Source organism: Natrix helvetica, assembly GCF_964273705.1.
Source record: "Natrix helvetica genome assembly, chromosome: 4".
Classification (NCBI taxonomy): domain Eukaryota; kingdom Metazoa; phylum Chordata; class Lepidosauria; order Squamata; family Natricidae; genus Natrix; species Natrix helvetica.
Window position 1 is genome coordinate 172466191 of NC_138550.1, and position 60948 is coordinate 172527138.

At 47.5% G+C, this 60948-nt stretch overlaps 1 protein-coding gene across 1 annotated transcript; it reads left to right on the forward strand.

Annotated features, from left to right (window-relative positions):
- Positions 1-21146: 21146 nt before the first annotated feature.
- On the forward strand, positions 21147-47528 carry EPPK1 (epiplakin 1; the record flags this gene model as incomplete). Its single annotated transcript, XM_081952343.1, has 2 exons — positions 21147-21163; positions 22028-47528. The coding sequence occupies 2 exons, from the start codon at positions 21147-21149 to the stop codon at positions 45567-45569; spliced, it is 23559 nt and encodes a 7852-aa protein (XP_081808469.1). The 3' UTR covers positions 45570-47528.
- Between the last annotated feature and the right edge of the window lie 13420 nt (positions 47529-60948).

The window sequence follows — 60948 nt, forward strand, 5'->3', positions numbered from 1 at the left end:
ACAAGCAGGAGCTGATAGTAAGGATGAAAAATTAGATACCATTGTAAAGAAGACTGAGAACATAGAGCAGCAAACCCAAAAAATAGAACAAAAAGTCACTAAAATGGAAGGAAAAATGGAAGATTGCAAAACTGGATGATGAAATATGAAAATAGAGTTCAAAAAATTGAAGAAAAAGTTCAACAAGAGAAGAAAGTGGAGGAGTTGGATAGTAGAGTGAGCGATGTGGAAAGGGAGAGCAGGGGAATATTAGCATGGGAGATGGATAGGTCTGAATTTTTTTTTAAGATTTCAAACATAGAAGAAGAAAGGGGAGAGAACTTAGTACAGATAATATCTGAGATATTGACAAATGTTTTAGAGATATCCCAAGAGAAGATGATGGATGGTATAGATGAAGCATTTCAAGTATATACAAGATACGCAATGAGAAATGCTCTTCCAAGGGAAGTCCATGTAAGATTTACCAAGAAAGCAATCAAACTACAAATATTACAGAAAATGAGAGATAGAAAACTAGAATACAAAGGCAAAGAGGTTGTAGTGTTGAAACAAATTCCGAGAAGAGTGAGAGAGAAGAGAAGAGAATATCAATTCTTGACTAAAGTTCTAATCAAAAAAAGGTGTCAATTATAGATGGCTCATACCGGAAGGTTTATTATTTACATGGCAAGGACAAATATACAGAATAGATACAATTGACAAGGCAGAAGCTTTCTATGCAGAACATTTTAGAGAAATGGCTGAGAAAACTGGAAAAGAAGAATTATTAGTGCAATTACTGGAGACACCTATAATTGAGACTGAAAAAGTAGAAGGAGCCATAGGCGGAATTGATAAGGAAGAAGGCGCGGTGGGCGGTGCGAATCTCAGAGAACAACGAGAACCCAGATCAACTAGAGCTATAAATCCTGTATATAAAGTATAAACATGGAGGAAAAAATGATTACAATTAATATAAATGGACTTAACTCAGCAATTAAAAGAAAGAAAATATTTCACAAACTAGAAAAATTAAAATGCGACTTAATTTTTCTACAAGAAGTGCATATTCAAAAGAGACATGAACACTTACTAATACAACCAAAGCTTGGGAAAACATTTACTACACTGGCGAACTGCAAGAAAAGAGGAGTGATCTTCTATATTAAAGATAATATTCCAGCGAAATTAATTTATGCAGATGAAGAGGGAAGAATTTTGATGGTGGAAACTATGGATAATATTTAAAAAATACTTTTAATTGGAATTTACGCTCCTAATGAAAAGCAAGATGAATTTTATAAAAAACTGCACAAAATTTTTTTGGACTTGAATAATAATAATAATAATAATAATAATAATAATAATAATAATAATAATAATAATAATAATAATAATAATAATAATAATAATAATAATAATAATAATAATAATAAAATATTTATTTCTTAGCCGCACCCTCTCCCGAAGGACTCGGGGCGGCGTACAATAAAACACATAAAATACATATCTAGACAAGACATACATATAACAAAGACGTATACCAAGACGTGTACAAGGAGGAGGTGGGCTGATGAATAAAAACAATTAAAATCACAATGTTTAAAAACCCCTAAATAAATGAATACAATTAAATTACCCAAATAAAAAACCCGTCAGGAGCGATACAGTTAGATCATAGTTGAGCCAGGCCAGCTACTTGGACCACTCATCCCTCCGGCTGGACTTCCCTGGCGCTATCCCCCACCGCGAGGAGGCGGAACCAGACTCTATAAACTGGTACCGCCCCAGGCACCTGATGGAATCTGATAGATTCCAGACGGAGCTTGGGCCAATTCCTGTAGCCTTGTCCCGCTCCCGCTCCGAGGACCTAGTGACTGCCTGGAATAGGGCGACGACTGGGGCCTTGGACCGGGTTGCGCCTTTGCGACCTCTCCTGCGGCATCGACCCACCCGGGCTCCTTGGTTTACTGAGGAGCTTAGGGTGATGAAGCGCCACAGGAGACGTCTAGAGAGCAGGTGGAGGTCCTCACGCTCCGAATCTGACCGAACACAGGTAAGAGCCTATTTGCGGACTTACCTTGTGGCAATAAGAGCGGCCAAACGTAGACACTGTGCTGCTCTTATTGCGTCCGCGGATAACCGCCCTGCCGCCCTGTTTAGGGTGACCCGCTCCCTTTTATCGCAGGGGGCGCGGGAGACACCCTTACAGGGTAGAGCAGAGGAGTTTGGAGAATATCTTCAGGACAAAATCGATCAGATCCGGAACGGGTGGGCCTCCGTCAGTGGACCAGACGAGCTGCCAACAGCGAGTCTTGAGAGACCATTCTGGGAGGAGTTTGACTCTGTTGCCCCCGAGGATTTGGACAGGTTGCGTGGACGGCTGCGACCTACCACATGTTTAACGGACCCGTGCCCCTCCTGGCTGGTACTGGCAGCCTGGGAGGTGACACGAGGCTGGCTCCTGGGCCTGGTGAACGCCTCATTGGGTGAGGGATACTTACCTACCGCCTTGAAAGAGGCGGTGGTGAGACCCTTGCTCAAGAGACCTTCGCTCGACCCAATGGAGCTAGCTAATTATCGTCCAGTCTCCAACCTCCCCTTTTTGGCAAAGGTTGTTGAGAATGTGGTGGCGCAACAATTTCCACGACACCTAGACGAATCCGACTATCTAGACCCACGCCAGTCCGGCTTCCGACCCGGGCACAGCACTGAGACAGCCTTGGTCGCGTTGGTTGATGATCTCTGGAGGGCCAGAGATAGGGGTTGTTCCTCTATCCTGGTCCTATTAGACCTCTCGGCGGCTTTTGATACCATCGACCATGGTATCCTATTGCGCCGGTTGGAGGGGATGGGAGTCGGAGGCACCGTTCTGCGGTGGTTCGGCTCCTACCTCTCCGACCGGAAGCAATGTGTGTTGGGACGCATCCGGAGACTGCAGCTAGTTCAGAACGCAGCCGCGCGGGTTATTATGGGAAGTACTCGTTACTCCCACGTAACACCTCTCCTGCGCGAGCTGCACTGGCTACCTGTGGCCTTTCGGGTGCGTTTCAAGGTACTGATTACCATCTTTAAAGCGCTCCATGGCATAGGACCTAGGTATCTGCAGGATCGCATCCTACCACACACGTCCCTGCGACCTATCCGCTCACACAGAGAGGGGCTCCTCCTGGTGCCGTCTGCTAGGCAATGCCAGCGGGCGACACCTAGGAGTAGATCCTTCTCTGTGATGGGCCCAACCCTCTGGAATGACCTCCCCCCGGACATTCGAACTACCACCGACCTCCGTTCCTTCCGGCAAAAGTTAAAGACTCACCTATTTCAATCAGCTGGCCTGGCACTTTCTTAGTTTTACCTCCCGGGGATTTATTCATTTTAATTGGGTTTGGGGTTTTAATAAGCTTTTAATGTATTATATTTATTATTCTATATACAGTCTTACAACCTCCTTCACCTACGTATTTAATTATTTAACTGTTTTATGTATGTATTTTATAACGCATTTTAATGACTGTACACCGCCCCGAGTCCCTTTCGGGAGAGGGGGCGGTCTATAAATATGAATAATAAATAATAAATAAATAAATAAATTGGAATAGGTGGGTCTTGAGCTTTACACGGAAGGAGCGGAGGTCAGAGGTATTCCTAATATCCGGAGGGAGGTCATTCCACAGGGCTGGGCCCGCCACAGAGAAGGCTCTACTCCTAGGCGCTGCCCCTCGACACTGTCTGGTGGACGGCACCTGGAGGAGACCCTCTCTGTGTGAGCGGATTGGACGCAGGGATGTATGGGGCAGAATACGATCCCGCAAGTAACTAGGCCCTGAGCCCTGGAGCGCTTTAAAGATCGTTATCAAAACCTTGAAACGCACCCGATAGACCACAGGAAGCCAGTGCAGCTCACGCAGGAACGGTGTCACATGGGAGTACCTAGTACTCCCCATAATTACCCGCGCGGCTGCGTTCTGGACCAACTGTAGCCTCCGGGTGCATTTCAAGGGAAGCCCCATGTAGAGAGCGTTACAGTAGTCCAAGCGAGACGTCACCAGCGCATGAGTGACTGTGCGTAAGGCATCCCGGTCCAGTAGGGGGCGCAATTGGCGCACCAGGTGGACCTGGTGGAACGCCCCCCTTGCCACGGCTGTCACATGGTCATCCATGGCAAGCCGGGCATCCAGGAGGACACCCAAATTGCGCGCCCGCTCCACGGGGGTGAGTTGAATGCCCCCGATGGCCAATGATGGGATTAATTGGCTGAACCGGGGAGCCGGTACCCACAGCCACTCCGTCTTGGAGGGGTTGAGTTTGAGTCGGTTGTCATCCATCCAGACCCGTACGGCTTCCACACACCGGGACATCACTTCGACGGCCTCGTTGGGGTGGTTCGGGGTGGAAATGTACAGCTGAGTATCATCAGCGTACAGATGATATCCCACCCCGAAACCACGGATGATCTCGCCCAGCGGCTTCATATATGTGTTGAACAGGAGTGGCGAGAGGACCGACCCCTGTGGTACCCCGCAAGTAAGGGGGCGTAGGGTTGACCTCTCCTCCCCTGCCAACACACGTTGCGTCCGGCCAGAAAGGTAGGAGCCGAACCACCGCAAAACGGTGCCCCGGACCCCCAACCCCTCCAGCCAGCGCAACAGGATACCATGGTCGATGGTATCAAAAGCCGCCGAGAGGTCTAATAGGACCAGGATAGAGGAACAGCCCCTATCTCTGGCCCTCCAGAGATCATCCACCAACGCGCCCAAGGCCGTCTCTGTGCTGTGACCGGGACGGAAGCCGGACTGGCGCGGGTCTAGATAATCATTTTCTTCCAGATGTCGTGGAAACTGGTAAGCCACCACACTCTCTACAACCTTCGCCAAAAAGGGAAGGTTGGAGACAGGACGATAATTGGCCAGCTCCAAAGGGTCCAGGGAAGGCTTATTGAGCAAGGGTCTCACCACCGCCTCTTTCAAGGCGGCCGGGAGAGACCCCTCGCTCAACGAAGCGTTCACTAGGCCCAGGAGCCAGTCTCGTGTAACCTCCCAGGATGCCAGTACAAGCCAGGAGGGGCACGGGTCCAATAAACATGTGGTGGGTCGCAGTCGTCCACGAATTCTGTCCAAATCCTCGATGGCAACCAAGTCAAACTCCTCCCAGGTCGATTCCTCAAGACTAGCCACGGACGTCTCCATTGGACCACTGACAGGGACCCAATCCTTCCGGATTTGAGCGATTTTATCCTGCGGATATTTCCCAAATTCCTCTGCCCTGCCCTGTAGAGGGGCCTCCCGCGGCCTCTGAAACAAGAGGGAGCGGGACACCCGAAACAGGGTGGCAGGGCGGTTCTCTGCGGATGCAATGAGAGTGGCACAATATTGGCGTTTGGCCACTCTCAATGCCACAAGGTACGTCCTTAAATGGGCTCGTGCCTGTGTTCGATCAAATATCAAATATGTTGATATTTGCATGATGGGAGACTTTAATGGCATTGTGAACCAGAACATGGACTATAAAACACACAAAACAACAAAGTTAAATAGAAAACTGCTTCCAAAATCTTTCTTTAGGATGATAGATGAAATAAACTTAAAAGACATATGGAGAGAAAGAAATACTACAAAAGAACAATATACTTTTTATTCAAATAGACATTCATCATTTTCCAGAATTGATATGATATGGGCCTCAACAGAATTGATTTGTAATGTACAAGAAATTGAGATTGAAGCAAGCACATGGGCGGATCATAATCCAATCACAATTAAATGGAAAGGTCAAAGGATAAGATCTAGATGGACATTAAATAATATCTTACTGAAAGAAAAAGATTTTACACAGAAAATGGAAAAAGAATTGGCTTTTTTCTTTAAAGAAAATAGAAAAGAAGATACATCAATGCAGAACCTTTGGGACACAATGAAGGCTGTTACTAGAGGTCTGATAATAGACTATACAAGGAAGAGAAACCTAAAGAAAAGACAAACACATAAAGCTCTAGACAATGACTTTAAAAAACTTGAAAAAGAGTTACAGAGATTGCCACAAAAAAGAGGTTAAAATAAAAATGGATACAATCAAACATAAAATAGATCTACTGGAAAAGGAAGAACTGGCACAAAAAACCAGAGGCACTAAACAGAATTACTTTGAAAATGCAAATAAACCAGGCAGATGGTTGGCATATAAATTGAAAAAAGAGAGAGAGGCAAAGAAAATAGTCCAATTAAGAGATGAGCAAGGACAAATTCATTATGGAAATGCGGAGAAAAAGAAAATTATACAAGACTACTATGCTAAGCTGTATCAACAAGAGAAAATGGAAGAGGGGGGAGTTAAAAAATATTTACAGGATGCTAATCTTCCCCAGATACCAGATGAAACTAGAATAATGCTGGAAAGTAAAATAACAATGATGGAGCTAACAGAAGCACTCAAAAAACAAAATAATGGAAAAGCCCCAGGTCCAGATGGATTTCCGGTGGAATTCTACAAACATTTGAAGAAATCTTGTCTCTCCCTCTTTTAGAAGTCATGAATGAAGTGATATCAGAGAGCAGAATACCTAAATCATGGTCAGAAGCATATATTTTTTTAATTATAAAATTTTATTGATTTTTACAAATTTTTCAAGGAAAAAGGGTAGATAGGGATATAAAAAATTTTAGACAGCTACATCGTGCAGAGAAAAAGAAAGTCCCCCCAAATCTCGCTACTATTACAATATAAAAAATATATTAAAAAGCATCAACATTAAGTATTAGCAGTTCTAGGTCTAACAAATAGTCAATATGTTTCAATCATTTCTTTTTTGTATCACTTCATAAAAATACATTGTAACAACAATTGCAGTAATGTTTCAAATCATTTTTGTGATCTGAGTCTTCTAGCTGTTGCCTCCCCCCCCCCCAGTCTGTTGGCAGAGCCTCAGCCACTCCCTCCCTCATCTCTTGTGTAGAATCCCCTATTCCATCTAGGAGAGCACTATGCCTCTTCATGAAAGCCTCAGCCTCCATAACTGTAGTAATTCTGGTTCTACTGCCCTCCCAGAAAATCAGCATGCCTTCTGGTAATAACCATTTAAACCAGACCCCCTTATCATATAACTTTTTTGCTAAAGAGGAGTATTTCTTCCACTTATCTCTTACTTTCTTTGGGATCTGTTTAAGAATGGTTATTTCTTTATCTTTATATTTTAGTGGTCCACCCCTTTGAGCTCCTAGAACCTCATCTCTTGTGGTTTTTCTAAGAAATTTTACATGGACTTCCCTTGGAACATTATGTGTTCTTGCATATGCTGAGTTAATCCTATAAATCAGGTCAATATCCCACCCAAGTTGTTGTTTATCTCTATTAATATATTCAGCTAGTATTGTGGTCATAATCTCCTTAAGATCTTCATCCTCTGCTTCTTCCAGGTTTTGAAACTAAGGAAAAAAGACATCCTTTCAAATTCTGTCTTTATCATGTGGTTTTCAAATTCTACACTCCCCCTTTGGATTGTTCTAACCTCCTCCCTCACCCCAACCGCACCTTCCTCCAGTACCCCTATTCTCTGTTCATTTTGTGTGACTTGTTGCGTTTCTCCGAGCCGATCATTTAGCTCTGCAAGTTGTTTTTTTATTTTGCCCTGTCCCTTTAAGAGAGATTGAAGCATCTGTTGAGTAGATAAATCCTTTGAGCTTTCTTCAGGGGCTTTAGGTTGTAAAAAAGACCCCAATTGTGATTGATGGGTGACAGGGCTGGAAGTAGACGATGTCGGGGCCGAAGAAGTCTTGTCAGTCGGTACTTTTTTCGGAGCCATCATGAAGCTCAGAGACTGTTATAAATCTTTACAGAGAAATGGCATCTGCAGGAGGGCACAGCTGGTAGAGATCACAAGGCAAACAAATCCAAAGGAGAATAAATCTTCTAGTCAAGTCAATTAGATAAGTCCAAATGTTCCAAATCCAAGGGAAAAAAGTTTTAGAGAGGCTCCTAGAGATCTCTGGGGTGGAGACTAGTTCAGAGCCATAGAATCTTGCAAGGAAGGAATCTTTTCCATAAGGATGAAGAAGAAGGAGGAGGAAGGCTCAGCCTTCACAGGTGGGCAGGAAACAACAAGTCCCAAGTTCCCATACATAGTTCAAAGAAGAGCCAGTTCAGCCATCCTTTCTCCTGCAATTGCAGTCCAGAATTATTTTTCCATTATTAAAAAAGAGTGAAAGTAGTTTTTAAACTCCCTCTCTCTCCTGCGTGGAGAGAGATTTTACAAGCGCCGCTTTTCCGAGGGGGATGGATTCCCCCCCCCTCCAATCTCCAAGTTCCAAGCAAGCTGCAATCCATCCAATAAGCAAACCAATAAAAGATTTGGGGAGACTTCCCCTCACCGCACTTCGGCTGTATCTTCTTCTTAAATTTGAAACCTCCCAGAGCCATCTGGCGAAGAGGCGACATCACTCGCCCCCACTGCTCCCCGGCGCCTAGGCGAAGCTGGGAAAACACCCCCACTGGCTGCCGCCGACTGCGGGGGGTCCCAGCAAGCCGCCTTTCGGCAGGAGACCCTTTGCCCGAGTCTCCTGTGTTCCTTTCGGAACCCGCCAAGGGAGCGATTGGTGGACTACGCGTCCATCGCCATTCGGTCCCGGAGGCGGAAGTCCATCAGAAGCATATATTGCATTGCTACCCAAAGAGGAGACAGATCTAACGCAAACCAAGAATTATAGACCAATATCTTTATTAAATTCAGATTACAAGTTATTTGCATCTATATTAGCAGACAGACTCAAGAAGTATTTAAATAGCTTTATCCACTCTGATCAAAATGGTTTTTTTTACCAAAGAGACAAATTCAAGACAATATGAGAATGATTTTGAATACTTTGGAATACTATGAGGCCCATCCTGAGAAACAAATGGCTTTGATGTTTCTTGACGCACAGAAGGCTTTTGACAATGTGAATTGGCAATTCATGTTTTCACAATTGGAACAGATTAATTTTGGTAAAAAAATTATCCAAACTATACAAATGGTATATCACAAACAAACCACAAAGATAATGGTAAATGGAGAATTGACAGATTCTATTGAAATAAAGAAAGGTACGAGACAAGGTTGCCCATTATCACCGTTACTTTTTGTCTTAACATTAGGAGTCTTAAATAGAAAGATTAGAGAAGAAGAAGAAATAAAAGGAATGTGTGGAAAACCGGGGCTCATTCTTCCCGGTTGGGCCAGAGGCCTTCTCCGAGGGCCGATTTCATGAGATGGAGAGTGAAGATACCACACAGGATTCCTCGGGATGAGACCGCGCCCAGAGTTGCCTCCGGGGACCTCTTTTATTGGTAAACAAGGAAGGACGGAGTAAAGGGTACATACATAGGTTTAACACTACCATATTTGGTCATACTTCCTGTAATAGGTTTAACACTACCATATTTGATCATGCTTCCTGTAATAGGTTTAACACTACCTATTTAACACTACCTAAAAACTCCATATCATTTGAACCTTCCTGAAGCTGGGATTGGAGCTTGCTGGATAGAAGGGGGGTGAGTCACAGAGACAAAGAGCTCACAGAGGTGGGGGCCCTTAAACTCCATATCATTTGAACCTTCCTGAAGCTGGGATTGGAGCTTGCTGGATAGAAGGGGGGTGAGTCACAGAGACAAAGAGCTCACAGAGGTGGTGGCCCTTAAACTCCATATCATTTGAACCTTCCTGAAGCTGGGATTGGAGCTGCTGGATAGAAGGGGGGTGAGTCAGAGAGACAAAGAGACTGAGGTGGGGGCCCTTAAACTCCATATCATTTGAATCATATATCTATAAACCAAAATAGCAATAATACATTCTGGATTAGTGTGCTTGAGATTGTGATTTTATTTTATTTCAAAATGACCGGCTTAGTTCAATGTAATAGCTGTTTTGCACCTGTCTTTCGCAGTACTCTTTTCAAATTTGGATACTGTCGCCTTTGTAAACAAATTACTAGTCTACATAGACAGATTACCTACCTAGAATCTGTAATCAGTGCTCTCCAAGCAGAAACTAGGTGTCTACTTCAGCCGTTCCACTCTATGGCGATGCCATGCTATCAGCCCCCTCTGCCACAAAGATCTTGCAGGAGAAGAGCAGTCTGGACAACCGTGGGATCTGGCAGGTTGAGAGCTGTGAACCATAAACACAGAGCTTTTGCTGTGACCCAGCAAAACAGATATAGTGCCCTTGCTGACCTTAATGGGGACACTAAAGAGATAGATCAAGGTAGTTGTGATAATGATGACTCAAATAAGCAGGGGGTCGTGGTCCAAAATGAAGAACCTTCTTCGGAAATGCGAAATGGGGAACCAGGTATCACACATCAGTCACAGAAGAAGATCAAGGTCTTTGGGTCAATATTAAAGTTGTGGGGGAAATGACATTGCCATAGGTCTATACTACAGGCCACCCAACCAAGCAGAGGAAGTAGATGAACTTTTTGCTAGTCAGCTAACTAAGGTATGTAGGAAGCACACCACAATAGCAATGGGAGATTTTAACTACCCTGACATCAACTGGGAAACAAACTCTGCACCAAGTGGAAGATCCAACAGGTTCCTAACAAACCTAGCAGACAACTTTGTTTTCCAAAAAGTAGAGAAGGGAACAAGTGGATCAGCCATATTGGACTTAATTCTCACTAACAGAGAGGAAATGATAGAAGGTGTTGAAGCCATAGGAACCCTCGGGGCAAGTGACCATGCAATATTGGAATTCAACATTATCCAAACACAAGTAGTAGAACAAAGTCAAACTGGAGTCTTGGACTTTAAGAAAGCTAATTTCAATAAACTTACAGAGAGCTTGGGAAAAATTCCATGGATGAGAATCCTCAAGGGGAAAACAACTCAAGAAGCTTGGGAAATTTTGAAAAATGAGATTACAAAAGCCCAGTCTAGCACAATACCAATGAAGAAGAAAAATAACAGCTCCCAAAAGAAACCAGCATGGCTGCATAAAGAACTATCTGACAAACTGAAAGACAAAAAAGGTAAGTATAACAAGTGGAAGGAGGGGGACATAACTAAGGCAGAATATCAGCAAATAGCCCGAGGCTGTAAAGATGAAGTGAGGAAAGCTAAGGCTCACAATGAAGAAAGGCTTGCCACAAAAGGAAAAATTAACAAAAAAAGCTTCTTCCAACATGTTAAAAACAAGAAAAAAGTTAAGGAAACAATTGGTCCATTGCTAGGAGAAAGTGGCAAGAAGGTGACAAGCAACAGGGAGAAAGCAGAACTATTTAACTCATGTTTTGCATCTGTCTTTACACAAAGGGATAAAACAGTCCAACCTATCAAAAGCAGCACCACAAAAATCAGATTAGGAACACAAATTGAAATAGGGAAGAAAATGGTAAGTGAGCACCTATCTACCCTAGACGAGTTCAAATCACCAGGACCGGATGGATTACACTCCAGGGTTCTGAAGGAACTAGCAGACGAGATCTCAGAACCACTGAATTATATCTTTCAGAGATCCTGGAACACCGGGGAACTACCAGAGGACTGGAAAAGAGCTGATGTGGTTCCCATCTTCAAAAAAGGGAAAAAATTAGATCCAGGAAACTACAGACCTATCAGCCTGACCTCAATACCAGGAAAGATTCTGGAAAAAATAATCAAGCAACGAATTTGCGAACACCTAGAAGCAAACAAAGTAATATCCAAAAGCCAACATGGATTTGTTAAAAACAGATCATGCCAGACTAATCTTATTGCATTCTTTGATAATGTGACAAAATTAGTGGACCAGAGGAATGCCGTTGATATAGTTTACTTGGACTTCAGTAAGGCTTTTGATAAGGTAGACCATAACCTACTACTAGATAAAGTAGAAAAAAGTGGGTTGGACAGCATCACCACCAGATGGATTCGTAACTGGCTGACCAACCGCACTCAACAGGTAGTCCTCAATGGAACTGCACCTACATGGAGGGAAGTATGCAGTGGAGTACCCCAAGGCTCTGTTTTAGGCCCAGTACTCTTCAACATCTTCATCAATGATTTGGATGAGGGAATAAATGGGGAACTCATCAAATTTGCCCATGACACCAAGCTGGCAGGAATAGCCAACACTCCAGAAGATAGGCTTAAGATACAGAAGGATCTTGACAAACTTGAACATTGGGCACTATCTAATAAAATGAAATTCAATGGTGAAAAGAGTAAGGTTCTACATTTAGGCAACAAAAATGGAATGCACAGGTACAGTATAGGTGGTACCTTGCTCAGTAGTAGTAACTGTGAAAGGGATCTTGGAGTCCTAGTGGACAACCATTTAAATAGGAGCCAGCAGTGTGCAGCAGCTGCCAAAAAAGCCAACGCAGTCCTAGGCTGCATCAACAGAGGGATAGAATCAAGATCACGTGAAGTGTTGATGCCGCTTTATAATGCCTTGGTGAGGCCACACTTGGAATACTGCATTCAGTTCTGGTCGCCACGATGTAAAAAAGATGTGGAGACTCTAGAAAGAGTGCAGAGAAGAGCAACAAAGATGATTAGGGGACTGGAGACTAAAACATATGAGGAACGGTTGCAGGAACTGGGTATGTCTAGTTTAATAGAAAGAAGGACTAGGGGAGACATGATAGCAGTGTTCCAATATCTCAGGGGTTGCCACAAAGAAGAGGGAGTCAAACTATTTTCCAAGGCACCTGAGGGTAGAACAAGAAGCAATGGGTGGAAACTAATCAAGGAAAGAAGCAACTTAGAACTGAGGATAAATTTCCTGACAGTTAGAACAATTAATCAGTGGAACAGCTTGCCTCCAGAAGTTGTGAATGCCCCAACACTGGAAGTCTTTAAGAAGATGTTGGATAGCCATTTGCCTGAAACGGTATAGGGGGTTGGACTAGAAGGCCTCCAAGGTCCCTTCCAACTCTACTATTGTATTGTATTGTATTGTACTACCATATTTGGTCATGCTTCCTGTAATAGGTTTAACACTACCATATTTGGTCATGCTTCCTGTACAAGCATTCTATTGGTTCCTGGTGTCATGTTTACATTGGCTGCTCATCCTGGCATTGTGGTGATGAGATCCTTTTTGTCTCCTTTGTTTTTCCTCCTAATGTGGTTCAGCCTCCTTCCAGAGGCCTACACGTAGTGGATAGTTCTTCTGAGCACATGTTTTTTGTTTAGCCCTTAATGGTGGATCAGATACTACTGCAACATCTCCTCTGTTTTTTGTTTTAAAAGGCAGAATTTTTAGACTTGTTGCTAAAAAGTGGGAGATGTTGAAATGGTCTCCTCATCACTACTGAAGGTGATGGGAGGTTTTTTATCATAGTTAATGGTGATGATATCATTGTCTATTTCTTCCTCGCTGCCTTTAAAGGCATCCGGGAGCTCGCTTTGGATAGATTCATCTTGAGGCATCAAGGAATATCCCTTGTTGTGCCATAATGCATTCACCTGAGCGACAGCACGCTTTTCAGCAATCAGTGATAGACTATTGGAAATAGTTTTTACAAAAATTGGTAAGACACAAGGCAATACAATACATCCTAAAGCAATCATACCAATGAGCGCAACAATGGCCTGAAGGCCAGGCAATTTGGGGAACTATGAACCAAACATATCTCTGAAATCTAACCCAGACCATGTCTGGATGGGAACATGGGCAATTTTTACCATATCCGATGTTATTTGTTCAATTACTTTTCCACTGTTGTCTATCTGGATACAACAATTGGATAGATTAAACTTTCCACATACTCCCCCTTCTTTGGCTAATAAATAGTCTAAGGCAAGACGATTTTGCATAATGTATGTGCGAGAAAGAGCACTTTCTTTGGCAAGTTGTTTGAAGGGGAGTGCGTAGTAGGGGCTGATAAACAAACAGTGTTACAGTGGCCGGTGGAACACGTGGTGGCAGCCGGGCCTAAGGTAAAGTTAAAACCCTCAGGGCCAGATTGGATGGTTCCAATCGGGCCTGTGTACCAATAGTTATAAGCATCTTGAAAACTAATGTGCCCAGTGGATTGGACCTTGCGAAGAGTAAAAAGATATTTTGCTCCCATGAAAAGGAGCCACAGGTGACCCCCACAGTCCCATCACCCTGCCCCTTAGTTATGGCTGTGCAAGCGTCAAAACAAACAGAAACTGAGCCCTTTTGGTTATTTGAGGGGCGATTCTGGGAGGTATTGTGAGCAACATACCCTGATCGTAGTTGGGCAAGCGAAAAGAGAGTTGAGGGTATTTGAAATTTTGCATTCGGATGCCAACTACCCCCTTTATACCCGTATATGTGAATAGAAGCATAAACAGGGCCCAGGGCGTGCGGGTGATAACACTGAGTTCCTGATGAAGTGGTGCAGCGGGCATACACAGTGTTGTTTCGGGTGCAAGAGTCTAGGTCTTTTGTACAGTCTGGCTTCAGTATGTGGTAGATTAATGTCTGACGAGTGCGAGTGCCTGATTTTGTGGTCTGGATGCATTCCGCACAATCCTGAGAAAGGGTGGTTGCTCGCTTTCGTCTTGACAGGTAAGAAACTTTAAGAAAAGCGTCAAGTGAAGAAATGACTTGGCGAGTGGGAAGGCAGGTACGAAGGAGCCGGCACCGGTAAACACCAGAGTCTGAGAGTTGGGCACGGTGAAAGGTCAGCGTAGATGAGGTAGGGTTGACACGAGAGGTAATTGTGATGGTAGAAGAGCTGGACAGCTGATGCTCCTCCTCGCCTTTCCGGGCCCATGTTAAAATCATTGGTCCAGGGCCACCCATGGTAAGGATGCAGGTGAAAGATGTGGTCCCATTAACTGGAGCGGTGGCAGTCCGCGGCATCAACATCAGTGGAGGTGGTGGCTGGTTGATCGCGGCAGCCGTCACCTGTCGATTGTGTTTTGCAGTCCAGATTGCCATCAGGGCGAGGATCATAAGCAATTAATCCCCAATAAAAGATAGTCTTATAGTTCAAACCAATGAAGTGTTGAATTACTGCAGGCAAGATTCAAACAGGATCCAAACATGTAGAAAGCAAATGTTTCATGTACAGTTCAGGTCAGTGTGTGTGATGTTAGTTGCACCCATAGATTTTTACTTCAGTCACTGTTCAAATGAGTTTTTGGGTGAGATGACAGAACAAGTAAACATAAACAAATGATGACTAGGGAATTGGCAAAAATGGCAGCGCATTAGTTCCACATGTCGTTGTTTCAGCACTGCTTTGGTGGTTTTTGGTTTTTCACATCACTGGACAGCTGTTTTGGCAAGATCGTATTGGCCACTGTGCTGTCTGTAAAGTCATCTTGGTCATCTCTGGAACTGGATTTGGGAACTGGTACGACAATATTTTTGGCTGGACAAGCATCACATGCTAGAATCCACAAAGATCTGTAGAAGCAAGCACAGCATGTCCTCGTCCCCCTTGCGGGGGAGGCAAACAAACTTTAAATCTATTATGTTACCTATGCCAAATTAGCCAAATTGGGGTACACCAAATTGTTAGGTACCCAAAATCCCTCCTGTTTTATTTGTTTGAGAAAACAGTCCTTAAAGGACCAATTAACATGTTCCACGATGGCTTGACCTGTGGAATTGTAAGGGGAAAAAACCCAAAATTAAAACAATGTTCCAATTAGTACAAGATTACAAAAAGCCAATGAAAAATAGGCCAGGCCATTATCAGTCTTTAAAAAGAAAAGTTTGCCCAAGGCAGTAAAGTCTGAAAAAAGGTGAGAAAAAAACATGATTAGCTGTTTCTTCTCATTAAAATGTGGCCAAAAAAAAAATAGATAAATGAGTTTACTTCTAAGGAGCCAAAAAAAAAAAAAAAACATAGGTGACATCCATTTGCCATAATAATTAGAGGCCAAATCATGGGGATTAACTTCCGTGTCCCCAAAGGGGGATGCCCCAAAACACTGGGGGCAAGATGAAACAATTTGCTTGACCTGGTTGAGTGGCATATGGCAAAATTGTGCCAGTCCCCAGGCATTTTGATGAAAAAATTATCAAAAAAAAAAATAAATCTGAAGAAAAAACGTAGTTAAAAAAATACCTAGAAAATTAAAAATAAGTTGACACACATAATGAAAGTCAGAAATGTAGTTAAAAAGTTTGTTAAAAAAGATGTGAAAAGTTAAAGTAGCAACAGACAATTTTTAGTGTTGCAAGAACAACGGTATTGCAAGGTAGGAAAAGAAAAGTCATTAAACATGCAAGCCAAAGATCTTTAGGCAAATGATATGAAATACAGACCGCATAGTCAGTTAAAGCACACTGAAGAAAGAAGTTATTCTGAAAACAAAATTAAAAATCAGATTTTGGAATAGGAAAAATAATATTAATTAAATCAGTCCAATTTCTACAACAAACCCAAGGTTATTAATTCAACAACTGCCTAAAAAAAATAATGGCAAAATATTTTAAAACGGAGTTTGTTGTCTTAAAAAAAACATCAAAAGAATTAGCTGACAAGTTACGCAAACCACAAATGGAATGCTCAAAATCTCATTAATCTTTTCAACTGTGGCAAGGGCACGAAAAAGAATTTTTTTTTTACCAAAGCCAGTGAATAGCACTTATACAAAAATTCAATTCTGCAACATAAATCTAAATAAAAAAAGAACTAAGTAAATGTATAATCATATCTACCATATCAAGATCGTTTTCCTTTTGCTAATTTCACCAACAATTCCATTTGAGCCTCAAAATTATCTCTCTGTTGTTTTTCTAAAACATCCTACAATCTGTTAAACCGACACAGGCTCTTCCAAAAAAGGGAGGAGGTGGGGGAAGGGAACATAAGCCAACACAAACTCTTTCAAAAGAAAAAGAAGTGTGTGTGTGTGTGTGGGGGAAACAACAGACACCCCGGAGAGGGGGAGGTGGGGGAAGAGATAAGAAGCAGACACACGGAAAATGGACTTTTCTTGCAAAGCAGGATAAGGAAGGATAGAAAAAAAAGCAATCCTGTAAACTAATTACTTCATGATCTTGTGGAATCAATTTAGGTGGAGAGACAGAAAACATATGTTTATTCCCCTCTTCTTTTGCTAATTGTTCCTCTAACCGTGGAGGAGAAGAAAAATTAACCTCGCCATGAGACCAATTAAAGATAATTTTGGAGAAAGAATTTTTAATTCCTTCTTTTTAATTGGGGAAGAGTTTTACCCCCTTGAGAAGCTATTTTTATAGAAGATTCGGTTAATTCCCTTAGTTCATGCAAATGTTCAACTTGCGGCTGAGGGAATTTTCTGCCCATACTCACGGAGTAACCACGTTGTGTTTCAGACAGGTCGAATGCGCAGGCCTCTTCCAGGTGGGTAAGCGTGGGCAATCCGAGACGTATTCCGCGGAATCACGTCGGAGTCACCAGTTGTGGAAAACCGGGGCTCATTCTTCCCGGTTGGGCCAGAGGCCTTCTCCGGGGGCCGATTTCATGAGATGGAGAGTGAAGATACCACACAGGATTCCTCGGGATGAGACCGCGCCCAGAGTTGCCTCAGGGACCTCTTTTATTGGTAAACAAGGAAGGGCGGAGTAAAGGGTACCTACATAGGTTTAACACTACCATATTTGGTCATACTTCCTGTAATAGGTTTAACACTACCATATTTGGTCATACTTCCTGTAATAGGTTTAACACTACCATATTTGGTCATGCTTCCTGTACAAGCATTCTATTGGTTCCTGGTGTCATGTTTACATTGGCTGCTCATCCTGGCATTGTGGTGATGAGATCCTTTTTGTCTCCTTTGTTTTTCCTCCTAATGTGGTTCAGCCTCCTTCCAGAGGCCTACACGTAGTGGAAAATTACCAGAGATAGTTCTTCTGAGCACATGTTTTTTGTTTAGCCCTTAATGGTGGATCAGATACTACTGCAACAGGAATGAAAATTAAAAAAGAAGAATACAAGCTACAAGCATTTGCAGATGAGTTGGTATTTATTCTTGAAGACCCACTAGAGGCAGCACCCAAATTGTTGGAAAGAATAGAGGAGTGTGGAAAAGTAGCAGGCTTTAAAATAAATAAAGACAAAACAAAGATTTTGACAAAGAACATACCATCAAGACGAGTTGGCAGAAGCTTTGCAGATTCAAATCACAAGTAAGGTTAAATATTTGGGGATATACTTATCAACTAGATGTAGCACTCTTAAGGAGGATAATTATATTAGATTAAAACAACGAATTGCGACTGATTTGATGAAATGGCAAAATCTGCAACTATCAATGTTAGGAAGAATCTCTACAAATAAAATGAACATTTTACCTAGAATTTTATATCTGTTCCAGACAATTCCAATTAGATTAGGCAAGGACTTTTTTGAAGATCTAAATAAAATAGTCTTGAAGTTTATTTGGCAAGGGTAAAAAGCGAGAATAAAACTTAAATTGTTACAAGATGCTAGAAGAAGAGGAGGACTGGGCCTACCTGACTGGGAGTTATATTATCAAGCAACAAACCTGATGTGGATTAAGGAGTGGGTAACACTAAATAATTCCAGATTATTGAATGTAGAGGGTCATGATTTATTGTTGGGATGGCATGCTTTTTTATGGTATAAGGGAGCGAAAGCACATGGTTAGTTTAGAAGACATTATATAAGGGAGGCATTGTTATTAAACTGGGAAAAGGTTAAAAGATTACACTACTTAAAAACTCCAGGCTGGATATCAACTATTGAAGCATTTTCATATCCAATAATATATAAAAAGGAACAAACAGTAAGATATGTTTAATTTAATTTTAATTATGTATATTATTGTTTGGATGGGTTTTTTTAAAATTTATACCTGTACACCGCCCCGAGTCCCTCCGGGGAGAGGGGGCGGTCTAGAAATCTAAATAATAAATAAATAAATAAATAAATAAATAAATAAATAAATAAATAAATAATAAATAAATAAATAATAAATAAATAAATAAATAAATAAATATGTTGAAATATTGAATACAGAGGGTGAACTCAAATCTATTCAAGAGTTGAAACAAGAAGGAATAGAAATGAATTGGTATTCATACTTACAGATACAATCTAGATCAGTGGTAGTCAACCTTTTTCTACCTACCGCCCACTAATGGATCTTTCTTGATGGAAAAATTTCCTTACCGCCCACCAGTTTTTGCGCAAGTGCGGAATATTTTTTAGAAAGGAGGGTGTTTTTTAAAAAAAGAAATGTACATACATTTATCTTTTTATTTCTACTTTATGCATGTTTATAATGTTTTTAACTTTATAAAGTTTAATTAGAAAACAATAAAGTAAAATGAAATTAGCTTTACTAGTGATTAATGAGATCTTTGAGGCTGATGCTGCGAGACTAAATATTTGATATCTGGTTCGATTTTTGTAAGGAACAAACGAAGGTCTCCTCTTTCGGTGCTTTTCCTTTTTATCTCCTTTTTTTTAAAATCTTCCTGAGGGCTATGTACAAAAGTAAGGCTGAGCTAGTTAGCCCACTTATTATTATTAGCCAACAACAATTCTCTCCTGCCTTTTCTTTCTCCTATTTTGCAACTGCTCTGCTCCGCTTCTGCCTGTCCCTGCTATCAGTTTCTACTCCTCCCCTTCCTCTTCCCACGTGTTTGCTTGTGCATGCACTCGCGCTCGCCTGCCCACTCGCACAAAAGGAGGTTTTAACCTCCGAAATCCCTAACGCACTCATTCTCTCGCGCGTTAGTTCAAAAGGAGGTTTCAACCTCCGAAATCCCCACCGCCCACCTGAAATCCCAAAACGCCCACTAGTGGGGGTAGGGACCAGGTTGACGACCCATGATCTAGATATAATGAAGATAGAAAATCAATAGGTCAATGAATGACTGAGTTAGATAAAATTTTAATTGGTACTGATGAAAAAGTAATTTAAAAACTATATGGATATTTATTAGAGACTAAATTACAAGAGGAACAAGTTAAAGAAACTATGATAGCTTAGGGGAAAAACTTTGGGCATGGGATAGATTTAGAGAAATGTCAGAAATTGTGGTCTCAAAATTATAAAATGACAATGTCAACTGCATATAGAGAAAATTTGTATAAGATGTTTTACAGGTGGCATCTATCCCCATCGAGAATTGCAAGAATGTCCAAGAATAAATCGGATAAGTGTTGTAAATGTCATCAGATACCGGGTTCATACTACCACATGTGGTGGACTTGTATTGAAGCTAAAAGATACTGGACTAAAATCCACCTGTGGTTGGAGAAAATGATACATAAACACATAGACCTCAAACCAGAGATCTTTTTATTGGGAATAAATGAACCAATGTACATTTGATAGAAGATTGGTAATATAATATATAACTCTAAGTACATACCATAAATATATCCTGTTGAAAGTAGTGAAATATATATAAACATAAACACTTGGTAAATTCTTTTATACTGTAAAAATATTTAAAATGAGACAATGATTGCATAAAGGTTTGTTGTTGTTAAGCAGACAATCAAGAATGTAAGAGAATTAAGCTTATTGAAAAGAAAGAAATATTAATCATAATTGAACATATCCTGTACAATGAAAGTGAGGTTTTTGGCTATATTGGATGGAAAAACTGTGATTGTATATGTAATTGAAAATACGGATGCAAAAACACTTGTAACCAAATGACATGCTGTATGTAATGGATGAATTTTTTTTTAATGTTGTCTTTTATGTTTAAAAATAAAAAAACATGTGGGGGGAAAAAACAAGGACAAACAGTCTGAAAAACAGCTTCTATCTCAGAGCAGTAACTATACTGAATTCTACGGTATAGTGTAATACAGTGATGGGATTCAATTTTTTTTACTACTGGTTCTGTGGGCGTGGTTTGGTGGGCATGACATGGCTTGGTGGGCATAACTTGGTGGGTGTGGCAGGGGAAGGATATTATAAAATCCCTAGTCCCTCCCCACTCCAGAGGAAGGATACTGCAAAATCCCCATTCCCTCCTGATCAACTGGGACTCCAGAGGCAGAGAATAGATGGGGCGGGGCCAGCCAGAGGTGGTATTTGCCGGTTCTCTGAACTACTTAAAATTTCTGCTACCGGTTCTCCAGAACTGGTCAGAACCTGCTGAATCCCACCTCTGGTGTAATATTGATGCAGTATCAGGGGTTTTCAATTGTGTAGAATGTGAAGATATGTGTTTGTGTTTTATTTTTATAGTTTTCTTATGTATGATGTACACTGAAATGGCATTTAATTTCGCTGTACCAGGTGGAATGACAATAAAGCAGAGGTGGGCTGCACAACCGGTCTGATTGTGAGGGCGCACGTCCACCAATAAGAGTCTGCCTGAGCATCGTTACCCTCTTCCCTTCCTGCCCAGGGTCAGTTTAGGCAACTTCATGGAGACAAAAGGAAAAAGGAAGTGTGAACAGGGCCTCCATTCTTCAGCACAGAAAGCTCAAACTCACCCCTCCCAAGCCAAGTTGTCCCTTGCTTTCCGGACACCTCATTGCTCAGTTAAGCATGCAGCAGGGCAGCTGAGAATCAGCCTGGAAAGGGACCCCTTGCATTCAGCGAGCCCCCCCCCCCCCCCCAGCCAAAACAGGATGTGGCCTTCCACACATTCCTAAGCAGTGCCCTTCTGTGGCAGTAGGCAGGGACATGGGATCAATCTCTCCACACTTGCCCTAGGAGGCGCTCTGGCTGTTGTCCCTGGCCACAGCTCAAAGATTGTGAATCCCACCTCTGGAAGCAGTTTCTGTGAAATCAAAAACAAAACTAAAAAAGCTAATAATCAAGGCTCACCCCAGTGTTAATTTATTAACCATGGACTGAAGGAATTCCCTCCAGAAAATAATGAGAGAGGCTCCTGCAAGCTGAAGGATTGTCCTCACATTCATACATTTCAGGAAAGGAGGAGAAAATCAGTCATACATATGCATAGGTAATAGATAGTATAAGCATGAATATTCATAATCAGCAAACCTCAAGTTACTTTCTACTGTTAATATTCTCAATGTCTTAATAAGAAGAAATGCATCAGTTTAGATAAAGCACCCTGAAAACCAAGGCTGTCCCAATCAGCATACATTCCATTCTTTGTTTCCACCTGCTCCCACAGCTCTAAAACCTTGTTTTCCTTTTCTCTCTGCAGGACCTCACTGACCATCATAGGAGACTCAGCAGCAGCAGCAGCAGCAGCAATAATGGAAGCCCCACAGCCAACGGGTTCAATGACCACCAACATCAGAAGCATCTCAGGAGTCTTTGTGGAAGCTTCTGGCAAGACCATGAGCTTGGCACAAGCTCTCCAGGACCACTTGATCCAACCAGATGTTGCCCTGGCCCTGCTGGAAGCCCAGGCAGCCACAGGTGGCATTGTTGACCTGGAAGGCAAGCGGCTCATCCCTGTGGTGGAGGCCCTGGCGGTGGGATTGGCGGGGCTGGAAATGAAGGAGAAGTTGCTATGCGCAGAGCGGGCAGTGAAGGGTTTCCCTGACCCCTACACAGAGGAGAAGATCTCCCTCTACCAAGCCATCCAGAAAGAGCTGATCGGAAGAAAGCTGGGCCTGCATCTCCTGGAAGCCCAGATAGCCACCGGAGGGGTCCTTGAGCCTGTCTCTGGCCATCGCATCCCTCTGCAAGAGGCCTATGCACGGGGCTACTTGGACGAGGCCTTGGGTGCCTCCCTCTCTGACCCAGGCAATGAGGAGGCCCAGGGATTCAGGGACCCGAATACCGACCAGAGGGTCCCCTATGCAGAACTGATTAGGAGGTGTGTTGCAGACCCAGCCAGAGGCCTGCTCTTGCTGCCTCTCAAGATCTCTTTCCCTGGACTGAGAGGGGCTGTGTGTAGCCGGGAGCTGCTGGATTCTGGAGTCATGGACTCCACCACCTTTGAAGCCCTCCAGAAGGGGGAGGTGACTGTGCAGGAAGTGGCAGAAATGGATTTGGTGCAGCAGTCCATATCGGAGATTGCCAGCATCGCTGGAGTAGCCGTCCTTCCAACGAATGAATGCAAGAGTCTTTACCAGGCCTTAGTGGAGCACCTCCTCCCTCCTGGCGTGGCTGAAATTCTCATGCAGGCTCAGGTGGCCTCGGGCTATTTAATTGACCCTGTAAAGAATGCCAAATTAACGGTGGCTGAGGCTGTCCGGGCAGGAGTTGTTGGGCCAGAGCTCTTTGGAAAATTGACTGCAGCCGAGAGAGCCGTCACGGGATACAAAGATCCCTATACAGGGGAGACCATCTCTTTGTTTCAAGCCATGCAGAAACGCCTGGTGCCCAGGAACCAAGGCCTTTTCCTGCTAGATGCCCAGCTGGCCACTGGAGGCATCATTGACCCACATGCCCATCACCGGCTTCCTACAAAGACGGCCCTGCAGAGGGGCCACTTGGATGAAGAGACGTACAAACTGCTGTGCAATCCTACGGATGAGGCCCGCGGATTCTTTGAGCCCAACTCAAAGGAGAAGTTGTCCTATGGGGAGCTGCTCTTGCGGGGCGTCTCTGATCCGGATACCGGGCTCTGCCTCTTGCCTGCTCCTGGAGATCACAAGAGGAGTCATACCTTCATTGACCACAATACAAAACTGGCCCTGAAAAACACCACAGTGTCTGTGGCTTCCGGGAGGTTCAAGGGAAGGCCCGTATCCCTCTGGAAGCTCCTCTTCTCGGAATACCTGACCGGAGAGCAGAGGAGAACTCTTACCCAGCGATTCTCCTCCGGGTCCCTCTCTGCTCAGCAGCTGGCTGACAAAATCCGTCTCATGGTGGAGCAAACTGTTGCCGATTCCCAAGTCACCTTTGAAGGCCTGAGAGAAAAGGTGACCCCTGCCCAGCTCCTGAGCTCTGAAATCATCAACAGAGACTTATTTGAGAAGTTAACACAGGGAGAGACCCCGGTCAAAGAGGTGACTAACATGGCCACGGTGAAGAAGTACTTGGAAGGGACTGGCAGCATTGGTGGGTTGCTCCTGCCTGACTCCCAGGAGAGACTGAGCATCTACGAAGCCAAGAGGAAGGGCTTCCTCCGCCCGGGAACGGCGCTCATCCTTCTGGAGGCTCAGGCGGCCACAGGACACATCATTGACCCTGTGGCCAATGAGAGATATTCCGTGGAAGAGGCCTTGCGTGGCAACATCATAGGTCCAGATGTGTATAGCAAGTTGCTGGCGGCTGAGAAAGCAGTGACTGGCTATAAGGATCCTTATACTGGGAACAAGATCTCCCTTTTCCAGGCAATGAAAAAAGAACTCATTGTCACAGAACATGCCATCCGCCTTCTGGAGGCCCAGATTGCCACCGGTGGCATCATCGATCCTGTCAACAGCCACCGCCTCCCTGTGGAAGTGGCCTACAAAAGGGGCTATTTTGAGAAGAAAATGAGTCTGATCCTCTCAGATCCCAGTGATGACACCAAAGGCTTCTTTGATCCAAACACGCAGGAGAACCTAACTTACCTGCAGTTAAAGGAGAAGTGCCTTGTGGAGCCCACCACAGGCCTCTGCCTTCTGCCACTCAACACCAAGAAGCCTCAACCCCTGGATGATGCCACCAAGCAGGCTTTCAGGAACTCCTGGCTCTTTGTCAAACACGGGCGCTTCCAAGGACAAAGAGTCTCCTTGTGGGATCTGCTGAACTCGGAGTACTTCAGTGAGGGAAAGAGAAAGGAAGTCTTCAGCCACTACAGCCTCCAGAAGCTCACCCTGGAGCAGATCTGCCTGTCTTTGGAAGAGGAAATGAAGAAATGGGCTTGTATCCGGTTCCCAGCAATCCGAGGGAAAGTCAGCGCTTACCACCTGCTGGAGAGAGGTATCATTGACCGGGCCCTCTTGGAGCAGATCCTAGATGGAGCGGTGAGCCCAGAAGATGTGCTGCGCCTTGATTCAGTCCGAAGGTACCTCTATGGCATGGGAAGCATAGGGGGAATTCTGCTGCAGCCTTCCAATGAGAAACTGAGCCTCTACGAAGCGATGAGAAGGAACATGGTGGTGCCCGGAGTAACTCTGCCCTTGCTGGAGGCTCAAGCAGCCACTGGATTCCTCATGGATCCTGTGAGCAGCCAGAGACTTTCCCTGGATGATGCAGTGAAGAAGGGCCTGGTTGGCCCTGAGCTTTATGAGGTCTTGCAGCAGGCGGAAGAAGCCGTCACGGGCTACAGGGACCCTTTCACCGGCAAGGTCATCTCCCTCTTCCAAGCAATGAAGAAAGGCCTTTTGGCAGACAGGAAAGCCAGGCAGCTGATGGATGCCCAGCTGGCTACTGGGGGGGTCATTGATCCACACAGCGGCCACTATGTCCCCATTGAATTTGCCCAGAAAAATGGCTACCTGGATGAGGAGTTTAGGAAAACCCTTTCCAACCCGGACAGCAACTCCAAGGCTTTCAACATGCTGGACAGGAAAGAAAGGGTCAGCTACAGCCAGTTGATGGACCAGTGTCTGAAGGAGGCCCATTCAGGCATTCGCCTCTTGCCTCTGGCACAAACAGTGTCTGCTGGCTCCACTGAAGAGCAGACCCAGCAGCGCTTTCAGGAGACTCTCGTTGAGGACAAGGGGGTCTCTCTCTGGGACCTCCTGAATTCCGGTTACTTCACTGAGGAGCAGAAGTCAGACTTTTTGGAGAAGTACAGCTCTGGAGCAGTTTCCCTTCGCCAGCTGGTCAGCCTGGTCCAGCAGCTTATTAATGACATAGAGATGAAAGCTAAGACGCAGGTCACTTTACAAGGCCTGAGAGGTGTGGTGCCAGCCGTCTGGCTCGTAGATGCAGGCATAATTTCAGAAAAGGTGTTTGCTGAACTGGCCCAGGGCAAGAGATCTCCCAGAGAAGTGTCCGAGATGGAAAGCGTCAAGCCGTACTTGCAGGGCACAGGAAGCATTGCTGGAGTTTTCCTTCAGTCCTCCAAAGAAAAAATGGGCATTTACCAAGCTATGCGGGAAAGGCTCCTCCTGCCACAGATGGCGGCACAACTGCTCAGCACCCAGGCAGCCACCGGCTCCATCGTGGACCCGGTGTCTAATCGGCGGTTTGCCGTTGAGGATGCCATCAAAAGTGGCATTGTGGGAGAAGAGCTGATGGAAGAGCTGCTGCAAGCCGAGAGGGCAGTGACTGGCTTCCCTGACCCCTACTCGGGGAAACCAATCTCAGTGTGCCAGGCTATTAGGAAGGAGCTCCTCCCTGCCAGGGTGGGCATCCCCATGCTTCAGGCTCAGCTGGCCACTGGAGGAATCATTGACCCTGTTCATTGCCACCACCTGCCCCTCCGAGTGGCCTTCAAGCATGGCTTGATTGATGAAGAAATGCAGATGGCTCTTTCTCAGGACAGCAAGGAGATCCAGGTTTTCTTTGACCCGAATACCCAGGAGAGCCTGACCTATCAGCGTCTGAAGGACAGGTGCATCCAGGATACTGAGTCGGGGCTCTGGCTTCTCCCACTATCTGAAGAGGCAGCTTTCTATGGAGACCAGCAAGCCGTGGAAGTGCTAAACTCTTTCTCCGTCTCGATCAGCACTGGGAGGTTTAAAGGGCAAGAGGTTTCTCTCTGGGATTTGCTCCACTCAGAGTACATCCCGGATGCCAAGCGGAGGGAGCTGGTGCTGAGATACAAAGGCGCGCACAAGGAGCTTCTTCAGGAAATGGCATCATCCATCAAGAATATCATCGAAGAGACGGAGCAACAAGGCAAGAGGTTCACCTTCAAAGGCCTAAGGAAGAAGGTGTCAGCCAGCGACCTCTTCCACTCCCAGCTTATAGACATGACGACCCTGGACGAACTCAGGCAGGGGAAGACAACTGTCCAGGAAGTCAGCGAGATGGATTCCGTCAAGTGCTTCCTGGAGGGGTGCAACTTCATTGCAGGGGTCCTCATAGAACCGGATCATGAAAAAATGAGCCTCTATCAAGCCATGAGGCAAGGTCTGCTGAGACCAGGGGCAGCTCTAGTCTTGCTGGAGGCCCAGGCAGCCACAGGGTACCTCATTGACCCTGTGAAAAACAAGAAGCTCTCTGTGGACGAAGCCATGACAGCAGGGCTGATTGGAAAAGAAATTCATGTGAAGCTGCTGAGTGCAGAAAAAGCTGTCACTGGATACACGGATCCTTACACCAACGGGCAGATCTCCCTCTTCGAGGCCATGAATCAGGAGCTGATTGTGAGGAGCCATGGCATCCGCCTGCTGGAGGCGCAGATTGCTACGGGGGGCATCATCGACCCCGTGCACAGCCACCGCATCCCCGTGGAGGTTGCATATAAGCGAGGCTACTTTGATGAAGACCTGAACCGCATCCTTTTGGACCCCACGGATGATACCAAAGGATTCTTTGACCCCAATACTCACGAGAACCTCACTTACCTTCAGCTTCTGGAACGCTGCATCCAAGATTCAGAAACTGGGCTGTACATGCTGCAGATTGTCAGAAGAGGAGAAGCCTACTTCTACATTGATGAAGCAACAAAAGAATTTTTGAGAATGCAAACTATGCAGGTACAGGTCGGTCGGTATAAAGGCCAAGCGGTCTCTCTGTGGAGCCTCCTCTGCTCCCCATATATCCATGAACAGAAGAGGAAAGATCTGGTCAGGCAATACAAGGGTGAGAAGCTCAGTTTGCCACAGCTCTGCAGAACCATCGCTGCCATTGTGGAGGAAATGGAACGGGCAACCCAGAAGCTGAAGCTGAAGGGGCTGAGGGGGCAAGAGGTCTCTGCTGCAGAGCTCTTCAATGCAGAAATCCTTGACAAGGCGACTTTGGACCGACTGCACCAGAAGACCCTTTCTCTGCAACAGCTTGCCCAGAGGGACACCCTGAAGCGCTACCTGGAGGGAACAGGCTGCATTGCAGGTGTCTTGGTAGCCGAAGAGGGGCTGAAGCTGCTTGCCTATGAGGCCATGAAGAGAGGCTTTCTCTCCCCAGAACATGCTCTGCCATTATTAGAGGTGCAAGCTGCCACAGGGCTCCTGTCTGACCTGCTGGAGAAGAAGTCATTCTCAGTTGACCAGGCCATCTCTCTTGGACTGGTTGGGGAAGAGTTTCACAAGGCGCTCCTCCTTGCTGAGAAAGCTGTTACTGGACACACCGACCCCTCCACAGGAGACAAAGTCTCCCTTTTCCAAGCCATGCAAAGTAAACTGGTAGAGAAAGCCTATGCCCTCCGGCTGCTGGAGGCGCAGATGGCCACGGGGGGCATCATTGACCCCATACACAGTCACCGCCTCCCTGTGGAGGTGGCTTGCAGACGGGGCTACTTGGATGAAGAAACCTGCATCCTGCTTTCTGATGAGGGGCTTGTTCCCAAAGGATTTGTAGATCCCAACACTCAGGAAAAGATTACCTACGCTCAGCTCCTGCTCAGGTGCACCAAAGATGCAAAGACAGGGGCATACCTGCTGCCGTTATTAAAGAAGAGAGAGTATATATTTGTGGATGAAAAAACGAAGCGTGTCCTCTCATCTTGCAAAATAAATGTAGGTCTTGGGAAATACAGAGGACATGCCATTTCCCTTTGGGAGCTCCTTTCTTCTGACTACATTACAGAAGAAAAGCAGAAAGAAATGATTAAAAAATATAAAGAAGGAGGTGTTGAAGTTCTGAAGTGTATCACAAATCAAATACTGAAGATAATAGAGGAAAGAGAAGACCACAGAAAAGACATATGGTTCCAAGGACTACGGCGGCAAGTCACAGCTTCTGAACTTCAAAAGGCAGACATAATTAATGAAGAAACTTTGAACAATTTGGAAGCAGGAAAAGAGAGAGTGCAGGATGTAGCCCAGACGAATTCAGTGAAGAGGTACCTGGAAGGCAACAGCTGCATCGCTGGAGTACTGGTGCCATCCAGGACAGACCCTTCCAAGCCAGAGAAGATGACCATCTACCAGGCCATGAGGAAAGGCATACTGAGGCCAGGGACGGCCCTGGTGTTGCTGGAGGCACAGGCCGCCACAGGCTTCATCATTAACCCATTAACCAATGAGAGACTCTCTGTAAATCAGGCAATTGAAGCTGGCGTGGTAGGGGAAGAAATACAGAAAAAGATACTTAGTGCAGAGAGATCCGTAACAGGTTACAAGGATGCAAACACAGGAAAAACTATTTCCCTCTTCCAAGCAATGAAAAAGGAATTAATCTTAAAAGAGCATGGGATCCGCCTGCTGGAAGCCCAGATTGCCACGGGGGGCATCATCGATCCTGTGCACAGTCACCGCCTCCCTGTGGAAGTAGCGTACAAGCGGGGCTACTTTGATGAGGAAATGAACCGGATCCTCTCTGATCCCACCGACGACACCAAGGGCTTCTTTGACCCAAACACACACGAAAACCTCACTTACCTGCAGCTTCTGCAGCGGTGCCTGCCCGATCCAGAAACTGGTTTGCTGCTGCTCCACGTCATGGACAAAGGCTGCTTCTCCTCTTCCCTCAACGAGGAGACCAGGAAGGCTTTGCAGGCGGCCAAGACCCAGATCGGCGTGGGTCTGTTCCAGGACCAAGAGGTTTCTGTGTGGGACCTCCTCTTCTCCAGATACATCCTTCCGTCCAAGAGGCAGGACTTGCTGAGGCAGCACAAAGCAGGCACCATGACACTTGAGCGCCTCACCCAAGTCCTCATCGCCATCGTCACCGAGGCAGAGGAAAAGAGCGCCAGGCCCATCGGTCACAAAGAAGCTCCCAACCAACCAACCACGAAAGAAGATGATTCCACGGATCAACCACGCCTTGAAGAGCCCTGGATGAAGACCCTCGAGTCCACGACCATGGATATGCCTGCAGGCAACTGCCAAGGGCAGAGGGTCACTCTGTGGGACCTGCTCTTCTCAAACAACATTTCTGAGGAGAAGAGGACAGAGTTACTGGACTTGTACAAAAGTGGGCTGCTGTCAACGGAGCGGCTCAGCATCGTCCTCCACGCCTTGGTTGCCAAAAAGGAAGCCACTGGCAGGAAGCTCGATGTGAAGGTGAGGAGCCCAGATCAAGAGGCGGTGGCAGATCACCAGGCTCTGAGGGATTCCTCCTTAGACCCGGCAAATTGCGAAAGCGCCCTGCGCTCTCAGCTCCTCCCAGGACCTTCCGCTGACCAACAGTTCTCCGCTTGGGACATTCTGTTCTCCGAGTGCTTCACAGAGCACCAACGGGAAGAGCTTCTGAGCAGATACAGGAAGGGCAGCCTCCCCCTTGAGGAGCTCACAAAGATTCTCACCGACCGCCTTCCCAGGGTCACAAGCAGCGAACGTCATCTTCCCACGGACTTCCACACATCCAGCTCAAGTGCCGAGGCTGAAGACACCAAAGACGAGGGGGAAGAGGATGCTGCCGACCTGGGGAAAGAGGAGGCTCTGAAGTCCCGGAAGGTGGAGGTCAGCGCTGCGGCATTTCATGGGCGTAAAGTGTCGGTGTGGGAGTTACTTCATTCCAAGTACATCCCTGAGGAGAAAAGGAAGGAGCTTCTACAACTGTACCGATCGGGCATCCTCACCATTGACCAGATGGAGACCGTGGTCACCGCCATCATCAATAAGACAGAGGAAATGAAAAGGAGAGAACCATCCCATGCTCCCTTGTCTCCTGGCCCCTGGGAGGGTCTCTTGCGTAACCAGACCGTGACCCTGCAGGTTGGCGAGTTCCAAGGACAGAGAATCTCCGTCTGGGAACTCCTCTTCTCCCAAAGCATTCCAGAAAGCCAAAGAGAGGAGCTGCTGATGAAATACCGATTGGGATCCTTGACGATTCAGGAAATGATCGCCACCCTGATCTCGCTTCACGCCAAGGACAGGGCGTTTTCCCCAGGAGAGGAAGCCACACTTCCCTCCCAGCACAACGAACTGGAACGCACCTTGCGACAGGTGACCATAGATGTGCCTGTGGGTGAGTTTCAAGGCTCCAGGCGATCCACGTGGGAGCTCCTCTTCTCCAAGTACGTGACTGCAGCCAAGCGCCAGGAGCTGCTGCAGAAGTACCAAGAGAGGTCTGTGGCCCCAGGAGAGCTAGTCCAAATTCTCACCACCCTGATGGAAGAGATGGAAGAGAAGGGAAACCAGCTGAAGTTCTTGGGGCTGAGGAAGCAGGTGTCGGCCTCAGAACTGTTTGACTCCCGCATCATCAACCAAGCCACGCTCTCCGACCTCGCGCAAGGCACCAAGACGGTGGAAGAGGTCACCGAGATGGATTCAGTGAAGAGGTACCTGGAAGGCAACAGCTGCATCGCTGGAGTGCTGGTGCCATCCAGGACAGACCCTTCCAAGTCAGAGAAGATGACCATCTACCAGGCCATGTGGAAAGGCATTCTGAGGCCAGGCACGGCCCTGGTGTTGCTGGAGGCACAGGCCGCCACAGGCTTTGTCACCGACCCCCTGGGGAATAAGAAACTCTCTGTCGATGATGCTGTCTCCGTTGAACTGGTGGGGGCCGAGCTGCGGGAGAAGCTTTGCTCTGCAGAGAGGGCTGTGACTGGATATAAGGACCCCTATACAGGAAACAAACTCTCCCTCTTCCAGGCCATGAAGAAAGGTCTCATAGTCAAAGAGCATGGGATCCGCCTGCTGGAAGCCCAGATTGCCACGGGGGGCATCATCGATCCTGTGCACAGTCACCGCCTCCCTGTGGAAGTAGCGTACAAGCGGGGCTACTTTGATGAGGAAATGAACCGGATCCTCTCTGATCCCACCGACGACACCAAGGGCTTCTTTGACCCAAACACACACGAAAACCTCACTTACCTGCAGCTTCTGCAGCGGTGCCTGCCCGATCCAGAAACTGGTTTGCTGCTGCTCCACGTCATGGACAAAGGCTGCTTCTCCTCTTCCCTCAACGAGGAGACCAGGAAGGCTTTGCAGGCGGCCAAGACCCAGATCGGCGTGGGTCTGTTCCAGGACCAAGAGGTTTCTGTGTGGGACCTCCTCTTCTCCAGATACATCCTTCCGTCCAAGAGGCAGGACTTGCTGAGGCAGCACAAAGCAGGCACCATGACACTTGAGCGCCTCACCCAAGTCCTCATCGCCATCGTCACCGAGGCAGAGGAAAAGAGCGCCAGGCCCATCGGTCACAAAGAAGCTCCCAACCAACCAACCACGAAAGAAGATGATGCCACGGATCAACCACGCCTTGAAGAGCCCTGGATGAAGACCCTCGAGTCCACGACCATGGATATGCCTGCAGGCAACTGCCAAGGGCAGAGGGTCACTCTGTGGGACCTGCTCTTCTCAAACAACATTTCTGAGGAGAAGAGGACAGAGTTACTGGACTTGTACAAAAGTGGGCTGCTGTCAACGGAGCGGCTCAGCATCGTCCTCCACGCCTTGGTTGCCAAAAAGGAAGCCACTGGCAGGAAGCTCGATGTGAAGGTGAGGAGCCCAGATCAAGAGGCGGTGGCAGATCACCAGGCTCTGAGGGATTCCTCCTTAGACCCGGCAAATTGCGAAAGCGCCCTGCGCTCTCAGCTCCTCCCAGGACCTTCCGCTGACCAACAGTTCTCCGCTTGGGACATTCTGTTCTCCGAGTGCTTCACAGAGCACCAACGGGAAGAGCTTCTGAGCAGATACAGGAAGGGCAGCCTCCCCCTTGAGGAGCTCACAAAGATTCTCACCGACCGCCTTCCCAGGGTCACAAGCAGCGAACGTCATCTTCCCACGGACTTCCACACATCCAGCTCAAGTGCCGAGGCTGAAGACACCAAAGACGAGGGGGAAGAGGATGCTGCCGACCTGGGGAAAGAGGAGGCTCTGAAGTCCCGGAAGGTGGAGGTCAGCGCTGCGGCATTTCATGGGCGTAAAGTGTCGGTGTGGGAGTTACTTCATTCCAAGTACATCCCTGAGGAGAAAAGGAAGGAGCTTCTACAACTGTACCGATCGGGCATCCTCACCATTGACCAGATGGAGACCGTGGTCACCGCCATCATCAATAAGACAGAGGAAATGAAAAGGAGAGAACCATCCCATGCTCCCTTGTCTCCTGGCCCCTGGGAGGGTCTCTTGCGTAACCAGACCGTGACCCTGCAGGTTGGCGAGTTCCAAGGACAGAGAATCTCCGTCTGGGAACTCCTCTTCTCCCAAAGCATTCCAGAAAGCCAAAGAGAGGAGCTGCTGATGAAATACCGATTGGGATCCTTGACGATTCAGGAAATGATCGCCACCCTGATCTCGCTTCACGCCAAGGACAGGGCGTTTTCCCCAGGAGAGGAAGCCACACTTCCCTCCCAGCACAACGAACTGGAACGCACCTTGCGACAGGTGACCATAGATGTGCCTGTGGGTGAGTTTCAAGGCTCCAGGCGATCCACGTGGGAGCTCCTCTTCTCCAAGTACGTGACTGCAGCCAAGCGCCAGGAGCTGCTGCAGAAGTACCAAGAGAGGTCTGTGGCCCCAGGAGAGCTAGTCCAAATTCTCACCACCCTGATGGAAGAGATGGAAGAGAAGGGAAACCAGCTGAAGTTCTTGGGGCTGAGGAAGCAGGTGTCGGCCTCAGAACTGTTTGACTCCCGCATCATCAACCAAGCCACGCTCTCCGACCTCGCGCAAGGCACCAAGACGGTGGAAGAGGTCACCGAGATGGATTCAGTGAAGAGGTACCTGGAAGGCAACAGCTGCATCGCTGGAGTGCTGGTGCCATCCAGGACAGACCCTTCCAAGTCAGAGAAGATGACCATCTACCAGGCCATGTGGAAAGGCATTCTGAGGCCAGGCACGGCCCTGGTGTTGCTGGAGGCACAGGCCGCCACAGGCTTTGTCACCGACCCCCTGGGGAATAAGAAACTCTCTGTCGATGATGCTGTCTCCGTTGAACTGGTGGGGGCCGAGCTGCGGGAGAAGCTTCGCTCTGCAGAGAGGGCTGTGACTGGATATAAGGACCCCTATACAGGAAACAAACTCTCCCTCTTCCAGGCCATGAAGAAAGGTCTCATAGTCAAAGAGCATGGGATCCGCCTGCTGGAAGCCCAGATTGCCACGGGGGGCATCATCGATCCTGTGCACAGTCACCGCCTCCCTGTGGAAGTAGCGTACAAGCGGGGCTACTTTGATGAGGAAATGAACCGGATCCTCTCTGATCCCACCGACGACACCAAGGGCTTCTTTGACCCAAACACACACGAAAACCTCACTTACCTGCAGCTTCTGCAGCGGTGCCTGCCCGATCCAGAAACTGGTTTGCTGCTGCTCCACGTCATGGACAAAGGCTGCTTCTCCTCTTCCCTCAACGAGGAGACCAGGAAGGCTTTGCAGGCGGCCAAGACCCAGATCGGCGTGGGTCTGTTCCAGGACCAAGAGGTTTCTGTGTGGGACCTCCTCTTCTCCAGATACATCCTTCCGTCCAAGAGGCAGGACTTGCTGAGGCAGCACAAAGCAGGCACCATGACACTTGAGCGCCTCACCCAAGTCCTCATCGCCATCGTCACCGAGGCAGAGGAAAAGAGCGCCAGGCCCATCGGTCACAAAGAAGCTCCCAACCAACCAACCACGAAAGAAGATGATGCCACGGATCAACCACGCCTTGAAGAGCCCTGGATGAAGACCCTCGAGTCCACGACCATGGATATGCCTGCAGGCAACTGCCAAGGGCAGAGGGTCACTCTGTGGGACCTGCTCTTCTCAAACAACATTTCTGAGGAGAAGAGGACAGAGTTACTGGACTTGTACAAAAGTGGGCTGCTGTCAACGGAGCGGCTCAGCATCGTCCTCCACGCCTTGGTTGCCAAAAAGGAAGCCACTGGCAGGAAGCTCGATGTGAAGGTGAGGAGCCCAGATCAAGAGGCGGTGGCAGATCACCAGGCTCTGAGGGATTCCTCCTTAGACCCGGCAAATTGCGAAAGCGCCCTGCGCTCTCAGCTCCTCCCAGGACCTTCCGCTGACCAACAGTTCTCCGCTTGGGACATTCTGTTCTCCGAGTGCTTCACAGAGCACCAACGGGAAGAGCTTCTGAGCAGATACAGGAAGGGCAGCCTCCCCCTTGAGGAGCTCACAAAGATTCTCACCGACCGCCTTCCCAGGGTCACAAGCAGCGAACGTCATCTTCCCACGGACTTCCACACATCCAGCTCAAGTGCCGAGGCTGAAGACACCAAAGACGAGGGGGAAGAGGATGCTGCCGACCTGGGGAAAGAGGAGGCTCTGAAGTCCCGGAAGGTGGAGGTCAGCGCTGCGGCATTTCATGGGCGTAAAGTGTCGGTGTGGGAGTTACTTCATTCCAAGTACATCCCTGAGGAGAAAAGGAAGGAGCTTCTACAACTGTACCGATCGGGCATCCTCACCATTGACCAGATGGAGACCGTGGTCACCGCCATCATCAATAAGACAGATGAAATGAAAAGGAGAGAACCATCCCATGCTCCCTTGTCTCCTGGCCCCTGGGAGGGTCTCTTGCGTAACCAGACCGTGACCCTGCAGGTTGGCGAGTTCCAAGGACAGAGAATCTCCGTCTGGGAACTCCTCTTCTCCCAAAGCATTCCAGAAAGCCAAAGAGAGGAGCTGCTGATGAAATACCGATTGGGATCCTTGACGATTCAGGAAATGATCGCCACCCTGATCTCGCTTCACGCCAAGGACAGGGCGTTTTCCCCAGGAGAGGAAGCCACACTTCCCTCCCAGCACAACGAACTGGAACGCACCTTGCGACAGGTGACCATAGATGTGCCTGTGGGTGAGTTTCAAGGCTCCAGGCGATCCACGTGGGAGCTCCTCTTCTCCAAGTACGTGACTGCAGCCAAGCGCCAGGAGCTGCTGCAGAAGTACCAAGAGAGGTCTGTGGCCCCAGGAGAGCTAGTCCAAATTCTCACCACCCTGATGGAAGAGATGGAAGAGAAGGGAAACCAGCTGAAGTTCTCGGGGCTGAGGAAGCAGGTGTCGGCCTCAGAACTGTTTGACTCCCGCATCATCAACCAAGCCACGCTCTCCGACCTCGCGCAAGGCACCAAGACGGTGGAAGAGGTCACCGAGATGGATTCAGTGAAGAGGTACCTGGAAGGCAACAGCTGCATCGCTGGAGTGCTGGTGCCATCCAGGACAGACCCTTCCAAGTCAGAGAAGATGACCATCTACCAGGCCATGTGGAAAGGCATTCTGAGGCCAGGCACGGCCCTGGTGTTGCTGGAGGCACAGGCCGCCACAGGCTTTGTCACCGACCCCCTGGGGAATAAGAAACTCTCTGTCGATGATGCTGTCTCCGTTGAACTGGTGGGGGCCGAGCTGCGGGAGAAGCTTTGCTCTGCAGAGAGGGCTGTGACTGGATATAAGGACCCCTATACAGGAAACAAACTCTCCCTCTTCCAGGCCATGAAGAAAGGTCTCATAGTCAAAGAGCATGGGATCCGCCTGCTGGAAGCCCAGATTGCCACGGGGGGCATCATCGATCCTGTGCACAGTCACCGCCTCCCTGTGGAAGTAGCGTACAAGCGGGGCTACTTTGATGAGGAAATGAACCGGATCCTCTCTGATCCCACCGACGACACCAAGGGCTTCTTTGACCCAAACACACACGAAAACCTCACTTACCTGCAGCTTCTGCAGCGGTGCCTGCCCGATCCAGAAACTGGTTTGCTGCTGCTCCACGTCATGGACAAAGGCTGCTTCTCCTCTTCCCTCAACGAGGAGACCAGGAAGGCTTTGCAGGCGGCCAAGACCCAGATCGGCGTGGGTCTGTTCCAGGACCAAGAGGTTTCTGTGTGGGACCTCCTCTTCTCCAGATACATCCTTCCGTCCAAGAGGCAGGACTTGCTGAGGCAGCACAAAGCAGGCACCATGACACTTGAGCGCCTCACCCAAGTCCTCATCGCCATCGTCACCGAGGCAGAGGAAAAGAGCGCCAGGCCCATCGGTCACAAAGAAGCTCCCAACCAACCAACCACGAAAGAAGATGATTCCACGGATCAACCACGCCTTGAAGAGCCCTGGATGAAGACCCTCGAGTCCACGACCATGGATATGCCTGCAGGCAACTGCCAAGGGCAGAGGGTCACTCTGTGGGACCTGCTCTTCTCAAACAACATTTCTGAGGAGAAGAGGACAGAGTTACTGGACTTGTACAAAAGTGGGCTGCTGTCAACGGAGCGGCTCAGCATCGTCCTCCACGCCTTGGTTGCCAAAAAGGAAGCCACTGGCAGGAAGCTCGATGTGAAGGTGAGGAGCCCAGATCAAGAGGCGGTGGCAGATCACCAGGCTCTGAGGGATTCCTCCTTAGACCCGGCAAATTGCGAAAGCGCCCTGCGCTCTCAGCTCCTCCCAGGACCTTCCGCTGACCAACAGTTCTCCGCTTGGGACATTCTGTTCTCCGAGTGCTTCACAGAGCACCAACGGGAAGAGCTTCTGAGCAGATACAGGAAGGGCAGCCTCCCCCTTGAGGAGCTCACAAAGATTCTCACCGACCGCCTTCCCAGGGTCACAAGCAGCGAACGTCATCTTCCCACGGACTTCCACACATCCAGCTCAAGTGCCGAGGCTGAAGACACCAAAGACGAGGGGGAAGAGGATGCTGCCGACCTGGGGAAAGAGGAGGCTCTGAAGTCCCGGAAGGTGGAGGTCAGCGCTGCGGCATTTCATGGGCGTAAAGTGTCGGTGTGGGAGTTACTTCATTCCAAGTACATCCCTGAGGAGAAAAGGAAGGAGCTTCTACAACTGTACCGATCGGGCATCCTCACCATTGACCAGATGGAGACCGTGGTCACCGCCATCATCAATAAGACAGAGGAAATGAAAAGGAGAGAACCATCCCATGCTCCCTTGTCTCCTGGCCCCTGGGAGGGTCTCTTGCGTAACCAGACCGTGACCCTGCAGGTTGGCGAGTTCCAAGGACAGAGAATCTCCGTCTGGGAACTCCTCTTCTCCCAAAGCATTCCAGAAAGCCAAAGAGAGGAGCTGCTGATGAAATACCGATTGGGATCCTTGACGATTCAGGAAATGATCGCCACCCTGATCTCGCTTCACGCCAAGGACAGGGCGTTTTCCCCAGGAGAGGAAGCCACACTTCCCTCCCAGCACAACGAACTGGAACGCACCTTGCGACAGGTGACCATAGATGTGCCTGTGGGTGAGTTTCAAGGCTCCAGGCGATCCACGTGGGAGCTCCTCTTCTCCAAGTACGTGACTGCAGCCAAGCGCCAGGAGCTGCTGCAGAAGTACCAAGAGAGGTCTGTGGCCCCAGGAGAGCTAGTCCAAATTCTCACCACCCTGATGGAAGAGATGGAAGAGAAGGGAAACCAGCTGAAGTTCTTGGGGCTGAGGAAGCAGGTGTCGGCCTCAGAACTGTTTGACTCCCGCATCATCAACCAAGCCACGCTCTCCGACCTCGCGCAAGGCACCAAGACGGTGGAAGAGGTCACCGAGATGGATTCAGTGAAGAGGTACCTGGAAGGCAACAGCTGCATCGCTGGAGTGCTGGTGCCATCCAGGACAGACCCTTCCAAGTCAGAGAAGATGACCATCTACCAGGCCATGTGGAAAGGCATTCTGAGGCCAGGCACGGCCCTGGTGTTGCTGGAGGCACAGGCCGCCACAGGCTTTGTCACCGACCCCCTGGGGAATAAGAAACTCTCTGTCGATGATGCTGTCTCCGTTGAACTGGTGGGGGCCGAGCTGCGGGAGAAGCTTCGCTCTGCAGAGAGGGCTGTGACTGGATATAAGGACCCCTATACAGGAAACAAACTCTCCCTCTTCCAGGCCATGAAGAAAGGTCTCATAGTCAAAGAGCATGGGATCCGCCTGCTGGAAGCCCAGATTGCCACGGGGGGCATCATCGATCCTGTGCACAGTCACCGCCTCCCTGTGGAAGTAGCGTACAAGCGGGGCTACTTTGATGAGGAAATGAACCGGATCCTCTCTGATCCCACCGACGACACCAAGGGCTTCTTTGACCCAAACACACACGAAAACCTCACTTACCTGCAGCTTCTGCAGCGGTGCCTGCCCGATCCAGAAACTGGTTTGCTGCTGCTCCACGTCATGGACAAAGGCTGCTTCTCCTCTTCCCTCAACGAGGAGACCAGGAAGGCTTTGCAGGCGGCCAAGACCCAGATCGGCGTGGGTCTGTTCCAGGACCAAGAGGTTTCTGTGTGGGACCTCCTCTTCTCCAGATACATCCTTCCGTCCAAGAGGCAGGACTTGCTGAGGCAGCACAAAGCAGGCACCATGACACTTGAGCGCCTCACCCAAGTCCTCATCGCCATCGTCACCGAGGCAGAGGAAAAGAGCGCCAGGCCCATCGGTCACAAAGAAGCTCCCAACCAACCAACCACGAAAGAAGATGATTCCACGGATCAACCACGCCTTGAAGAGCCCTGGATGAAGACCCTCGAGTCCACGACCATGGATATGCCTGCAGGCAACTGCCAAGGGCAGAGGGTCACTCTGTGGGACCTGCTCTTCTCAAACAACATTTCTGAGGAGAAGAGGACAGAGTTACTGGACTTGTACAAAAGTGGGCTGCTGTCAACGGAGCGGCTCAGCATCGTCCTCCACGCCTTGGTTGCCAAAAAGGAAGCCACTGGCAGGAAGCTCGATGTGAAGGTGAGGAGCCCAGATCAAGAGGCGGTGGCAGATCACCAGGCTCTGAGGGATTCCTCCTTAGACCCGGCAAATTGCGAAAGCGCCCTGCGCTCTCAGCTCCTCCCAGGACCTTCCGCTGACCAACAGTTCTCCGCTTGGGACATTCTGTTCTCCGAGTGCTTCACAGAGCACCAACGGGAAGAGCTTCTGAGCAGATACAGGAAGGGCAGCCTCCCCCTTGAGGAGCTCACAAAGATTCTCACCGACCGCCTTCCCAGGGTCACAAGCAGCGAACGTCATCTTCCCACGGACTTCCACACATCCAGCTCAAGTGCCGAGGCTGAAGACACCAAAGACGAGGGGGAAGAGGATGCTGCCGACCTGGGGAAAGAGGAGGCTCTGAAGTCCCGGAAGGTGGAGGTCAGCGCTGCGGCATTTCATGGGCGTAAAGTGTCGGTGTGGGAGTTACTTCATTCCAAGTACATCCCTGAGGAGAAAAGGAAGGAGCTTCTACAACTGTACCGATCGGGCATCCTCACCATTGACCAGATGGAGACCGTGGTCACCGCCATCATCAATAAGACAGAGGAAATGAAAAGGAGAGAACCATCCCATGCTCCCTTGTCTCCTGGCCCCTGGGAGGGTCTCTTGCGTAACCAGACCGTGACCCTGCAGGTTGGCGAGTTCCAAGGACAGAGAATCTCCGTCTGGGAACTCCTCTTCTCCCAAAGCATTCCAGAAAGCCAAAGAGAGGAGCTGCTGATGAAATACCGATTGGGATCCTTGACGATTCAGGAAATGATCGCCACCCTGATCTCGCTTCACGCCAAGGACAGGGCGTTTTCCCCAGGAGAGGAAGCCACACTTCCCTCCCAGCACAACGAACTGGAACGCACCTTGCGACAGGTGACCATAGATGTGCCTGTGGGTGAGTTTCAAGGCTCCAGGCGATCCACGTGGGAGCTCCTCTTCTCCAAGTACGTGACTGCAGCCAAGCGCCAGGAGCTGCTGCAGAAGTACCAAGAGAGGTCTGTGGCCCCAGGAGAGCTAGTCCAAATTCTCACCACCCTGATGGAAGAGATGGAAGAGAAGGGAAACCAGCTGAAGTTCTCGGGGCTGAGGAAGCAGGTGTCGGCCTCAGAACTGTTTGACTCCCGCATCATCAACCAAGCCACGCTCTCCGACCTCGCGCAAGGCACCAAGACGGTGGAAGAGGTCACCGAGATGGATTCAGTGAAGAGGTACCTGGAAGGCAACAGCTGCATCGCTGGAGTGCTGGTGCCATCCAGGACAGACCCTTCCAAGTCAGAGAAGATGACCATCTACCAGGCCATGTGGAAAGGCATTCTGAGGCCAGGCACGGCCCTGGTGTTGCTGGAGGCACAGGCCGCCACAGGCTTTGTCACCGACCCCCTGGGGAATAAGAAACTCTCTGTCGATGATGCTGTCTCCGTTGAACTGGTGGGGGCCGACCTGCGGGAGAAGCTTTGCTCTGCAGAGAGGGCTGTGACTGGATATAAGGACCCCTATACAGGAAACAAACTCTCCCTCTTCCAGGCCATGAAGAAAGGTCTCATAGTCAAAGAGCATGGGATCCGCCTGCTGGAAGCCCAGATTGCCACGGGGGGCATCATCGATCCTGTGCACAGTCACCGCCTCCCTGTGGAAGTAGCGTACAAGCGGGGCTACTTTGATGAGGAAATGAACCGGATCCTCTCTGATCCCACCGACGACACCAAGGGCTTCTTTGACCCAAACACACACGAAAACCTCACTTACCTGCAGCTTCTGCAGCGGTGCCTGCCCGATCCAGAAACTGGTTTGCTGCTGCTCCACGTCATGGACAAAGGCTGCTTCTCCTCTTCCCTCAACGAGGAGACCAGGAAGGCTTTGCAGGCGGCCAAGACCCAGATCGGCGTGGGTCTGTTCCAGGACCAAGAGGTTTCTGTGTGGGACCTCCTCTTCTCCAGATACATCCTTCCGTCCAAGAGGCAGGACTTGCTGAGGCAGCACAAAGCAGGCACCATGACACTTGAGCGCCTCACCCAAGTCCTCATCGCCATCGTCACCGAGGCAGAGGAAAAGAGCGCCAGGCCCATCGGTCACAAAGAAGCTCCCAACCAACCAACCACGAAAGAAGATGATGCCACGGATCAACCACGCCTTGAAGAGCCCTGGATGAAGACCCTCGAGTCCACGACCATGGATATGCCTGCAGGCAACTGCCAAGGGCAGAGGGTCACTCTGTGGGACCTGCTCTTCTCAAACAACATTTCTGAGGAGAAGAGGACAGAGTTACTGGACTTGTACAAAAGTGGGCTGCTGTCAACGGAGCGGCTCAGCATCGTCCTCCACGCCTTGGTTGCCAAAAAGGAAGCCACTGGCAGGAAGCTCGATGTGAAGGTGAGGAGCCCAGATCAAGAGGCGGTGGCAGATCACCAGGCTCTGAGGGATTCCTCCTTAGACCCGGCAAATTGGGAAAGCGCCCTGCGCTCTCAGCTCCTCCCAGGACCTTCCGCTGACCAACAGTTCTCCGCTTGGGACATTCTGTTCTCCGAGTGCTTCACAGAGCACCAACGGGAAGAGCTTCTGAGCAGATACAGGAAGGGCAGCCTCCCCCTTGACGAGCTCACAAAGATTCTCACCGACCGCCTTCCCAGGGTCACAAGCAGCGAACGTCATCTTCCCACGGACTTCCACACATCCAGCTCAAGTGCCGAGGCTGAAGACACCAAAGACGAGGGGGAAGAGGATGCTGCCGACCTGGGGAAAGAGGAGGCTCTGAAGTCCCGGAAGGTGGAGGTCAGCGCTGCGGCATTTCATGGGCGTAAAGTGTCGGTGTGGGAGTTACTTCATTCCAAGTACATCCCTGAGGAGAAAAGGAAGGAGCTTCTACAACTGTACCGATCGGGCATCCTCACCATTGACCAGATGGAGACCGTGGTCACCGCCATCATCAATAAGACAGAGGAAATGAAAAGGAGAGAACCATCCCATGCTCCCTTGTCTCCTGGCCCCTGGGAGGGTCTCTTGCGTAACCAGACCGTGACCCTGCAGGTTGGCGAGTTCCAAGGACAGAGAATCTCCGTCTGGGAACTCCTCTTCTCCCAAAGCATTCCAGAAAGCCAAAGAGAGGAGCTGCTGATGAAATACCGATTGGGATCCTTGACGATTCAGGAAATGATCGCCACCCTGATCTCGCTTCACGCCAAGGACAGGGCGTTTTCCCCAGGAGAGGAAGCCACACTTCCCTCCCAGCACAACGAACTGGAACGCACCTTGCGACAGGTGACCATCGATGTGCCTGTGGGTGAGTTTCAAGGCTCCAGGCGATCCACGTGGGAGCTCCTCTTCTCCAAGTACGTGACTGCAGCCAAGTGCCAGGAGCTGCTGCAGAAGTACCAAGAGAGGTCTGTGGCCCCAGGAGAGCTAGTCCAAATTCTCACCACCCTGATGGAAGAGATGGAAGAGAAGGGAAACCAGCTGAAGTTCTCGGGGCTGAGGAAGCAGGTGTCGGCCTCAGAACTGTTTGACTCCCGCATCATCAACCAAGCCACGCTCTCCGACCTCGCGCAAGGCACCAAGACGGTGGAAGAGGTCACCGAGATGGATTCAGTGAAGAGGTACCTGGAAGGCAACAGCTGCATCGCTGGAGTGCTGGTGCCATCCAGGACAGACCCTTCCAAGTCAGAGAAGATGACCATCTACCAGGCCATGTGGAAAGGCATTCTGAGGCCAGGCACGGCCCTGGTGTTGCTGGAGGCACAGGCCGCCACAGGCTTTGTCACCGACCCCCTGGGGAATAAGAAACTCTCTGTCGATGATGCTGTCTCCGTTGAACTGGTGGGGGCCGAGCTGCGGGAGAAGCTTTGCTCTGCAGAGAGGGCTGTGACTGGATATAAGGACCCCTATACAGGAAACAAACTCTCCCTCTTCCAGGCCATGAATAAAGGTCTCATAGTCAAAGAGCATGGGATCCGCCTGCTGGAAGCCCAGATTGCCACGGGGGGCATCATCGATCCTGTGCACAGTCACCGCCTCCCTGTGGAAGTAGCGTACAAGCGGGGCTACTTTGATGAGGAAATGAACCGGATCCTCTCTGATCCCACCGACGACACCAAGGGCTTCTTTGACCCAAACACACACGAAAACCTCACTTACCTGCAGCTTCTGCAGCGGTGCCTGCCCGATCCAGAAACTGGTTTGCTGCTGCTCCACGTCATGGACAAAGGCTGCTTCTCCTCTTCCCTCAACGAGGAGACCAGGAAGGCTTTGCAGGTGGCCAAGACCCAGATCGGCGTGGGTCTGTTCCAGGACCAAGAGGTTTCTGTGTGGGACCTCCTCTTCTCCAGATACATCCTTCCGTCCAAGAGGCAGGACTTGCTGAGGCAGCACAAAGCAGGCACCATGACACTTGAGCGCCTCACCCAAGTCCTCATCGCCATCGTCACCGAGGCAGAGGAAAAGAGCGCCAGGCCCATCGGTCACAAAGAAGCTCCCAACCAACCAACCACGAAAGAAGATGATGCCACGGATCAACCGCGCCTTGAAGAGCCCTGGATGAAGACCCTCGAGTCCACGACCATGGATATGCCTGCAGGCAACTGCCAAGGGCAGAGGGTCACTCTGTGGGACCTGCTCTTCTCAAACAACATTTCTGAGGAGAAGAGGACAGAGTTACTGGACTTGTACAAAAGTGGGCTGCTGTCAACGGAGCGGCTCAGCATCGTCCTCCACGCCTTGGTTGCCAAAAAGGAAGCCACTGGCAGGAAGCTCGATGTGAAGGTGCGGAGCCCAGATCAAGAGGCGGTGGCAGATCACCAGGCTCTGAGGGATTCCTCCTTAGACCCGGCAAATTGGGAAAGCGCCCTGCGCTCTCAGCTCCTCCCAGGACCTTCCACTGACCAACAGTTCTCCGCTTGGGACATTCTGTTCTCCGAGTGCTTCACAGAGCACCAACGGGAAGAGCTTCTGAGCAGATACAGGAAGGGCAGCCTCCCCCTTGACGAGCTCACAAAGATTCTCACCGACCGCCTTCCCAGGGTCACAAGCAGCGAACGTCATCTTCCCACGGACTTCCACACATCCAGCTCAAGTGCCGAGGCTGAAGACACCAAAGACGAGGGGGAAGAGGATGCTGCCGACCTGGGGAAAGAGGAGGCTCTGAAGTCCCGGAAGGTGGAGGTCAGCGCTGTGGCATTTCATGGGCGTAAAGTGTCGGTGTGGGAGTTACTTCATTCCAAGTACATCCCTGAGGAGAAAAGGAAGGAGCTTCTACAACTGTACCAATCGGGCATCCTCACCATTGATCAGATGGAGACCGTGGTCACTGCCATTGTGAATAAGATGGAGGAAATGAAATCAGTAAATCAGCATCCTTCACAGTATGACCTTTTTCAGTACACTTTGGAGTTGGAGAATATCAATGACATTGTCCGTGATATCCAGGACCAGAAAACGTCCATCTGGGATCCTTTCTTTTTCAGGTGTGTGTCTAAGATCAGTGAGGAAATTAGTCTCCTCAAATCTCGAGATTTGACAGGTAGTGTCCCAGCAGCTGGCCGGGTGATGTCTACTGCGGTTTCACAAATGGGGACCTCAAGCAATGCGGCTTCTGTCTTTTGCGAGTCTTCACTGGGATACATTTCCTTTCCTCAAGCCTCTTTGGAGTCTTTTGCAGAAAGCACATTTCACTCACAGAGTGCTTTAAAGTCTCGATTGTTAAATTTCCCGGTTGCCGAGTTCCATGGAAAAGAAGCCTCATTGTGGGATCTGCTGCATTCTCAGTACATTTCCCAGGAGAAAAGGAAGGAACTGTTGCAGCTCTATCAGTTGGGCGATCTCACCCTTGATCAGATGGAGTCAGCGGTGACTGGCATCATCCACTCAGATGAGGGGGTGAAAGAGAGGCCAAGCAGAGACTGGTCAACAGGCGGCAGCCCCGATTCCACGGCAGCAGATAACAGTGCGTCCCAGGCTCAGCAGCTGCAATTGAAGAAGACTTTGAGGACCACTCTGGTCCCCGTGACGGTGGGAGAATATAAGGGGCAGCGCATGTGTGTTCTGGATCTCCTCTTTTCTAAATATGTCCCTCAGGATAAAAGGCAGGAGCTCCTTGAACTATACAGGGCGGGGACTTTACTCATTGAGGACTTGATAAGCACAATCACTGGCCTGCTGGAAGAGGCAGAAAGCCAGCAGGAGAAGCCAAAAACCAAGAAAAGGGCTGTGCATTGAAAAGGGAGGCAGGACCAAGGGGAAGACCTATAAGCAATAGAGCATCTTGCTGGAGCTGATTCTTTTCTCTCTCGTCCACCCAGGAGCCTCCCACCACCCCCACCAAGCGCAGCCTCTCTGGCTGCCATCCCTTTCGCCTCTCGCTCCTCTGCTGCTCCATCTGGCTTGGGTGGGCAGTGGGATTTCTCCCTCGGGTTCCCAGGGAATGCTCTCCAGTCATCTCGTTGTTGGGTGTGCACGTGCACGTACACATACACACACGCACACACGCACACAATCAGTTCCTGCAGGAGGCAAAATGATGGCTCCCTGCTCAGAACTGCTTACAGGGCTGGGGAGCCATTTGGACAGCCCCAGAGATGGGAGGGTTCAAGGTGAATCATATCCTTCAGTAGAGGATTTGGGAGGGGGAGGGGGATTAACTGGGTACGACTCCAATTCTGCTGCAACTTGGCTACATGGATCTCGGTTAGTGGACCGGTCTGTTTCTACTGGCAATAAAAAGAAAGAAAATGTGTTAAAATTGCTTTTTTTTAAAAAAAAAACAAAGTTTTATTGGTTTTTTGGTGTTTTACAAAAGGAAAAGGTATGGGGAAAGTTACAAATTGTGGCAGCCGCAAACTGTGGTAGGTATACCCCCCCTCCAGACTCATGGTGTACATTTGCATAGCATTCAAATATTATATAATAACATATAGTCAGTGTGGTAGATTCATTAGTAATTTCGATCAATTTATGTCATGTGGATTTTCTTACTTATTTGTGTGATCTGAGCTTTCTTGATGTCGCCCCTTGTGCATCCACTGGGATGTCTTCTGGTTTTTCTAGGAGTAATTTATTTTTTTCCATAAAGGCCTGCGCCTCTATGGGTGTATTAATTCTGACCCTTGTCTCCTCCCAGAATATTAACATACCTTCAGGCAGCAACCAACGAAACCACACCCCCTTCTGGTATAATTTATTCGCCAATTGCGAATAATATTTTCTTTTCTCCCTCACTTTCTTGGGGATCTGTTTCAGTATGGTTATCTCCTTATCTTTGTATATCAGGGCTTGTCCCCTTTGTGTATTCAGAATTTCATCTCTTGTGCTTTTTCTAAGAAATTTAATGTGTACCTCCCTGGGGACATTGTGTGTTCTAGCATATGCGGAGTTCACTCTATAAACCAGGTCTATTTCCCACCCCATCTGTTGTTTTTCTTTCTGAGTATACTCAGCCAAGATAGTTGTCATGATGTCCCTAATGTTTTCATCATCTGTCTCCATCACATTCTGAAACCTAAGATAAGAGGACATTCTCTCAAACTCTATTTTCATTTGTTGGGTGTCAAGCTCTTTGTTTCCCTTTTGCACGCCCTCCACCCCCACCCCTCATCTCAGCCGCCCCCTGCTCCAAGAGATCCAGTCTCTGTGAGTTCTTATTAATTTTTTCCTGGTTCCCTCTAATTTCTTCTTTCATGTCCTTCAGTTGTTTCTTTATTTCCTCTTGTCCCTGTAGAATTTGCTGAAACATTTGATGAAACTCCAAGTCCGTAGTTTTAACTTGTTTAAAGGCTGTCAATGTTGATTGTGTGCTCGGACTTCAGGTTGCAGATGTCGGGGCAGAGGCAGCAAAGCCAGACTTTCCAGGATGTGGTCTTTTAGATGTCATTGTTAGTAATAAAGAGTCCAGTCAGTATACAGAAGAATCAGTCAGAGTGGTAGAGCAGCCAAGGGAGTCCGGGGGGTAGAGAGACCAGGCAAAAGGGAACTCTCTAATCACCCTGGCAGGGAACAGATGTTTTTCACTCCAAGAAGTTCAAAAGCAAACAATCCACAAGAGAATTATCCAAATAACACGGAGACAAAGACCGGAAGCCTGAAGCTAAGAGGTGGAGTCAAGTTCACCTTTCATGAAGACAACGGAAGTGTGCCATCTTGCCCTGCCAACTTCGGGTACTGAGGCAACAAATAAAGTTTTCAAAATGCAAAGTTCCCAAGGCTTCCAGATCACATTTTCTTCAAATCTAAAGGTTTAAGTCTGAAGATCCATTTAGTTGGAGTGTGACCTCTTTGGTTTGGCTCACCCCCTCCTCCTTCCCTGGGGCTACGAGCACGGTTGTTTCTAGCCGCTTGTCCAACGGGGGGGGGGGGGGAAATCCTCCTCCCCTCCAGCCGCACTTCTCCAAGTTAGCCAAAAGTTCCAATTAACACAACTGACAAGTTTTAGAGTTGGTAATAGGTATGAAGGGAGTCTACACCTCACCGCACCGCCGCTGCATCCTTCAACTGTCTTTTTTACTTCTGGACAGCCTCACAGCGAAGACGCTTCAGCGCGCCTCCCCTTCGCGCTCCTCGGTGCCTGGAGCGAAGCGGGAGCCCCCTGACGGCCGCCGCCGATGCAGGGGTCCTCCCGCCATGCCGCTCCTCCGGCAGAACGCCTCTCCGGGGCGTCCTGTGCCCCCCAAGGAGTGGGGAGCCCACCGGGGATGCGCGGGGCGAGCAGTCTCTGCCCGTCGCCGTCAGCCGCCGGAACCGGAAGCCGTGTTAAAATTGCTTTGACTGCATTGGAATGCATTCCAGATCCAGGCTGCTTCCCTAGACTGACTAAAGTGGGGCAAGGAGAGGTATGGGGGTGTCAGGGTTCCAAATAACATCCAAAATGAAATCAGATTCCAAGGCAAAGTATTGCTCAAAGTTCCAATTTATGAAGAGAGCCATGTTGGCACATCTGGGAAAACATGAATCAGAAAGATTCCCGGTTTTCCCCACTCAGATGAAAGTTCAAGATCTTGCTCCCACACTCACAAGTCCATCTCATGGTCCAATCTCCCACTGCCATGCTGGCAGCTTCCACCCATCCAGTTCCGGTCAGTTGCAGAGGTACCAAGACAAAGGATGACCTTGGCAATCTTTAATGAAATTTTATTTTGGTTACATCACATTCTACTCCTTACTATCCCCCTCCCATTTCCCCACTATAGAAACTGCATAGTAGATAGAAGAGTGGCAGGGCAAAGATCCAAAAAGGCTGCAGGCCTGACAGGCGGCCTCTCCTCAGAAGAAAAACATTTCCTGAAAAGAGAATAATGTAGGGGTTAACATAACAGAATTAACCACCTCCCCCCCTGCTCCAGGGGGACCTTTTGGCTTGTCAGGAAACTTATCATGGAATTGTTTTACTAACTTATCCGCTTTTAGGTTTCAGCTTTTCACCCAAGTAGCTTCAGACAAAGGGTACCCCTTCCAATGCACTAAATACTGTAAGAGACCCCTATACAGCCTGGAGTCTAAGATTTTTTTCACCTCATAATGTGTTTCCCCTTCTATCACTACAAGAGGAGGGGGAGGTTGGGTGGATGGTCTTGTGCTGTACCCAATTACTGGCTTCAATAAGATATAATGAAATACTGGGTAAATTTCTCCTAGAATTCTGGGTAGACTGAGTTGAACTGTAACTGGGTTAATTATCTTCACTATTGGGAATGGACCTAGAAATTTTGGGCCAAATTTCTTGCTAGGCATTCTTAATCTTATGTATTTGGTAGATACAAAAACGTTGTCCCCCACACAGAAGGGGGGTTGGAGCGAGTGGTATTTATCAGCTTGCTTCTTGTAGGCTTCTGCCACTTCTGCTAGAGCATTTTTCATATTTTCCCATCCTTTCTTTAGCGTGTCCATCCATTCAGTCAGAGACATGGAGGAGGGAGGTTCTCTAGGCAGCTCAGGCATGGGAACAAATTCTATGCCACAGGTAATTTGGAAAGGAGTTAATCCAGTGCTGCTGTGGACCGTGTTGTTGTACGCCACTTCGGCAAAGGGTAGCAAGTCCGACCAGTTGTCTTGCTGATAGTCCACATAACACTGGATGTATTGTTCCGCCATCGCATTGGCCTTCTCCGCTGCTTCATTCGTGCTTGGATGAAACATTGAGCTCAGTCCTTGTGTGGACCCAATGGACCTCAGGAACTCTCTACAGAACATGGCGGTGAACTGGACTCAGCGGTCTGAAATGATCCTCCTGGGCACTCTGTGCAGGTGATGTGTTTCACAAACATTTTCACTAATTTCTTTGCGGATGGCAATCCTGAGCAAGCGATGAAATGCACCTGCTTGGAAAAGAAATCAATAACTGTCCAGATTACTTTATTCCCGCTACTGTCTGGGAATTCGACAATGAAGTCCATTGTGATCGTTCCCATGGTCGGCTAGGGCTGGCCATCCATTGTAGTAGTCCAGGGGGTTTCCCTGGCTGTATTTTCATTGTTGTACAAGTAGCACAGCTTTTTACATAATCTTCCACTTCCGATTTCATCTTTGGCCACCGGAATTGGCGCCTGGTGAGGTGGAGTGTTTTTAGGAATCCAAAGTGGCCTCCTAGTTTCACATCATGGCCTCTCTGTAGAACTTCCAGCCTCAACCCCACGGGGACTTAAAGTTTGGACCCCTTCCAGGCTTAGCCATCTTTCATCGTTAGGATGTCCTTGTTATTGTTGAGCCACAGATCTGCTGGGAGCGCTGATTTCATCGCTGTCGTCAGTTTATCCTGGCTTCGGATGGTGACTTGGGCTGCTTTTTGGTGGGAGGAAGAAAGGATGGGGTGAACCACTTCTTCCTTCTTACTGTCAGACTGCAGTTTTCTTGACAAGGCATCCGCCAACAATGCCGGGATGTGTTTCAGCTTGAATGTGAACCTTTGGAAGTATTGTGCCCAGCAAACTTGCTTTGGGAACAGTCTTCAGTGGGCTTTGAGAGCTTCGAGGTTTTTATGGTCAGTCCAGAACTCGAACGGCACATCCCCTCCTTCCAGGAAATGTCTCCAAGTGAGCAGGGACCACCTGATCGCAAATGCTTCTTTTTCCCAAATGGCCCACCTCCTTTCATTAGTTGTGAGTTTTTTGGAGACGTAAGTGCACGGCAAGAGGTGCCCTTCTTTATTCTTTGTCAGTGGCACTGCTGCTACTGCTACATCACTGGTATCCGTCTGAATTATGAATTGTCGTTCTGGGTCAGGGTGTTGCAATATGAGCTCTTGGGCAAAGAGCCATTTTAATTTTTCAAAGGCTTTTTGACAGTCCATTGTTCACTTTAGGGGTTGGTTTACTTTTGGCTTTGTCGGGGAAGGCCCCATTGTTAATAGTTCAGTCAATGGGAGGGCAATCTCCACAAAAGCCGGAATGAACTGCCTGTAGAAATTGGCAAATCCAAGAGTACTCGGAGGTTTCCAGTCTAACACCACTTTCACTTTTCCTGGGTCCATTTCTATCCCCTCACTGGAGATGTGATAACCCAGGTAATATAGTGAGGTTTTGTGGAACTTACACTTCAATAACTTTGTGTATAGCTTGGCGTCTAGAGGTTTTTCCAGGACTTGCCATACCAGCTTCAGGTGTTCTTCCAGGGTTTCAGAGAAGATCAAGATGTCATAAAGATAAACTAGCACTCTGCAGTACAGAGTACTCATTTATGTACTGCATGAAGACCGTGGGTGCTCCTTGTAGCCCAAACGGCATGGCTTTGAATGGAAAGCTGCCAAGGGGACAGTTATAAGCCATCTTCCACTCATCTTCCTCTCTGATTCGTATGCGGTAATCTGCCTCTCTCAAGTCCAGCTCAGTGAACACCTTCCCTTTAGCCAAGTGGTTCAACATATCTTTCATGAGGGGGAGGGGATAGGTATTCTTCACGCATATGTGTTCAAAGCCCACAGATCAATATAGAGATGAACCCCACCATCTTTCTTTTCTCTGAAGAGCACTGGGGCCCCTACTTTCGACTTTGCTGGTTCAATAAAGCCTCACTTCAAATTGATGTTGATGTACTTCCCCAATTCAACCATCTCCTTCGGAGTCATGGACTACATTTTCGGCTTTGGTAGGGTAGCCCCAGGGTTGAATTCTATTGTGCAATCTGTGGGCTGGTGAGGGGGAAGGTAGTTGCCATCTTCCTCACTGAACACCTCCACCAAGTCCCAGTAGTCTTTTGGTACTTGTTGGATCCCTGGGGTTTTTGTATCTGCTGCAGGTGCTGCAGGTTCTGGACGGTCTGGGCTATTGGGTTCAATCGCCCCTGGGTGGCCCTTTGGCTCCACCAGTGGTACTGGCCCAAATCAGAGAATCAGTTTCCTAATGCCATCTTCCCACTTTATCATAGGCATCTACTTGTCCAGCCATGCAAGCCCCAAGATAATTAATTCCAGAATCTTTGGAGCCATAATGAATCTGAGGAACTCATAGTGGTGGCCTATCTGTAACTTTACCAGTTCAGTCATCAGCGTGGCCAGAGTGCCCCCAATTAGCATTCCATCTACCTGCTCAAACCAAATGTATATATACCTAGTTGCTTTACAATCGACATGCTGATTAAGCATCAGGTGCAGCCGGTGTCCACCACTGCTTCAACTTCCCCTTCCACCCCTGTTTTGGGAGCTTGGCTTGGATGGCAAAGGGACAGATCGGGTTGTCTACACTATTCTCCTCCTCCAAGGTGGAAGGGGTTTCCCCATCGGTTGAACTTTTTGTCACCTTAGGTTGGGGATCAGCTTTCTGGGGTTGTTGGCCCAGATGACTTTTTTCTGTTGGCCTTTGGGTCCTTCTCTTTACCGCGCTGGCAGTTGGTGCACACGTTTGTGAGATTGAAGTTGGAGCCAGGCACTCTGATGCTCTATGGCCAGGTTGACAGCAACGGTAGCATTTTATTCCCCTCCCCCCCGAGGGAAGGAACCTGGTTGCATCTCAGGAGCTGCCTCATCATGGTGCTCCGTTATCCACCCTGTAGCTTCCCCCTCATTCATCCCTTCTGCCATTGTCAAGATTAATTCTCTGTCGAAAGGTGGGGCAAGAGCCTGTTGGGGCATTGCAGGTGGGACTGGAATCGGTGGGGGGGAGGTGTCAATCCCTGGGTTGGCCCCTGCCCAGTTATCTGAAATGGTGCCATCTGCTGAGGAAAGGCAAGTGTCCTTTGGTATCTCTCCCATCCATGACCTGTCAAGAAAGCCCATCCCGGTGGTGCTTGATTCACAGGCTGCACACAAACATTGTTGGCTGGCTAGGGGGAGATATGGCCCAAGCCCCTTTCTGCTGGCTGGATTGATTTCCCCATATTGGTGGGGGACCCGTCTGTGCCCTGGAGGGGCACTGGTGTTGGCTTTGCTCCAGCTGCAGGGTAATGGGTCAATTCACTTGTCGCTGTGTGGAAAGAGTACAGACCTCCACTCCAGTGCGTTGCAGAGCCTCTGCTAGGGAAGGAGAATGTGGGCTGAGTCAGGGCCCAGCTAGGTGGTCCTGAGCTAAAGCGAGGGTTGATTTCACTCACGTTAGGCTGTGCAAGTCAGTCTGGGATGCTCCAATCAATCTGGTTGGCAAGTGGGTGGTTGCTTTTGTCCAGCTGTGTGTCAAAAAAGCCCTTTCAGCCCGCTCCGGCTCCGACAGCATTTCTCCAGGTGCCAATAATATCTCAAGATTTCCTCCACCACAGCCCCCCTTACAGCTTTAGAAGGTTTGCAGATGGTGTCAGCACAGAGAAGCGAGCCGTTATCTGCTAACTTTCACATGGGCTCTATCTCCATCTTCGCTGATATTTTACCCTGTCCCGGGTCGGGTCAGTGTCGGGAGTCAGCACTCCGCCCAGCACCCCAACTGCAGGGGTTGCTGATGAAGTATTTTAAGTCAGATTTGGGTTAAAGTCAGGGTTCCAAATAATATCCAAAATGAAATCAGATTCCAAGACAAAGTATTGCTCAAAGTTCCAATTGATGAAGAGAGCCACGTTGGCACATCTGGGAAAACACGAATCGGAAAGCTTCCTGGTTTTCCCCACTCAGGTGAAAGTTCAAGATCTTGCCCCCACACCCACAAGTCCATCACATGGTCCAATCTCCCACTGCCACACTGGCAGCTTCCACCCATCCAGTTCCGGTCAGGTGCAGAGGTACCAAGACAAAGGATGACTTTGGCAATCTAAAAGGAATTTTATTTTGGTTACATCACATCCTACTCCTTACTATTCCCCTCCCATTTCCCCACTGTAGAAACAGCATAGTAGATAGAAGTGTGTCAGGCCAAAGATCCCAAAAGGAACCTGGCTGCAGGCCTGATGGGGTATTTTCTGTCAGGGGGTAAATTGAGCCCTGTAATTTAACGAGGTATGAATCGTGGCATTTCCTTGAAGCATACTTCTTAAATAAGCAAAATAAACCTGAGATATATTCTAAGAAAAACATTTTATTGTAAAGAAAAATAAAACTTACTAAGTTAATAATTACATTTTGGCAGATTTCCCGTCTGCCTTGGCAGACTAACAAAAGAAAGTAAAGTGAAAAAATAATGATGAAGGAATGGGTACATGCGCAGTTGAGTTTTGTGATAGGAGTCAGATCGTTCTACCATATAACTCAGAATGTAAGCACGGCTGGCAAACCAAATAAACGCAGTGACATTTTCTATCTGGTTGATGCATTTCAGTAGTGGATCTTCGCTTCTGGGGTGAATGAAGTCCCAGTCTCCTAAAACATAAAGCTTAAACCCTACTTAGACTTAAAAACTGAAGCCCTCCCCGCCCCCAGTGGTTAAACTCAGCCCACAGCAGACTTAATGGAACAACTTGATCACATCTTCCCATGCCAGCAACCCATCTCTCTTGATGTTTCCTTGAATTATTTAGCAAATTGTTCTCACATACATGCAAAGTTTGCTCTTGTCTGAAATATAGACGCCTCCTCCTCCTGCTTTGAAACATCCAACTTAAATGGTTTTCCATGCCATGAGAAGGATTCCTCCTCCTCTGGCTGAGAAGTCCTGTTCTGTGTCTCTTTTCCATGCTTGTCTGGGAAGCTGGGCTACCCTTTCTGATGGCATGTCCTCCTTGGAGGAATTTCCAACCTCCACGGCCGAGTTCTGACAATAATCCTGGCACAGAGGAAAGGGGTCATGGTGTCGCAGTGGAACGGTCAGACTTTCCTGGAGTCCCAGGATTGCCGCCGAATTCTGGTCATTTGGACGGTCCATTTGGATCTAAACCGTCATGTAGAGACGGTGATAGGCAGGGGTACATCCGGTCAATCCCAGAGACACCTGCAAAGTCTCTGGTGATCTGGGAAAAAGCCCCTTTTGCCAGCGACTAAGAGTCAGCCTCACAGCTGCTGAAACTGTTGACTGCCCCAAACGTAAGTGCTAGAGAGAAGCATGACAATTTGGTGAGAGTTTTAATTTTTTTTTCTTTGGCGAGAGAATACCCTAAAACTTGGAGATTTTACCTAAAGAAAGAAAGACTAATAAGAAAATAAGCAGCGGATGTAAGAAATAGTTAATTGAAGGTTTCTTTTTTTTCTCCTTTTTAATGCCGGAAGCCTGACTGGATTTAAGAAGCAATTTGAAGCAATTTGATTTGGTCTTGGACTAGCCCTTTGTGCTTTTCTTCTAACTTACTCTGTTGGACTTTTTTCTTTTTGGAATTATTGTTACAATTACATTGGAATTGACCTAGAATCTTTTTTTTTCATTTTGTTAATTATTTTCTTTTAGATTCTGTTAAATCTTTTTGTTAAAGGCAGAGTGTAACATTGTAACAAGGGTTGAGATTGAAACAAGTATCACTGCCACCTAGTGGTTTTGGAACAATGTTTTTATTCTTGCATGAATGTTTGGAGAAAAACTCTTCAAGCTTTTGGTTAGATATGATAGTGAGAGGAACACAGCTGTTTCTTGGAAACTATCACCAGTTGCGAAAATTATTTTGAAAGAATAAACTAAATCTTTCTTTTTAAAGGGGAAAGCTTAGAGTGACCTTGGAAAGCTTTCACCCAATAAGGACTTTGAGCTTTTCCTTTTTTTAAATTCCCTTTTGGTGGCAGTGTTTATCTCACCTTCTTTTAGAAGCTGTGGTTTCACTCTGTATTCTTTTTCTGTTTTGATTTTTCTTTTAGAGTGTTTCAAGTGTGTTTGGATTAAAGAAAATCTCAATAATTTTTTTCTCTTTTCCTTTTTTTTTACCTTCTTCTTCCCTTTTTTCTTTTTATAACTATTTACATAGAAGAGACCCAAGAATTTTTGTTTTTACTTTTTATCTTCTTTTTTTCCCTTTCTGATTTTTGATCTTCCATATTGTTGCATATTTTTCCCCTTTCCCTTCCTCTCTTTTTTTCTTGCCCTTCCTCATCTTTTACTTTTTGCTTCTTCATGTTTAAAATCAAACACGAAAAGGAAGATGAGTAGAAAAATACCAACTGTTGGCTCTGCAACAACAACACCCTCCTCTTCACCCGCAGGAGGACAAAGATCAGTACAGATGATGCTTCAACAGGAGAAGGAAAAGGACAAGGGTGTTACATTAGAGGGATGAAGAAAGAGAGAAGAAAATGGAGAACATTGATAGTAGACTGAACACAGTGGGAAAAGATAGCAGCGGAATACTGGGATGGGAAATGGATCGGTCAGAATTTTTTTAAGATTTCAAAACAGAAGAAAAAGGTGAAGACTTGGCGCAAACAATATCAGAATTATTGAAAGATGTGTTCGAGATAACTCAAGAGAAGATGATTGATGGCATAGATGAGGTGTTTCGAGTCTACACAAGATATGCAGCGAGAAATGGGCTACTGAGGGAAGTCCATATAAGATTTACTAAAAAAATAATTAAATCACAAATTCTACAGAAAACAAGAGATACAAAATTGGAATATAAAGGGAAGGAGATTGTAGTGTTGAAACAAATCCCAAGAAGAGTGAGAGAGACGAGAAGAACATATCAATTCTTGACTAAGATTCTACTCAAGAAAGGCGTTAACTACAGATGGCTTATACCAGAAGGCTTAATATTTACATGGCAAGGATAAAGATACAGAATAGACACAACTGATAAGGCAGAAGCATTTTTCAATGAACATTTGAAAGGAAAGGCTGAGAAGGCTGAGAAGACCAGAAGAGAAGATCCATTGGTAGACTTGCAAGAGGCATGTGCAGTTGAGATCGAGGAACTTGAAGGTGCGGGAGGTGGGATTCAAATAGAGGAGGGAGCTACAGGTGGCATTGACATAAGAGAACAACGAGAACAGAGATCAACTAGAGCTATAAATCCTAATTATAAAATATAGATATGGAAGAGAAAAATGATCTCAATTAATGGACTTAACTCTGCAATCAAAAGGAGAAAAATATTTCATAAATTAGAAAAATTAAAATTGGACATAATTTGTTTACAAGAAGTTCATATTCAAAAACAGCATGAACATTTATTGGTGCAACCAAAATTGGTGAAATCATTTACAGCATTGGCAAGCTGTTAGAAAAGAGGAGTGATTTTCTATGTTAAAGATATAATTCCAGCAAAACAAATTTATACCGATAATGAGAGAAGAATCTTGGTGGAAATTATGGACAATTTGAAGAAAATACTTTTAATTGCAATATATGCCCCCAATGACAAACAAGATGAATTTTACAGAAAAGTACACAGGAAAATAATCGAATTGGACTATACTGATATTTGCATGATGGGAGATTTTCATGGAATTGTAGATCAAAATCTGGAATATAAAACAGAAAAGAATTACCAAGATAAATAGAAAACCGCTATCCAAAGCCTTTTTTAAAATGACAAATGAAATAAATCTTAGAGCTGTTTGGAGAGAAAGAAATCCTACCAAAAAAACAATATACTTTTTATTCAAATGGACATTTATCATGCTCCAGAATCGATATGATGTGGGCCACAACAGAACTGATTTGTAAGGTACAGGAACTTGAAATTGAAGCAAGTACTTGGGCAGATCATAATCCAATTATAATTAAATGGAAAGGACAAAGAAAGAGCTCCAGGTGGACATTAAATTATACGATATTAAAAGAGAAGGATTTTGTACAGAAAATGGAAAAATAATTGCCTTTTTTCTTTAAAGAAAATAGAAAGGAAGATACATCAATGCAGAACCTTTGGGATACAATGAAGGCTTATACTAGAGGCTTGATAATAGACTATAATAATAGACTATGGAAAGAGAAATATAAAGAAAAGATAATTTCTTTTTTTTAATAAATTTTTTATTTTTATTTTTATTTTAAAAACAAGACAACACATACAGAACAAAAGCAAGGAGAAAAAACAACTTTCCTCAATTTCATCAGGCATGTCGTTTGGTTACAACAGTTTTTACAATTAAAAATAAAGTCACTGGTTATCCGTTAAACATAACTAAATATTACATTGAGTATTATGTGTTCAAATTACCATTAATATTCTTTCATTTGTGACAGCCATTATTTCCTTGAATCCATAATTATCTATTAGATAGCAATAAGTCTATATAGAATTATAATATCGCCTATCTCTAGAGAATAAAAACAAAGATTAAAACAAAAGATTGCCATTAATTCATATTGCATATTTATACTTTTAGTTAACCATAATGTCATCAATCATCCACAACTCCAAATATAATTTTCCATTGTTAATTATCAATCCATATATAGTCATCAAGTATTTCCATTTATATGTGTATCCATTGTTCATTACATCACCATTAGTCCATTTAGTATAGAAGAAGTCTTTATAGTATAGAATGATCACTACCTACAATTATACCTAGAAGTTCAATCATCCCCTCTTATACATTAGGTTCATTATTGTTCTTCATATATTGTGTAAATAAGTACTCTATTTCATAATAAAAAATAAAGTAAAAAATCTTTCATAGCAGTAAATATCTTTCTATTATTGCATAAGAAAAGAATTTTATTTCCAGGTTTTTTTATCTAACCATTGGTAAAACAAATCCCATACTCTATAAAATTGCTCATCCTCTAGTTCTCTAATTTCAAATGTAAGCTTACTCATTTCAGCACAATCCATCATTTTCCGAATAATTTCCTCCTATGTTGGTAATTTCTCATTTTTCCGATTTTTGGGAAATACAATTCTAGCAGCTGTTAAAACATTTATAATCAGATATTTCAAGTCCTTGTTGTATATTTCTGGTATTATTCCCAATAAAAAGAGTTCTGCTTTTAAGTCTGTGTGTTTATGTGTCATTTTCTCCAGCCACATGTGGATTTTAGTCCAGTATCTTTTAGCTTCAGTACAAGTCCACCACATGTGGTAAAATGTGCCCGGCGTCTGATGACATTTCCAGCATTTTTCGGATTTATTCTTAGACATTCTTGCTATTCTTGTTGGGAATAAATGCCACCTGTAAAACAAATTCTCTTTATATGCAGTTGACATCATCATTTTATAGTTTTGAGACCATAGTTTTTGCCATTTTTCTAAATCAATCCCATGCCCAAAGTTTTCCCCCCAAGCTAACATAGTTTCTTTGACTGTAATTTCACCTCTAATAGGTAGGCGTAGAATTTTAAAATTACTTTTTCATCGTTACCTGTTAAGATTTTATCTAGTTCAGTCATTTTATCATAAAAACCCTCCTTTTTTCGATCTTCATTATATCTAGAATGTATTTGCACATATGAATACCAATTAACTTCAATACCTTCCTGTTTCAATTCTTTTTTTTTTCAAACAGAAATTTTTATTGGTTTTACAAAAAAATTCAGGAAAGGGGATGAAGGATAAAGTTACAAATTTTGACAGCTACATCATGCAGGAAATGGCACTCCCCCCAATTCTCATAACTTTCACTTATTAATACATTAAGTAATTACTACTTAGCAATATTTTGACAGCATATTTTTACCTTATATCTTCAAGTAATTTCAATCTATTTATACCCCCCTTCAGCAGACCAGGGGAGACGTCGGAAGCAAGTCCTGAGACACCATGCTGGGAGGAGTTTGACTCTGTTGCCCCCGAGGATTTGGACAGGTTGTGTGGGCGACTGCGAGCCACCACATGTTTATTGGACCCGTGTCCCTCCTGGCTTGTACTGGCATCCTGGGAGGTTACACGAGGCTGGCTCCTGGGTCTGGTGAACGCTTCACTTGAGGAGGGGTCATTGCCGGCCGCCTTGAAAGAGGCGGTGGTGAGGCCCATGCTCAAGAGGCCTTTCCTGGATCTGGTGGAGCTAGCCAATTATCGTCCCGTCTCCAACCTTCCCTTTTTAGCGAAGGTTGTAGAGAGTGTGGTGGCACAACAGTTCCCACGTCACCTGGAGGAAACTGACTATCTAGACCCGCGCCAGTCCGGCTTCCGACCCGGTCACAGCACGGAGACGGCCTTGGTCGCGTTGGTAGATGATCTCTGGAGGGCCAGAGATAGGGGTTGTTCCTCTATCCTGGTCCTATTAGATCTGTCAGCGGCTTTCGATACCATCAACCATGGTATCTTATTGCGCCGGCTGGAGGAGGTGGGAGTGGGGGGCACCGTTTTGCGGTGGTTCTGCTCCTACCTCTCCGACCGGATGCAGTGTGTGTTGGCAGGGGAGCAGAGGTCGACCCTGAGGCCACTCACTTGTGGGGTGCCACAGGGGTCGGTCCTCTCGCCCCTCCTGTTCAACACATAAATGAAGCCGCTGGGTGAGATCATCCGTGGTTTTGGGGTTGGATACCATCTGTACGTTGATGACACGCAGCTGTACATTTCCACCCCAAACCACCCCAACGAGGCCGTCGAAATGATGTCCCAGTGTTTGGAAGCCGTCCGGGTCTGGATGGGGGACAACAGACTCAGACTCAACCCCTCCAAGACTGAGTGGCTGTGGCTACCAGCGCCCCGGTTCAACCAGTGGATGCCATCGCTGGCCATAGGGGGCGAACAACTGCCCCCCGTGGAACGGGCGCGCAATTTGGGCATCCTCCTTGATGCCCGGCTGTCGATGGATGACCATGTGGCAGCCGTTGCGAGGGGGGCGTTCCACCAGGTTCGCCTGGTGCGCCAATTGCACCCCCTATTGGATCGGGACGCCTTACGCACAGTCACTCATGCGCTGGTGACGTCTCGTCTGGACTACTGCAATGCTCTCTACATGGGGCTCCCCTTGAGATGCACCCGAAGACTACAGCTAGTTCAGAATGCGGCCGCGCAGGCCATCATGGGTGGGACAAGATACTCCCATATAACACCACTCCTGCGCGAGCTGCACTGGCTGCCTGTGGTTTTTCGGGTACGCTTCAAGGTGTTGGTTACGATCTTCAAAGCGCTCCATGGCATGGGACCTAGTTACCTGCGGGATCGCATCTTACCTCACACATCCTGACGACCAATCCGCTCTCACAGGGAGGGACTCCTCCAGGTGCCATCCGCCAAGCAGTGCCAGCGGGCGGCACCTAGGAGTAGAGTCTTCTCTGTGATGGGCCCAACCCTCTGGAATGACCTCCCCCCCGATATTAGAACTACTAACGATCTCCGCTCCTTCCGACAGAAGCTTAAGACCCACCTGTTCCAATTAGCTGGCTTGACTGATGTATAGTCCCATCTTTAACCTCCTGGCAAACATCTTACTGCGTAATTTTTA